The following is a 72,089-nucleotide window of genomic DNA, read 5'->3' as shown; positions in this document are numbered from 1 at the left end:
AACCATTTCCCTTCATAATAACATAATAGATGAGAGTTGTGGATTTGTGAGTCCGTGAGTACATATACATATATTTTTAATTGTGGTAGAAGTAAAAAAAAACCAAAAACAAAAAGACCTCCTGTAAAGATGAGAATTTGTGGACAGTTTTACTGATAAGAGATCTCGAATAATATATCTTATATACATTGAGATAGGTGTCCTATTCTTAATACATACGAGTGTATACGTTTCTCTGCTCAATTCACTGCTCCCTGTCGCACTTGTTATTGTGTTGTATCATTAATATTTACGATTTATTTTTCTCAAGAAAATTGAACAAAAGAACTAATTATACCTTTATATATGTATTATTATATATATTTAATTTTATTATCCCCTACTGTTCATGCTAACTTTTACTAACAATAAAATTCTAAAAAAATAATTTGGATATGAAAGAATGTCATCATCATATGTACATTGGTTGTACTATATGAATCATATGGATAATGTATTTATTAGTGATGTGCTGAAGTTTGAAAATGTTAGACCGATCAGAAACGATATCGTAGTAAAATTCCATAAACATACAAACAAAAACAATTTTGAGCGGTCCTACAATTTTTTTTTTTTTTTTGAGGGCAAAATATATGTATTTATTTACATACAAAGTATATAAAATATACATACTAAAATAATAAAACGTGATGGTAAGGAGGGGGGGGGATATGGAGGGGTGCTACACTACCCTGACTAAAATCTAATAGGCAATATAACGGTTTTTGTGTCAAAAGATGAATGTATGTTGTTTAAATTGGGTTGTTTTTTTGGCACAATTTGAAATTGACAACATTCATTGTTGAAAGTTTTGTCAAAAAAACTAATACCCCTCTATCCTTCTTGTTCTTCTAGAGAAAACCTATTAGTAATGGTCTTGGCAGCCCACAATCTGTTTAGGATGTATGACCTTTTTTAGAAGTGGAAAATTTGGTTCAGGTTTAATATTTCAGACCACGGTCTAGATTTAAACATTGGTCTGAAGCGGTATCGTTATAAAATTCAATCTATATACAAAGAAAAAAAACCAAATTTTTTGATAAATTTAATTTGACAAAAATATGTCATATATGACATAGGGAAGTTTTAAATTTATTCAAGGGGGGGGGGAGATTTTATATATTGTCTTGTAACTTACAGAGTGGAGTTTTGGAGGGTGCAAATTTAATGGTAAATAAGTTTCTTCGACCCTTAAACAAAAATTACTTTGCTGAATGCCATCTTGTGAAACTGTCCCTTTATCAAATGATCATGTTACCGAACAGACACCTTGTCAAATGGATAGTTTGCCAAAAAAAAATGAATACATTTCATGATGATTGATACTACAATAAAGTCTAATATGATTCCTATTCTTGTTCCACAAAATTTAAAAGATAAAATCTTTAATTATTTGCCAAAAATTGCAACAAATTAAGTGTTTATTACTTCAATATCATCTCAGACTTTATAATTCTCAAGACGGTTTGACATTGGATGACAAACTTAGACTAAACAAGGAGAACTTGTCTCTGCAAAAAAAAACAATACCAAAAATATTCACCCAAGAAATCCAAGCATCTTCAACTTTCAACAAACTAAACTCTATATTTTTGTGTTAGCGAGTTAACGATGACATTTATTCGGTAACTTTGTAAGTTTTGATCCAACTATTAAAGAATCCTCATAATTAAATTATTCAATTAATTAATTAAAAATTAATTATTTCAATTCTTGGCAAATAATTAAACATTTTATCCAATATAATTGGAATTAGCATCCTAAATTAAAATCATCATTACATACTAATGCAACATGAATCATGATAAAATATTTTCTTTTTTTTTGCCAAACTGGTCATTTGGCTATGTGTCCGTTTGGCAAGGTGTCGGTACAGGGGTAAATAAAATTATTTTTTTCTAAAATGATTTTATCTTATGTATTTTTTTTTTTTCTTTTGGCAAAATTAATAATATTCAATGCAGTCAATTTATCTTTTCTAAGAAAAAAAAATGTCATTCTTCTTGCAAACTCCTCCTTGGATGTTTGACCTTTTTTTAGTTTCAAAACTACGGTCTAGACCTGAAATATCCGTCAAAAAAATCCATAAAACCGCACTGAAAAAAAAATCGTTTCCGAGCCGAATGTCATCACTATTATTTACATACAACACAAATCTATATTGAAAAGCTTTTGAACTTCCTTTATTGATATATTTTATTATTGTCATTTATAACAATATATTATTTTGTTATTCCTTATTTTCAGCTCGAAAAATAAAATATTTACCTAAAGTTCATGAAATAATTAGTGTTCAAAATAACAGCTAGTTGATTTTTATCAGGATTTTACCAGCTCAACGGGGTGCTGCCTTTCTATTGTTAATGATGATACACGACCTTCAATGTATTGTCACAGTTATTATTATTTATAAATCACCAAAAATCAGACAGGAACGAACATGGTTAAAAATGTTAATTGTTTGGAATGATTTGAAATACATACTGATACGTTAATCCATATCATCACTAATTCCGATATTTTCCTTCTTTTTTTAACAACTAAACGAATAAATACCATCTATATCTCATTCAAAATCAACTAATAGAAAAATTAAATAGTCATTATCACTGTACACCCGTATGTGACTAATTCGTCATACTATTAAAAAACCATACAACAAGAATAAATAAAGAAGTAAAGCTTAAACAAAACGAATCTGGTAGAGAAAAGATTCTGGTTACATTTTAAGTTAGTGCTGCATCAGAAAACCGGACCACTTTTCAGTAGAAACAAAAACTTTGGAGGTGCATTTCAGTTCTTCTTGACATTCTTTCCATTTTTGCATACTAGGTGGACAAAATTCCTGATACACTAAGTAGCTGTAAACAATCATGTACGTTTATGAAAGTATTCATTTATGCCACTAAAATACATTATAATTTGAGATTAAGACTAATACAACAGTTTTTATTGGTAAGACTTTTTAGTCAAATCTGCAGAACCAACTGACAATTTTACTTTCATAGAAGTAAATTTTTTCATACTGTCAAAAAAAAAAAAAAAAATACAAATATTAGCTATACAAACCCAAATATTCAATATTTAAAAAAAGGATGGAGTAGCCTACTTTTGTAAGAAAAAATAAACTGTACATAGATAAAAATTTTCATTCTTAAACTGTCCAGTAAATAGTCCTGAATCAGATTATTTTAAATATGTTTACACTTTTTATAATTCGAGTTAACTTTTGAGAAAAAAAAAATCATTTGAAAATAAATTAATCTTCTTAAACCTAAATAATCTTAGTAAATAATTAATAATTATCTTAAGGCAGGGATAGCCCTTATCGTTAATCCATCATCTCTCAAATACAAACAATAATTTAGATTGAAAAACTGTCCTTTTCTATCAAATATGTTTTGAAATTAAATCTTATACGTTCTGGGGACTTTAATATTTATTAACGGATCATTTAGTGTACTTATGTTGAATTAAATTGAGAATAAAAATTAAAATAAAAAAATTCAAAATTTTTGATTTAAAAAAATAAGAATCTAAAATATATGTTTTGGTAAAATAAAAAACAATCTAAAAATAATTTTGTTGAAAAACATTCTGAATAATTTATTAATATCAAAGTTTTAACTCTTTCCTTCTCTTAAAACCGACACAAATTTGATTCTTCTTTTTAAAAAATAAAGATTTATGTAGTCACCTTACTATAATTAGATATGGAACCGATTTTTTTTTTTTCTTGACTTGTGTGAAGTGTCAAGTGACTAGCGTCTTGATTTGATAGGACATTGATGATTTTTATTAAATTCCTCAATCCCCATTTGATTGAAAGAAAGACATCTTTTCCCTCGACGATTGGCTCCGGGAGTGCTCTTTTAATAAAAGGACCTACACAATTTGGTGGGGAGGGGGTGACGTCTACACAAGGAAGGAATTAGACATTATCGGATTGAACAAACCAACAAATATATATATAAATAAATATTCACCACTTAGCGGCTCCTTTTTCTGAGCTTTTTGTTTGAGGAACTCCCTGGATCAGAGAGATCCCTTGAGAGTCTCCTTCAAGTTATTTATAATATATATTAATACTAACAATATTGGTTACAGGGGCAAGGAGGGAGAAAAAGAGGGAAGGTGAATAATAGAAAGAAAAATTAAATGATGAGCAACGCCCTCTGGTGTTATATTGATACATATTAAATGACTTCTGATTATCACCATAAATCTTTGGCTTTTTATTCCAAAATAATGTAATTTATTGGTCATGATGATTTAGAAGGATGGTTCATCCATGATATCTGGGAATATGTATTATCAGCTTATAGAATCGATTGATTTATGACTCTTGGATCTTTTCCAAGGGTTTACATGGAGTCAGTGAATGATAAAAGGCGCCAGATGATAGATCATTATAAGACTTTATCTCTGAAAATAATAATGACAAAACCTACATTGAATGATTAGGTTACTCCGAGTCAAAAATATTAAATTAGAGATCTGCAATTATAGTCACAATATCTAGTACCCTTACAGTTTTCAAAAAATATCAGAGATCCCTAAGATACTGACCGAGAGGTCGTCACTTTTTGGAGAGTAATCAGCGACTCTTTTATCTTCTCTATCAATGTTCAATGATGGCGTCATTGTAGTTTCCGTAAATACACATAACTAATTTTGCCTTCATTTGGTATAACTTTAACTTATGTATTACTTTACTCATCAATAAAAGTTTTTATAATATACTTTTAGAACCATTCAACTTTAGTAATGTTTTAAAAAACTTACAAATAAGATAAACGAATAACATAAATAATTAAAAGTTACATTCATTTTATTGTGTACGTCTTAAATAAGCAGTGATGAGTAATTAATTAAATACAATAATTTTCCATAGTGAAGTAGACTGTTTAAATTAAATTAAATTCAAAATTTTAAAAATTCTTCAAAATCTTTTACATAAAGATTATTAAAATTTTTTTTTTTTTAAAAAAAAAAAAAATAATAATAAAAAAATTCCCAATAAGTCAAGTTGAATAAAAACAAAATTACTCTCGATATTAATAAGTATCAAAGCGTCTTGGACAGGGTTGAGTAGCAAAATGTAGATTGAAAGTTGGTCTAGAAATATTTAAATATTTTTTTATATTCAAAAATAAATTAACAAAACTTTTAAACAAGGTCTTTGTAAACTTGGTCACTGGATATGCCCACTTTCATCATCAATCACAGCTTTTTCAAAGTACTGGAAAGTTTTACAGTAATTGGTGGCAACTCCTCAAAATAAGCCACTAAGACTTCCCTCAGTGAGTACATATTAGGGTAGGGAATTTTGTTGGTTTCCTTCTCCAAAGTACCCATCAAAGCAAAGTCCAGAGGGTTAAAATCTGGGTAGGAAAGAGGCCATATCTCTTTGACTCTTAAACTCCCGAGCCTATTCACCTTCATTACCTCTGTCAAAAGGTGGCGCGTGGTCCTCGTGTATGACGACAATCCCAAGTTGCCCTTCACGGCGATTCTGATGGTCCTAACAACAATAAAGGAGTCATTGACGAGGGGACTCGTAGATTTTGTGAGATCCTTGATCTTCTTCTCCAAGCTGGACAGAACCACCGTATCCCTCTTTAAATTGCGCTCTCCACTTCCTGCTTTCATTGAGAGGTCTTCCCCCATCATTTTTCATTTTAGCCATCTTGAAAACCAGGCTCCTGGAGCTCTTCACAATGTCCATAATTCTAGCCACCTGAACTTCAGCATCTAGGATAGGGATTTCCAACCCGTGGGATGCGGGCCACGGTCTGCATGGCGTCATGCTTAATTTTTAAGTGCATCCCACCACTCATCCTCACTTAAAGTAGTATTTTATAGCGAATTATCACAATATCATGAAACGCGTAAAACGCGCATAACACGTACAATCGTTGAAACATATGTATTACTCAAATAAAGGAATTTCGGAAAAATTATCGTTTAAGGGGAAAAAATTAAAATGAGAAAAGAAAGAAAAAATTTTGATTATTTTTTTTTTTTTACAGGGTTGTCAGATTGGTCTTTATTAAATAGTTTTGTTTTATAAAGCAATTTTTCATGAAATTTAATTGAATAAGTACTGTAGCCCATTAAAATATTTCAAGTGGCAAGGCGGCCCATTATGTTAAAAGGTTGTATTTCCCTAATCTAGGAAATCTGAGATGCGCTGCCTTTTGAATTTTTGTTTACTCATGATAACGAAATGTTTAATTATAGTTTGTTTATGCACAAAGAATGGCTGAACCAGAGTGTTAAAAATAATCACTAAACCTTCTTATATTAATGAGAAAATTAACATTAATTTTCAGTCCACGTTTGGCTGCCCAACCCGGTACGTTTTAGGTATTTGAGTAAAATATATAGAAAAATGGGTACATATTTATTCTGGATGTATCCCTGGCTAATGAGAAGGGAATTCAAATTAGAGAGCAAATAAATAAATAAACAAACAAACAAATTTAAGTTTTGTTTTCAATATTCACTTTCCTAGTGTAAAAAAAAAGGAATTCCACCGACAATTATCATTACCCTGTTTGTGGAAAGATCAATTAATGCACATATTTGAACAAACACTACTGTGTTAAAGGTATAATTACGCGCATAAAATATATAATTATATTTGTAGCAACATAATACGAGAAGGAAATCATCTATCAATTAATTATAATATAATTATCCGTTTTGGTGAACAATATTCGAAATTAATTTGAGAAGAAAAAGAGTGGTTCAAAACCCCGTACCCAATTGATAAATCTTGTACGTCAAAACATTAATAGTATCCATAATAGACAAATCTATATCTTATAACAAAAAGAATGGACCCATTCAAATAAATCCAGTTCATCTCTCTCCTCAACCCGACAATAAAAATGATATTTCATTCTACAATATATATAGACATTGATAAATGGATTAGTCAACTACGTCAGTGGATTTTTGTACAGGAAAAGTAATCTTCCGAAAGTAATTTTCAACATTATTATTTAATTCTTGAATGGGTGGAGTGTATTCGTCTTCATTCAAAAAATATATATATTTTAACCTTTAATTATGATTTTTTTTTTAAATCTTTAATTTCAGCCACAGTTGTGCTCTGACCTTTTTTGTTGTAGAATATTGTTGGCCTATATTACTCTAAAGTACATTGTAATTAAGGGGTAATATATTACTTCTTTCATATATATTATGAGAATCTGGGAGATGAGGGAAGGAAAATAAAAATATTTACAATTGCTTTCAATAATAAAGAATTATTGGTTCGGAGCAATTATCTAATAAATGACCAGGTGAAAGACTATGACTATTTTTTCTTATTATTTTTTTACTCAATAGAGAGTTTTATTATTAGTTATTATAATCAAAACAATGAGTAATAGTGTTCAATAACGCTATGTTTTTGGGTAGATGGATTTTATGGGCTGATAAATAGATCATCATATTACTTTTTATATGTATGTTTATACCCTATAGAAACCATTGCTTTGTTCAGTGTCATGAGTAGGTTTGTAAATTATAAGCATTTTCAGTATGCTTAAAAAGAAAAATGAACATGGTCACCCTGACTATTTGAAGAATGTTTCTGAGGAAAGCAGCTTAGCTGTCATGACGATATATTAAATTAGCTGCGAGTAACTATGAAATGAAGTAAATAAAAACAAGATCAACTCCCTAGTTAGCAATGACATAGGTGGAAATTAATCCGATGTGGATCCTCAATTCTACTTTATGTCGAACAAGGAAATACACTCATAATGCAAGCGTTATTGAATACCCATTGTTTTGATCTATTAGGTGTGAGTCGGTCCTTATTTATTCAATCCAGTCTAAACCTAAAACCAGTTCGATCTGTCCGTGGGAACGGTCCTTAAATGGCATTCCTTTGAATGTCTCCTAAAATGTAGATGATATGTTAAGTCAAATAAGATATATGCAATTTGTATCAAGAGCATTGCACATATATATTGTAAAATATATTCATGTATTCATTACAGAGGGGTACATTAAAATCTGAGCACTTTGAATTTTAAACTTCAACAAGATGTAATTTTTTAATTAACAATATGATTATTTTTTTAAATATACTATAAATAGAAGTGTGTCTGAACTTTCTTAATCATTAATGTAGCCATCCTTAGCGGCAATTATAGCTTCCTAACGGCGGCAGAAGGCATGGCACCCGCTGCGGATGTAGTCCTCAGGCATGGACTCCTAGAGCTGGCTAACGCTGGCATTGAAGGCCTCGGTGTTTTGATAAAGGACACTGCATGCCTTTCCCTGGATATTCACCCTAAAGGTGTTGTCGAGGAGGTTGGCATCAGGGATGTAGGGTACCAAAGTATCAACAAAAACAGTTCAAAAGACTCATTCAAAGGACTCTTGCAACGGTGGAAATGGGGTTCTTTCATTGTTGGTGTCAAAAGTGGCCCATTTACCCTCACAAGGATCTTTCAACCCCTTTTTGTGATAGATCTCTGGACAGTCTTGTGTGAAACCCCAAGATCTCTTTCATGGGCCCTCATGGACTTGAGGAGATTGGCCTAGGCTGTTTTCATTAATTTCTCCAGTTTGGTCTTTTTGAGAGAACTTTTATTCCTCTTCAACGTTTTGGACTTACGAATGGCGTAGACAGTTGTCCCAGAGACGCCAACTGCTTGGAGTGCGTATGGAAATTTGACAATCACATCCAAGTGTCATTTTCTTGACTTGTACGTAAGCTAAAGAGCTCGTATTTTTATATGCTTTTATATATTGAAATATGCATTAATTCAAACACTAAACTTTCCTTAATTTTGAATGAGTAAGTGTTTATATTTCAATGGACCACACGGTATAATGCAAAATAATACCAACATAAATATTTTGCCTTAATTATATAATTTATTTTCATATAACGGAATAATTAAATTTGAAAAAAAAACCCACTATATAACGTCACAATGGATCCATTTTACCTTCCTTAAGGACTGGCAAGTGTGACTGGATCTCCTTGGTCCTAATTTAGGACTGACACAAAACTACTTAAAACTCCCTAGCAAATCCTCATCGTTACTCTCAATCATTAATGAGTACTCATACTCGTGATTAGACTTTATAGCAAAATACTGTTCAGGTTACCAACAACAACAACAACAGGAGAGCCTCCACACAAACACTTTATGATTTCCTTTTTTTTGAAGAAGAAGAAGAAACTTTAAATAATTCCTAATTGGTTAAGGTTGTAAATAAAACATTGTAGTCAGGATTCATGCCCAAATAAGCCACTCATTTTTTGGCTTTTTTTTTTGTCTTGTTTCATATCTAGAAAAACCATAAATTTTATTTTTACATAATATACTAATTGCCATTCTTTTAAAAAAAAAACCACACACAATACAAAGTGCGAATTCTTTGGACAAAGTCACTAGGAGGTCTGACTTGGTTGAAATAAAAAATAAAAACGGGACTCCCTCCCGAGGTAGGTAGGTAGGTAGCTGGGGTGACCAATACCCAGTGATACATACATACATATGTACATAAAATATGGATGTACCAATAGCACACCATTATTAGTATTTGCAAAGAGCAATTATAGCCATCAACCCCAGGAACTAGAAAAGATATGAAAAAGTGGGGAGGGGGGGGGGACAACAACTAAAAAACGGTTTGGTTTTCTAAAAACCAATAATAATAGTGTTCATAGATCCTATCGATAAATTCCGTGTTTATTGTTATTCCTCCTATTATAAACCAGTAAATTATGGTATTTAACACTTTTTTTAGGGGTGTACGCTTAATGAAAAGGGGTTCTCAAAGGCAGAATTCCTCATTATTTAGAATGATGAATGGCTTATAAATTATTTCTGTACAAAATCCAGACCTTATAAATATATAGTTTTAATATTGTCCAAAAAAAAAGGAGACGTTTATTAAAAAATCCCATGGGAGGGCATGTCATCTATATATTTAAAGATTAACATTTATGTACCAATGAAATCTATATAATGAGCTAATTATATATAATACAAATTTAACGACATATTTCAATGAGATGTAAAAATTCAATTCATCATTGAATTGAATTATTTGAATTCCTATTGAAAATAGTCATTATCTGAGTAAAGATAGTTAAATCTTCATCATTAATAAATTTTTGACAAACATTTCCATAATTAGTTGGAATTTGGGTAATAAAAAATAATAATTTATTTATTTACTAAGACACGCTTGTAAATATAGAGTTTTAATAGTGGAGATCGTTTTTAAAACTTTTGAACGCTGTTAAATATTTTTTATGTCTATATTTAATAAAGTTAAAATTTAAAGAAGTTTATAAGACCGTTTTTGAGGAAAAGGATATTTATATTTTTTATTATCGCCTCAAAAAAAGTTTGTGTTTCTGATGACAAGTCAAAGTTTAAGAATGGTTTATCAGTTAAAATTGTAGTTCTACATTATAACTCAATGGGTTTAATGTTTCAATAAAAATAATTAGAGATATTATGGTTCTTGGATGTATACTACAAATTTAGTTATTTTTTTAAAAGAAAAGTTATTTGTTTTATAAAATAGACGGAAGTCAAATTGACTTTTTGAATAAAAGACAAAGTTGTGTAGAACTACACATAATTTGTTATAAGTATTATTAATTTTTACCCTTAAAAATTGTTCCATTCTATTCGAAAAAAGGATAATAATTATGCAAACACTTTAAGTTGTATACGGTTCTATGTAATTTAGCTGCAAGCATTTTTGCCACTGATAAAGTTGCCTCAACATTTTTACAAATGATAACTCTGCCTCGAGGAAATTTCTCCACTTGACATATCCGCTTCTTTTTTATATTATCGGTTCGAACTTTACTGTTGTATATTTATTTTCTTTTTTTCCTAGCTATATAATTAATATGATTTGAGATACTACAGTCGTGTTGAACCGATAATATAAAAACCTAACAAGGTGTTGAATATGTCATACAGATTTTATATTTATATAATTGTAGACCAAATATAACAACTGCATTAAATTTATCAACATTATAAAATTTGCGTTTATTTTCTACCAAACTAAGTCAAGTAAAAATACTTTTAACCTCTATACTTTTATTTTTGAACGGATGTCCCCTTAGAATAATTTTGGCACAATAAATAAAAGACAAAGCTGCAACTTGTCTCCCCCACCCCCGCCGCCTCATCTACTAAATTGAATTTTCACACCTGGGTATGAGCCTAGTCTTTTTACATGGAAATAACTACAGGACACTTGTCTGTTATTTAATTCATAGAAAAACTCATTAATTCGAATGATACTTTGGCAATTATGCTAATGGCGTAAGAGAATTTCAATTCCATGAGTCGTTCTAGGTATGTACATACGTCTATACATACCTGTTCAATCCTGTTCTATATATCAATGAAAAGATTAACAATAACTCCTTTGTTGTTGTCTTTAGATAGCTGTGGATTTCTTTAACTTTGATCACAACATTCGTTCTGAAGGATGATGTATTGAACTTGAATTAGATCTTGTTTTTCTGTGAGTAATATTCAAATAGCAATTGGGGGGGGGGAATAATGGGAACAATTTCAATACTTTTGATTTTAGTCTCAATGACTCGGAGATGATTTGACTTATACTCAACAAAATTTTACACAATCTTTATTTTTATGTTTTTTGTTTTATGCATTTTTAGATAATGACAGCCAGTAGTTTATCCACAAATTGTATTTGAATATAACTTGTAAAATATTGCAACTGACCGTGTAATCAAAGACCGTTGTAACAATTATATACGAATTTGACTTATAAATTCAGAAAACTAACCTGACTCATATTTTCAGAAGAAATAATTACGAGGAGTTGAAAAATGCTAACTGTTGATGTATTCTAGCAGATTAAGATATGATCACTGATTTGTATTATACAGCAAATAAATTAGGGATTCAATTGGCATATCCCTACTTTATTCGAATCCTCATATCTATGTAAGTGGTAAAAAGGGTTATTCTACATGTATATCTGTATAGAAACGTTATGACCGTTATTCACCTAAAAGGAAGTTTCCGTACATATGTACCCTCTATAAAGTGTATATCTGGCCTCAACACCTGTTTAGGATCTTTATCAAATGAATACGTATTTTGTTAAATGTTTTTATTTATAGATAGTTAGATGGAAATGTAGAAATATATACATATTGAGGTTGAAGCGTGCCACTCATCCTATGCTGCACTTGAGGCAAGTGTCAAACAAATGTCACTTATCTGGAGGAAACAGGAGGCACACACACTCATTAAAGATGAGGTAAACTAGAGATGAGATTATCTTTGTATTCGTATATGAATTGCATATTATAAGGATGATGAAAATAGTGATACTTTGGATCACGGAAAAATTGCGAAAACAACGACAAGTCACGATGCGCATATTTTTGCACCGGTTCCAGTCTTCCTATTAGCATTTTTTTTTTTTTTGACATAAAAGAAACTACATACATGTACCGGTATCAATATGAACTTATTATTGCATCGTTTTAAATTTTATAAGCTTAGTTTGCAGTATAGCCGATGGTTCAGGCTCCTGATCCAAAGGATGTATTATATGAACACGTATATTATTTATATATCGTTACAAATCCCCCCTCCACAGAACAAACTCTTGGTCTTCCATGTTTTAAGGTCGAACTCCACCTATGGTCAGTACCCCAGTACCAATCATCCCTATAGTACCGGTGCATGAGTATCTACCCCCCAAATGGAGAAATTTAAAGAAATCACTTTTATGGAGAAAAAAAAATTAGCCCCACCGAAAATCAATTTAAGGATTTGCTTTAAAAAAGAATAAGACTTTCTTTTTATCGATTTTTCTTTAAAAAAAGAATTTTTAAGGACTTTTTTCTGAAAAAGAAAAAAAAAATTTAGGATTGATTTTTCTAAAAAAAAAGGTACATTCATTATACAAAAAACAAAGCCTCCCTCCTCCAAATGTATACCAAACAACACTACAAACTGGGTACCCAGAGCTTACAGTAGTATCAAATTACTATTTTATCCCGTTATTTTTAATTATGAGGCTTCATTACGCAATTTAAGGACAGCCGAATGAAAATAAAACAAGTTTGTTTTGATCCCATGTATCTAAGTAAGCAACAACAAAAAGGGTAAATTGCGATCTCATACGCGCTCGTGTCATTACCAAGAAGGCTGTTGATACCTTTGGCATCTTAATAAGGACTGTATACAACATGAAAAGTCAATAGGCCCATACAGCCAAAAATATTCGAAATTTCAGCAAAAACAATATTTTGGCCTGCCTCCATGTGGCCTCCTCCATCCCGGACATCAACTCGCTGGACTTTGCAGTCTGGGGCGTCTTGGAGAAGAATGACACGAACTCCATCATCAAGAGCTGCCAATCTGTTCACCGGCGTGTCGAGGCTGTTATTAGTTTTGTAAGAGAACATATTGAATAAAAAATATGGCTAAATATACTATTTAAACATGTTACACATTGGTTTTCTTAAGTACATACTTTAGTTATGTTACTGTTAGTTTTTGAGCCACCACTCTGTACTAATAAACATATATAAGTCGAAATTTATAGTATGACTGTTGTCATAGATAAGAACGTAAATAATATCTACTAATCAGTTTTATCCATTAATGAGTTAGAAAATCCACAAGGATACGTAGATCACCGTTTCACAAGTAGGTGCTAATATATGTACATACTCGCATAGCAAAGAAAATGTTAGATTAGAATATGATACATTGACAGAAAGTAGGGTCATGAACTCTATTGGTCCCTAGGTAAGGTATGCTGCATCATCTACAGAGCCAAAGAGTAGTCATTAGATAGAATATAATATATATTCATATACAGTTTGCTGGTGCCATTAAGTTAAAAGCCTTCATTAATGGAAAAATTCAGTTCATATATTACATTTAAAAATATTTATATTTTTTCAAGTCATTAGTGCTGGGTGGTGGGGGATAGTGAAATAAATTGAACCATAATAGGGTATTTGTGGAGTAGTATAATGTATGTCTGTAGTGATATCTTAATATATGCGTATGCAGAATTTGAATCAAATCCAGCGAATCGAATCCACCTCCCGGTTTTGTAAGACTACTGATCTAGTGAGTAAACCCTTTTGTATACGTCTATGTTTCTTTTATTATGTCTCTAAAGAGGAATCTAAAAGTCATTAAAAGTTTTGACTCGTAAAATGTATTTTTATTTTTTTGCAAAAAAAACAAACATTTGCAGTAACTTTTCGGTTCAATTTGATGATGTTCCCCCCCCCCTAACTCTTTTTTTTTATGTGTTAGTGCATTTAAAGGAATAAATAAATTAACATAATTTGATTAAGAGAAAAATAATGTCTATAGTGTATTTATCATTATTCTAAGAGAGAGAAAAAGTAATGCTTGATGATATAAAGGAAGTCATAAAAAGTATATATAATATATAAATAAAATTCGGTAATTTAAGTATACATATAAATATATATGTATGTATACCCATGATAAAAGGTTCTTATGTACATATGTACAAACACTGTGTGCTCTGAAGGAATATATGTAAGGGGTTGACGTAATAAAGATGAACATTAGAAACGTTTGGCAAGTTAGACATAGCTGCATCGTCTCACTTTCCGTGAATAACTTGGTGGTGGAATGGGAGGTGGAGGACGAGAGGGGCGTCGGTTGTCCATGACTGGTGTGGAAGTACCTAGTGGAGGAGTACATCGTCGGAATTCAAAGTCTTTTGTAGGTACTCCATCCATTAAACACTTTTCTTCTTCTCCTCCATCTTCGTCGTCCTCATCCTCTTCTCCATGACCCTTTGCACCTCGTGGGAAGCGAATAGAGAAGCGTAGTTTGTAGAGAACGATCCCTACTTCCGTATAAAACTTTATTTCTTCTTCATTGTGATGAGAATGGTGGTGATCTTCATTCAGAATGGAGATATCTTGTGTAGAATGACGACTCTTTGTTCGTGGCATGACGATGATGATGAAGAGACACTTTTTGACTGACTGACTGAATGAGTTGGTTTCCCTCCCATTTACTACTCTTCATTTCAAAGAACCTGGTTCCAGGTGTGTATATATTGTATTACTTACTTACAACATATGCGCGCGTCCGCTTTTAAGGTTGAAAGGACGACATCATCATCTTTGGAGTGTGTTGAATATCTATTATTTATCCGTGTTCTCGAATGGGGCAGCTGTTGGACTCTATGTACATAGGTTATTTTTAGAACCTTGTTTGTGTAGAGAGGGTTGTTGGAGGATAGGTACTATAATATAATTAGTATTAAATATATATCTCCTACTATTTGTATAAATATAATAAGCCCTACAAAAATAGGATTTGCAAAAAAAAAGAATGAATAGATATCATATGTAAGCCAAAGGTTTTAACTGATTCTGAGGATAAAGGGGACTAAAATACATAGAGAGTCTAAAAATAAAGTAATGGACCGGATGTATGTATATAAGATCCAAGTGTTTTGACCAGAGTGTGATGCTCCGAACACTCCTGATTAAACAATTCAATCTATATATTATATGTGTATATACATTTGTGTATAGTCAAAACTCAATGGACCTCAACGGATTTATGACTCAAGCCACCAACAACTTTCCCTCGATAGAAAAGAATATAAAGAAGAAGAAGACATCCATATCCAATAGTCGTCGACATTATGAGCATTCAAGCATTCATTTACTCTTCTTTTTTTAGCTAGCTAGCTGACCAGTATGTATGCTGTAGTGGAAAAAAATAACAGCAATAAATACACATAAAAAACCTATAAATTAAGAATCAATTGGAGCATAATGCTATATTAAAAAGAATAAGAATTCGCTAAATTATACATATTATTATCTACAAAAATGAAAGAAGTAAAGTCCTTTGGGACCTTACTTCTTCATTTATCTATGAACATAGATAGATAGATATATTCAGACAATTTTCTTAGTCTGTCAATCCATGAAAATTATTCTCGGTGGTGGTTCGTCAATCAAACAAGTCACGTGTGTACTTCCAACAGGATTTGACACACGTTTCATTTACTCTTTCTCTCCTGAGATGGTTTTCTATATAATGTTCTCTATGTTATATAATAATATGTTTTTATTGTCATTATTCTGTATTCCTTTTTCGCACCATATAATAGAGATTTGTGTGTTTTTTATATGTAAATACACATTAATGGATCCATGGGTTCAATAGGGGGGTTTTATAATATGTATACATAATAAATATCTGATTGAGAAAGGAATTGTGTGTCTTATGAATCTTTTTGATCTCTGAGGATTACGTCTGTGTATGTATATACATATGTATCGGATCTTAAATTTGTTGAATAGTGGTGCACAAATTGAGTGTATGATGTAAATTACGCAGAGATCATATCAGCGTTTGGGGGAACCCTCTAACTCCCCCACTTTTACGCGTCCATCCATTTGGAAAGGATTGTTTTTCTTTTAACTTCAAACAAAAGTCAAATTTGAATATGTTGCGTCAAGTATCTATAATTGTAGGAATAAGGAAAAAAGTCGTACACACAGAATGTAGAACGGAAAAAATGTTCAATGGACTTTGGTGAGGTAAAAATTATTTTTTATTATTCATTATTTTATCTACATTTGAGACAATTGGTCATCTAGACCGTGTTACCTCAACGACATCAAAATTACAGGAACAGAATCGAAAAAAAAAAACTGTTCGTAATTCACTATCACAGTATTAGGACAAACAATCCATTTTTAGCCAAGAAGCTTCTGTTTTTCGCTTTGTTTGTAGAAAAATCATAAGTATTGATCCTTTTCCCTTTGATGGTCTCCATCTTTGATGAAAGCTCAAACAATCCCAAAACTCTCTAAATAGTTTTTTAGTACGAAATTGTATTTTTTCAAGGCCTTTTAGCGTAAACTGATAGCAATTATACAATGCAAGATAAACATTAATAAGGCATTCTATTGGAAAAATAATTGATTTATTTTAACTACACTAATTATTTCGAAACTAAATATATTTATTGAACAAAAAAATGTTGATTTTTGAATAATTATTCGACGTTTTTGTTTTCTACAATTAATTTTTTTTTAACATTTTGTTTTTCAACGTTTTGTCCGAGCACCATACAATGTGCAGGCAGTTTTTTAATAAAACTTATATACAAGATGAAGAACTTCAAATTCTAGGAAGGGTCAGGGCTCTGACTGGGATCTGTTTTAGCCGGTTGACCAAGTTAAAATATCATTAATACCTCTGCAACGAAGTTGAACAGAGGCTATGTTTTTTCCTTTGTTTTTTTTTCTATGTTGGTGACCAGAAATGACAAAACGTATGTATCAAATTTGATCAAACTTTGCGATGTTTATATATGCCCAGAGTAGGAGGGAATTAAATATTAAGAGGTCAAAGTTCAAGATAGAACAAAATTAAAAATGTATAATCGAAAATATTGAGGTACAGAGCTCAAATTGATGTCATTATGCAGGTTTAATAAAAATCCAATTAAGGAATAATGGCTATAGGCGGAGGTTTGCGCTCTACTGAAAGTAATTTTAATTATTCATTTATTCATGATTTTTTAAATATATTTAAAAACCGAAAATTTGAAATGATTAATTTTAATAAGTATATTAGTACTATCTCGTAGTAGTGATGGGTTTGTCTTGTGGGCATATTTAAAAATGACCACAATAATTTAAAATGTAGTTACAACAACGCAGCTTTTGGATAATATAATTTTAATTATGTTCATATTTATATTTCAATAGGAAGGGGGAGCACATGCATAATTTTGGGCTGGCATGGCCCTCTAATGCCCCTTGTAGTTACGTCAATGTAGGCTGGTCTGATTTTATAGGAGGCCTTGGGGGATCTGTCTTTAGCCTTGATTATAAATTAAAGAAATAGAGATCTCACATATTGTTGATATTTTTAAATAAAATGACGTTTAATTATTATATAAATCATTTATTAAAAATATGAGATCAAAAATATATCCAAAATGACTTTTATATATAATAACGTCATTTTAAAGTCGTTCAAAATTAAAAAAGAAATAATGAATAAATTTATAAATGCAACTTCGGCCATAAAAAGGTGCTTTTATTTTATATTTTCTCTAAAATAATAGGGATCTGTGCAAAATTATGATTTTCTTACAAATCAAAAAACAAATTAAATTATTTAATTTTAAAAAAAAGGCACTCAATATTAATCGTTGTCTTATGCTCAACTCACTTTAAAAATTATAGGTATATGAATGAACTATGTACGCGTCCGTCAAATCTAAAAATTTGTTGAATATGGATGAACCAATTGAGTGTTGTAGATGGGAGATGATAAAAGGAGCGAAAGGAAAGGAAACCACCTTCACCACTTATATGCATCCATTTCGAAAGGATTTGGGTTGTTTTTTTGGGGAATCAAATTGGGATGTTGTTTTATTAATGTGCTTTTTGGTTAACGAGTAATATATATTATTAACCATAGTTTTAAAAATATGAATTTTGGAGATAGTGGTATTTTTGTAATTGCTACCTAAAAAGATTAATTTTTTATCACACCTGTCATCATTATTATTTTTTTCAAAAAAAAAAAATATGCATAAAATAATCACAAGTGCGTGAAAAACGAAAAGAAACTTTGGCGATATCTTGTGGAATTTAAATTTAAGTCCTTGTAGGACTTGGCTTAGAATTGAGAATCAACCTTGCTTTAATTCCTACATATATCATTGCTTGAGGGGGTTCGGTTTATTTTTCCTGCAACATATAGCTGTTCTCTATGTACTAACTTAACAAAGTATCATAACAGCTAAGTTCCTCTTCTTCCCAACATTCTTCAAATTGTCAGAGTGACCACGTTGATTTTCAGTTGTATTTTTTTAAGGCATACCGGAGTTTCATATTATTTAAATAAATTTGAGAAAAAAATTGACTTTTTTTTTATAAAATGGAAAAAAAATTAGGTTGACATTTTATTTTGGAAAATGATATTTCGGTTCATAATAGTATATCCAGCTTAATATAAGTCCAAATCGTTTACTAAAATAATAATTTAAGACTGAATCGAAAAAAAAGATCAAAATTACCAAACTCTAAAATTATAATTTAAAAAAAGAATCCCAAATTTATCTTTGCCTTATTCTCTCCTGACAGTAAAGCTGTAATATATTGCATAATGGATGTACGCATCCATCGGCTCTTAAACTTTAAAAATAAAAGTATTGTAAATCTGGGTCAATTTACCAAGGTACTGGGAGGAAATACCTCGATCCCACTTATGACTGGGGACCCTGTGCTAGATAGGATTTGTTAAAATTTAATATACAGGGTTCAAGGAAAGTCCTGTTTAATTAACTTTATATATTATAATTATATGTAAAGTTGCGAATGTTTAAACTCTAGTTGGGTCGAAACAAGATTTCAAAAAACCAGTTCTGCATAAAATAATAATTTTTTTAACCACAATGGAAGCCAAGAGAGAAGCTATAATCAAGAAGTATCTGAAGGGGAGATTTAGACCAGCCATCTAGAGAAACCGGAAGAGCCTGAGGTCAATCCCAAGCTCATCAAGAGAAAAATCGAAAGGCAAGGAGACTCAATCTATCAAGAACAGACCCAGATCAGGCAGACTAATTTGAATGGTTTCAAAGACTAGACAGTTTGTACCCCCTCCAGCCCCGACCTAAACGTCATGGATTACTCCATGTGCTCCATTCTTTAGAGCAGAGCCTGTGGGATCCCCAGCAAGAACTTGGACGACCTGAAGCCCAAACTGATGGTTTCCTGGGACTCAATCTCCGTGGACATGGTGTGTGCAGTATGCAAGTCATTTCCAGAGAGACTTGCGGCTCTGGTCAATGGTAAGGGTAACCATTTCGAATGAAAGTTATGTCATATGTTTTTGAAACTTGTGTTGACCAATTTCTATAATTATATGCTAATTATGCTATTAGTTATATCATAAGTAATTTAATAAACATTTAACAGAACTTTCTGCATACCCTTTAGAGACTTAAGGTAGGATACCACATCTATCAATCATGTACAAGTAATTTATTTCTAAGAACTTTGAGCATTATCATCTTCAAACTTCGACAACTATTACTTTCAAAAATAAGAGGTTTTGTGATTCATAATATTTCTTAGCTGGAAGAGAAAGTATCACTTTAGTAATTATTGTGCAAATTTGTATAAGAGAAATGTCACTTATAAGTTTTTGTTTTCCCTCTTTAAAAAATGTTTGGAAAAAAATAGGGGTCCATACATTAATCCTTGCCCCAGGTACAACTTACCGAGAAAACTAGTCCAGATCGTAATACCAATATAATTGTAGGTCTTATCATGATTCAACACTAGCACCTATGTTTAAGGATGTCATTTTGTAAAGAAAAAAAGAGCGCGAGGAGAAGGCAGGAGCAAAACTTATAGTATTACCAGTTTTTTTTTCGCCTATCTTTGGGATACATTGTTTTAAAAATGCATAATAAAATAAAAAAACTGAATTTAAATATAATTACAACTTTTTTCCTGCACTGAAGATATTACAAATGTTGAAGGTTCTCTACTCTGTATGACAGAAATTCATTATGTCCTACCCAAAATCTAATAACAGACAAATGATAGTAACTAAGGTCTTAACTCAGTTATACTATATGCTTCGATAACACCTTCTCCTTGCGTAAATTTTTCTCTATAAGAATGACATCCTTACCTATGTTATATACAGTGATAAAAATCGCGAGCATTATTTAGCTCCCTGGGTTTTTATTTTTTGTTTTTAGTTTGCAAACTATAGGGTATATTTTACTTTAATAAGGTGCTGTCATTATCATTTAATTCCTGAAGAGTGTACTTCCTTTTCTATTACATACAAATACTGCTTAATCTTTGGTCTAATGCCCAACTTAGTCCCAAATGGCGGTAATGATAATGCTCATCTCGGATCCTGCTCATACCCAAACAGAATGGAGGATCGACATGAGATTAATTCTTGCCAATGTCCTTTACTTTATGTATTTACTTCCTCCCCCCTCTTCACAGCTGTTTGTAGCTGATCTAATGAAACGTCATGACAGCCAAACTGATCTCTGCACAAACATTCTACAAATTGTCTGGGTATCCATGTTGATATTTTTGGTTTCTTTTTTTTTAACATGCCCAAAATGCTCCAAATTAACATCACTGATAATACACCTATGTATGTAGTGGCTTGTTGACTAGTGCAATGACCCTTGAGGGGGTTAATGAATGAATACATTGCAGGTGGTGTTTTCTTCTTTTCTTTTCTTTTTTGCGGTTGTTGAGAAAATGGTTAAGATAAATACGTATTATTAGACTGTAGTATATTGTATAAATACACACAATATCAAGTGAAAAGGATCCTTGCGTTTGACATGGATATATTGTGGGTTAAAAAAGGCATCTAATTAAACAGCCTCATTAGATGTGAAATTATTCAAACTCAGATCTCAAAATCAGTGTTTCTCCTGTCTGACACACATTGTATTTATTTATATATTTAGTTTTCTTTTCTAATTCAATGGATTTCATTTTTATTGTATTTATTATGGCATTTTGTAATAACATACAACCAAATCAAGTTCATTCTCTATAGTTCCTCTTTATCTAATGTGTGCAATGTACGTACTCGTTTAATTCATTCAAAATATGCTAATCAACGACAGATGATAATTGTACACAGACATTGCATATGTAATGATGTGTTTCAATAGTAAAAATAAATTTGTTATTTTGTATTATTATTATTATTTTATTTATACATATGTAGATTGTACGTAACATAATATAAAATAATCTATTAAAGCATTTACTAAAAGGTGTGAGGCTCGCTCTGAAAGGGGTTCAAACAACTGAGGCATGTTTAAACTAAAAGATGTTTCAATATGTGATGTGGGTTTAAGAGTATGTTGGTACTCATTAATAATAACAAAAAGGGACATACATTTTAAAATAAAGGCAACTACAATGGGCACACAATATTATGTAAACCTCCACCTCTATTTTTCCTGAAATGACATATAATTTATTCTCCAAGTTAAATTCAAAAATGTGCAATGTTTAATTTAATGAAATTAAATATCTATTGCATTCATAGTTTAATTTGTGTTATATATTTGTACATAATTATAGAGGTAATATAGTTATAGTAATATATGTTCTTGTGAAAATTGAGTATTGAGCTATCGATATTATTATTATTTTTTTTTTTTTTTGAAAGTGTAACCTTTAAATAAATTCAAAAAATAGCATACATATAAAGGTTTGTTATATTAAAAGTTATGAAAGTCAATTAAACTCGGAGTAATTGAGCGGGGAAAAAAGTGTTTCGTGAACAATTATTTTGCAAAGAAAAACTCCGAGTACTATTTGTACGGGTTAGAGAGATAAATTCATAAAAAGTAACAATGTAGAATTCTGATAGACTTTATATTTTAAGAAAACATTATTTATTGTGGTTAATTTAATAGTAAAATGTTGTTAATTGGTTAAGTATTAAATGAATTTTATATGCTTCAAGTCATAAAGTAGCTGAAAGGCAAGTTGAGGCGTACAAAAATAAGAAAAAAATGAAAAATATTTTCTTCTTGGTTGTGAGAAGAGTTCATCTGAATTGTTAAAATTGTTAAAAAATTTTACGAGGATAGAAAATCTAATAATTTGGCTGAAGTTAATTTTTGTTTCAAGTATAAGGATTAAACAATTAAATTTTTTATTTTTGGACGTCAAAAACAGCTTTTTATAACATCGTAGGCCAGAAAAAAAGCATATTAATGTACTTGGTTATTTAAACGTCTACTTTCTAAATTTAAGACGGATCTGTTTGACCGTTGTGTGGTTCAAGATGTAAACGAAAAAATAACTAGACTTATATATAAGATAATAATGAATAAATATCAACTTGCTCTATAATATAATCTTAATATCCTGGATTGCGTTCAGTATCTATGTTATAAAAGTGTACGTAATCCAAAACAAATAGTGACTGAGTATAGTGTTCTCTACCTGTTTCGTTGTTTGCCATACTCACGATCTTCGTGCCATCTTGTGGCTATGAACTTGTTGTTAGTTTTTAATACCATATTAGCTATGTAGTCATAGGATGAGGGAATCTTTTAGGTGAAATGGGATGGTTATAAATTATGTAAGCATTACGTTCCCTCGATTACAGATTTACAAAATTTACTGCCCCTATACAGTTTTCAATTTTTGAAGTAAAGAAATATTTAAATTTTTCTTCCATTTTTAAGAAAAATAAATTGCTAAATTAACCTCAGCTGTCACTAGCAAATATTTTACGTAGCAATTTTTCTCTTCTAAGCTACTCCTTTTACCCATATCTAAAGAGTTGCATCTTTATTATCCAAGTTGAAAACGATTATTTGCAGTGAAACCCCACTCCAAGCAAGTGTCTAGCAATCTGAGGTATTACTCTTTAATATTAAAATCACTAATCTCAAGTCTTCATCTCACCCGAGTCTCTGAGCACAAATTCTAAGAAAGTATGATGTATTTAAGTTCAAGTTAGTAATGTCAAAATTAAGTGACAAGTCTCAATCAGTATGCTCCTTTCTACGATTCTATTTTTCTTACTATTTTTTGACTGACAGGGTATTTAATTTCCATAAAGCATATCTTAGATTTATCATACTAATATCTTGTGTAGATTCTTTGCAATTACTTAAATTCATCAAGTATTGAGTCTTGATAAAAAAAATACAAGGTTTGTAAACTTATGAAGTTTATTTGAGCATACATTAGTATTTATCTGCCAAGATAGAAACCAGGTCAGGGGTATTCAATTAACTTTCACCAAGGACTTGAATAACGTAATGTTTGTGTGTTTGATGGTCAATATATTATTAAAATTATAACTTTTTCACATAATTTTTCGTACTCTATTGGTGATATTTAGCCCGCATGCTCCCAATTAAAAAGTCAGGGTCTAGATTAAGTGCGCCAATCATATGTTCCGTGAGCTGAACCTGAGATTTAGTCAATAGCATTATCAAAAATATATTAATCCAAATTCACATTTGAGAATAAATCTTTGTAATAAACCAAAGCCTATAATTGCTTCAAGACCAGTGAGGTCAAAAAGACCAACCTGAATGTGACTCAGCTGTGCTAGTTTATATAATTTCTTAGAAAATGCAAATGTATTTAGTTGTAATGTTTCAAAATCTTTATTCATAAGAAGAGTTTTATATCATATATAATTATCTCCCAGTCGATTAATAGGGCATTAAGGATGACCGATAACCGATGATTGACCAGTAAATAGGCCATCTCCCTTGAATAATAGGTGCCAATCCCAAAAAAAATCCACATTGTTGTAAACTAAATTATAAACTGAGTAAATGAAGATATTTGTATATTTACAGAAAAGAAATTCCAAATTATAAATGACAAAACACATTAATTATACTTTCTTTCATATTTCTCAACATTTGAGCTGTTTATTATACCGTCATTTTATTTCCCCTATCAGTTATCTGAAAATGGATTAATTGAAGTTATTTTTGAGCTATGAAAAAGTATTGAATATTAATTTTATAGAAATAAAAAACCATATTTTGTAAAACTTTTATAAAAATTAACTCAACCGAACTCTAAAATATTGACTCGAATCCAATACTACTAATTACTCAAGGACATTTTTTGATCCAGGACTTGTATAGCAAAAAATAACAAGAGCTCCCTTTGTTTAAAAACCTACTACTTACTTTGTACTTAATGAATACTAGCTCTAGATTTTTTTAAACATAGCCTAGAGTAAAAAATGTTTTTGCTAATTATGAACTAATTTTCGTTCCTTTTTCCCCTGTTTCTTCTTTTAAGAAAAGGTTGTTAGATAAAAAAAAAAGTAATACTATGTTGACATTTGACTGGCTGATATATGTTACGTACAATTTACGAATTTGTACAAGTTGCAACATATATAAGCAAATTGTACAAGTGGAAAACAAATAATGAGATGAAGGATTTACATAACTTGATGAGAGAATAATGCAACCATTGAATAATCCATAGATGATTGATATACCGAGTGGTTCATTAAATTGTGAACACTGAATTTTAAACTTCAACAAGATATAACTAATTTATTGGAACATACTATAATACTATAACTTAATGTGTGGCTGAGCTCTCTTTATCATTAATGTAGCTGTCCTCAGCGGCAATTATGGTTTCCAGGTAGCAGTGGAAGGCCTGACACCCACTGCGGATGTAGTCCTCTGTTATGGCCTCCCAGTGCTGGCTGACAGTGGGTTTGAGGGCATTGGTATTAGGACGACAGACACTGGAGGCCTTCCCTTTGACATGCACCCAAAAGGTGCAGTTGAGGAGCTTGGCATCAGGGTTGTAGGGGGCCAAAATTGTCAAAAGTAAGCCTTATTCATAAGAGTCTTGCAACTGAAGATATAAATTTATTTCATTGCGGGTGGCAAAGTGGCCTCTTCACCCTCACAAGGCTCTTTCCACCCACTTTTCTTATAGTTCTTAGGGCTGTCTTGTGTGAAACCCCGAGATCTTTTGCATGGGCCCTCATGTTCTTGAGGGGATTGGTCTTGGATGCATTTATTTAACTCTTCCGTTTTCAGTATGGCCTTTTTTGATCAAGACCTTCTTCCTCTCCAACGCTTCAGACTTGCTGACGGCGTAGAAGTTGGTCCTTGTGATGCCCAACTGCTTTGAGTGCGCAAATGGAAATTCGGCGATCACGTTCAAGTGTCATATTCCCAACTTGTACGAAAAGTAGAGAAATAAGGTTTCTTATCTAACTAATTGCTTATGTTTTAATATATCAAAATATAAAATAGTTTCAATCACTCAACCTTCATTAATTATTGAATTAGTAAGTGTTCAGATTTACATGGACCATTCGGTATTAATGTGCATAATTTTTGACTATTTGTGTAAAATGTAAAGTAAATGTTATTCAAAAAAAGTATTTTTTCTGTTAGAAAGGGATTCAATTAAATTTTCAATTTGCCTGAAGGAAAATCCTGGCAAGGAACATAAAAACAATATGTCGGATTAAATAATAATAATAGTGTAAACCTTCCATTAAATTTTTTTTTTTTTCGGTACAAATTCCAATAACTTGCATTTGTTTATACATACAATGTCAATCATGAAAACACACACCAAAACACAGTAATATATATACATACATTTTATGTTACACATAAATTCAAAAATAAAATTGGAGAGACGATCTAAAGAGAGAGAGAGAGAAACTTTTACGAAATATACATATTTTATGATGGTTTCATTGAATACTATATATGTATAGCAGGAGTTTTATTACAGATTGAATACACAAAAATGGCGTTTTATATGTATAAAGTATTAGAAACATATATTAAAAATATATGTATTATTACCTCTAAAAAAAATAATGTTACCCTTGTGCAGAATTCGAATCATAAAGAGTAACTTTGATTTTTCACATTATTTCAATCCCTACGCATAAGTTTGGAATCATCTGATATTTAGATATAGTATAGTTTGTGAATTTCAGAGAGTAGAAAGTATGTTTGTAAATTGTAAGTTTTTTTGGGTATGTTAAAAAAGGAGAAGTCGAATATTAAGATGGTAACCCTGACAATTTGAAGAATGTTAGAGAGGAGAGCAGCTTAGCTGTCGTGATCATAGATGAAAATAATATTATTCACCAGTATGTCACAAAAAAAAACTAAAAATGAAGGTATAGCATAGCTACGATTAAGTTTAATCATATAAGCTGAAAGAAGCAATTAAGTGAAGGAAATAAATCCAAACACACTCACTGTACTAGCAATGATATTGAATTATATATGGGATTAATGATTTTTACTAGATTCTTTTTCTTTTTTGGTCTGGATAAAAAAATTTTAAGCAAAAATAGGGGTAAAAATTTAATATTTGAAAAATATTTTTAGAATTTTTTTGACAAAAATTTAACTTTTTGTCAATCTGGATAAAAAAACTTAATATATGATTTTTTTTTCAAAAAAAATATTCATTTTTGAAGTTTTGTTCAAAAAAATTTAATATTTAAAAAATATTTTTAGAAATTTTTTTACAAAAAATTTCAATTTGAAAAATAGGGGTAAAAATTTAATATTTGAAAAATATTTTAGAAATTTTGTTGTCAAAAATTTAACTTTTTGTCAATAGGTGTGAATTTTTGAAGTTTTGTTCAAAAAAACTTAATATATGATTTTTTTTTTCAAAAAATATAATACTTGAAAATTCATTTTTGAAGTTTTGTTAAAAAAAATAACTTAATATTTTTTTATATTTGAAAATTCATTTTGAAATTTTACAAAAAAATTACATTTGAATTTTTTTTTTATATTTAATTATTGAAATTTTATTTTTGAATATTTTTTTCCAAAAATTTTTTTTGTGTACAACTATGAATTTTTGAATATTTTTTCCCCAAGAAATTAAATATTTGAAATTTCATCCTTGAATATTTTTTAAAATTTAATTTTAAAAACCAAGTCTTAATCAAAATGTAATCTTGCGGACGCCCCTGAACCCAAGAACAAATCCTTAGTTTAATCCCTCCGTCATTCATGCTTTAGGGTTTTGCTCACTTTTTTAAATAAACAAGGTTGTAGTCTATTTTCTGTTCAGCTGTTTCCATTAATTTTCATAAGTTGACTCCTACATGATTTAAAGCAGTTGACTCTACGTACTATGAATTCAACAAAGATATTACATAGGATTTTGTGTTTTATATTAATCAAGGATTGAATTTCTGTCATTTTATTCTCAGTCATTGACAAGATTATCAATTCAATGTATATAATAATGAATAACTATTCTGTAAATAACAGTTGGCAACAAGAAAAATACAGAAGGCTAACTACCAGTTTGTTTTTTCTAATTTTTCCTTTGTCTTTTTAAAGTCGAAGTTGAGAGAGAGGATAAAAAAGCTAGTCGTGGGGATGACTTTGAACTTATAGATTGTATCTTTTCTCTTCAACAAAATAAGGATAATGATAACAGCTTTGAAAAATACAAAACATATACATATCCAGGTAACAGCTAGTAAAAGATGGGACTTTTTCATTACAATACTATTTTCATCTATGAGCATCATGTTTCATTAAATTAGCTATAAGTGGAAGGAAGAAATACAAGTCCCATATCAAGCGGACATAGGCAAGAATTACTCCGTCTTTGGATCCTCATTTCTACACCAAGTCCAACTGAGACACAGCAGATCATCAGGGTTACTTTCGTCTTTTATTATATAGGGATTACTGTATACCTATAAGTTTTATCTTATGTTTTCAAGAATATACGAATAATGATAACAGCAAGGATGTGCCTTTATCAGTCTAGACCGAAACTGCAATATATTGTTTATCGGTCCCGGTTATTTTGCTTCTGTTACTATATAGAATATACAAAGAAAATAGAATATATATTACAAAAAATAAATTAAGCAGTAAGTCATTTTTTTGTGTGTGTAATTAAGCTATTTATTCATTTCCTCTTTATCCATTTCCTAGAAGATTGAATTGAATTACAAAAAATTGCAAGGAAATTTAATTGAAATAATATTACTCACACTTGAAGATACTCCCTTGGGGGATGGAACAAACAAATATGTTTAGATATTTGTCATAAATAATATTAGGCGAATTTATAATTTGTTATTATTCATCCTCAAGTTTGAACAAAATATTTTCTCCAGGGCAATTTTTCACTGGCAATTTTCCCCATGCCAGTTTTCCTAGTACCGTTGTTTTAGTATTTTATTGCCCTTGAAATGAAAGGACGTTTATATACGTCAAATCCAGATATAAGAAAAATACGCTCATCGTCAACATTCTCCCGGATAACAATTTTTGATTACTAAAAAGAAACATGAAATAAAAAAATCCACATAGGTTCAACTTTTTCTGCCCTTTTTTGGTATCAACTTCATGGAAAATTCATGAGTATGAAGAATTTCCGTGATGATTTTTCACATGTTTAACCATTTTCTGCCATTTGTGACTCTGGTGACTTTTATATAGATTTTAAGGAATGTGATGTTTCTTTTACAATACTCTTAAGTTTAAATTAATGGCTCGGACAACTTTAATTGCATTGTTTGGTCATAATACTTACGAGAATTTTAGGATTAAATCTGACGGACCATTTTAGAACGGCAACAAAAATGAGGGTCCTTTTCTTGTGACCCCTTGGCTATGTGGAATCCTTAACGTCCTTTTCATCCTCTTTCACTAATTGTAGGCTGTGGGCCGTTGGGAGAGACGAGGGACATTTTCCCCCTTATTTTCATCATTTGTATAGTAACAAACTTGTATGCCCCCCCCCTCCTGTTCCGTTTGTCAACTTTCTTTTTATAACGCGGTTAGTGAACTAGTTAAAAAACCCAAAAATAAAACTAACTTAATCACATAATAAATAGTTGAACAATTAAAATAATTACGTCATTTAAATTTGTATCATTTTTTTATATGTTCCTTACATTTTGCACTCGTAATTATAATTAAAATACTCAAAATACTTGTACAAATATATTTTGTATTTTTTTACATTGAGAAAAATATATCCTTATTTAAAAATCATCTTAAATATAGTTTGTTATTCTTATAATTAAAAAAATTCTATATTATTTTGATAAATATTTCTATGAAATATTTAATTGTTTATGCGAATTTTAGAAATTAAACAGTACCCTTCTGTTTTTTGATGAGATTGCATGTATCATATAAAATAAGTCTTTAACGTTAGATTTTCTCACATTAAAAAAAAAGATGATTTTAAAATATGAAAAGCAAAAACCAAGGAACGACTTTTAAGCAAAGCAATTAATGAAATTAACTAAACCTCCCTTAAAAATAGCTAAATATAAAAATAAATCTTTACCAAATGCATTATCGAACGGAATAAAGAATTGTATATAGCTTAATATTACGTAATTAATTAATTAATTACAGGTTTAATGTTACAGAGGCATACTAAAAAGTATTGTCAACAAAATGGAGAAAAAAAAGCAATAAGAAGCATATTTATCAATATCGAGGGTGTGTAATACTAATATCCCAGTTCAAATTTAAAAATCAGTGATGTAAATCTGCTGAAATTTTTAGCTAACCCACTTTTTTAAAATTGGTAATTTGAAAAATGGATTTTCTTTTCCTTTGCAGTTATAATTGTAAGTCCTTTTTGGACTCAGAGTAAAATTGGGGATCGACGTCGGAGTAACTCTAGCAAATGTTCTTGTTTATATCCTTTTCTCCACCCCCTTGTAACAGCTGATTCTAGCTGATCTAATGACCCCTTTTTAACATTATTCTTTCTTCCTACAAAACATTCTTCAAATTGTGAGGGTTACTATGTTGATTTTCGGTTCCTTTTTTTAAACATGCCCATTGCACTCAAGATTTTCATCACATACTATTGTCCTACTGAAATGTAGGCGTCATAAACTATTCTCTTAGAGTAACAATGCAAGTTCTTCATTGCAAAAGGATCGTGACCCGCTCGAGCTAATTCAACAATTCTCTCCCATTGCTTTTATATCCTCTTTATACTGATTATTTATTAGAAATTAGAGAACTCGTTTGTTTTAAACATCTTATCTCACAGGAAATTAGCTCTAGATAGAAAAGAGCCAATCGACCCGGTGCATCATTACTAAATAATGTACAAGGTGGGGATTTTAAATGCGGAACAAGTTTAGATCTCAGTATCTTGGCAACACTGAGCTCTATAACTATAAAAGTGGGATCATCAGATTCACCTTACAAAATTGTATAAAAAAAGTACTAAATTCTTGAAATATCCTCGGAATACGAACACTATGTGGCCATTATTGTATGCCTCCGTGGCGGGTAGACGTCCAAGTAGGTTATTGAGTTTATAAAACTGTCCAAAAAAAAATGTTTACGATATTGCCAAGGCTTTTAAGGAGTCTGATGGATCGCAAGTGGCTGCAAGTAAGACTTGTCGTCGTTATGGTCTAGTAACTAATAATAAATTGATTCAATACACGATTAAAATGAATGGACATGTCGCCTCCTATCTCGCCGAATCGGATTCCTTTGAACTACGATGTGTGGGATGTCTTGAAAAAATAATTCAATAAAGGTGCACATAATACAGTTGACTCCTTGTGGCCTTCCATTCTAAAGCAGTGGGCAACGTGAGTTCCTCACTATGGCTTTAAGCAGGTTCAGGGCCAGATTGGAAGTGGAAGCTGCTGTTTAAGCTGGAGTTGGTTGGTCTGAGTGATTGACTTCAATATGAACCTCTACATGCAAGAGAAAAATAATCCTTTATTAATTTTGGGAAATAAATTCTTATACATTCTTTTAAAATCAAATCAGAACATTTTTTTTAAATCTTTAAATCGTCACTGACGTCACATTTTTAGGTGAATTTACTTGAAAAATTAGCCTGAAATTAGTCCTTCATGGCATGTGATGTTCCATTTGTTTTAGATTCAACATGGCTCTAGACAAAATAATCCATTGCATAAGGATCTATAAGGAGAACCATATTTCCTTCCCAATGAAGTCATAGAAGTGCTCAATCTGCCTCTACATCAACCTATAATATCATTAGCCTCCAAAGGAGCCTTACTAATGATGGGACGGCAATCACATTTGATACCTTTGATCTGTCCATGTTGATGCGAAAAATAATCATCGTCACGGTGCAAACCCGTTCCTCCTCTTTAAATTTGATCTTCTAGATCTTTGATGCCCAAAACTTAAGTATAGCTTGTAAATACGACAATGTTTCTTCCGGCAAAAATAAAGGGATGCCTTCAGACAGCTGCATCACAACAAAATTGCCGGCACATGCAAGCCCCAATTTAATCTTAGCGTTCTTCCAACATTATCTGACAATACATTTCCTCCCAAAAGTTTACACATTGAGATAGAAAAGTTTCCTGTGATTTATTATACACTTTTTCAAGCTTTTAATGTATAATGTTAGTATATCGAATTAGTAATAGCTCTTGGTCCATGTATAAAGATTTAAATGTCATAACAAACATTTTCCTATCCTAATTTACTATTTAAATCTTGCATTGCCTTTAAACAATGAACTACTTAAGTGGACTTTTCTTTGCACCGATCCAAGGTTCTATAAATTTACCTTATGTAAGTATTTCCACCTAATATATTTCCATCTTTATGACCTGAATTGTCTCTCTCTCTTGAAACGGAAATATCTTTCTCATAGGGAAGTCCTTCCAAATAGGCGCTTTTTTAAGAGACTCATTAAAATCTTGCATTTATAATGACAATATTTTAGATATTTCAAATATTTTGTCTTTTGAAAATAGGTGAGTAATGTAACTTTACATCCATTGTATACAAAGTACTACATCTCAATTCATAAAAAATAATATTTTCCATAAAGAATATTTATTTTATTGTGCAATAAAAAAGTTTTAAAGTATACATACATTAAATTTATATATTTAAAATTCATATATATATATATAGTAATGACGAGAAATAAAAATATATTCAAAAAAATAGTTGGCGTTTTCTTTGAAAGATGAGCTTTCACGTCGTTACCTTTAATGTATCTTGCAACCATTTCTTGAAAAAAAACAAAAAAAAAAAACCTTAAAATCAATTGGAGTTAGTTAAATTACCTTTCTAACTATGGAGTTACTATTTAATAATGGTAGGGAATGGTTGAGAGTACTTACCAAAAACAATTTTGAAATAAATTAATCAACTTTCAGAACAATGGTATGGGAAAAAGAAGTAGAAAATTCAACTGCATATAACTAGACCGATTTTCAAATGGGAAGACGAAGTTCTAAAATTTAGGGTACGTATGCTACAGATTTACAACTGCCTATTTTTTTTTAAAGTAACTATTTATTATGGGAACTTCATATTTTGTCTTTCAAGAAAGACTTCTTTTTTTTTTATTGAATTTTGTAATTTTTTCCTAAATTTCATTTTTAGCATAACTACGCTACAGATTTACAACCATCTATTATTTTTTTTAAATTAAGTTCTTTGTTAGAGGAATTTCATATCTTGTATTTTGAGAATGACTTTTTTTTTTAATTCTATTTTATAATTTTCTTGATTTTCATATTTCTTCTCTGAATTTGGCACCGCTATAGATTTACACCTGTCGGTTAATTATTAAAATTAGTTTTTGTATTTCAATAAATACTTGTTTTAAAAAATCTATTTAAAATTTCTTGATTTTTTAAATTTTCCCTAAACTTTGGCGCCTCTTTCATATACCGCATATGAAATAGCCTTATACCTTATAGAATATTCTTTACTGGAGGGTATATGGACCCACATTGACAATCATAGCTCCCTTGCCACTTAACCACTACAAACATCACAAACACTCTACATTTTTAATGTAATGACGTAACACAGTGCTTTAAGGACATCATATTTAAATCATTAATATAATGATATTTTTCTCTTAAATATGTTATCTGTTGTTATTAGGTATTTAACAACATAGAGAGCGCTTCAAATATTTTTCCTTCTTGAAGAAGGGTGAAGTTTACTCTATAAATTTCAAGATTGAACTAGTAGCAAGTATAAAAATTTTCATTCTTTTTGAAAGTAGAAGGTGAGGAAAAAAGAAATACATGATATTTTAAACTTTCTTTCCCTTAATTTTTATCTTCTTGACAACCTAAACAGTGCTTAAATGAATTTCCATTATGGTATCCACAGTTTCCTTCCAGAGCGCAGTGTATGCTTGACATTATAATTACCGGAACGGAATGAAAGTGCTAAGATTAGCCGGTATTGTGTTTTTACCACGAAATCATATCTTTCTTAGACCATATGGTACTAAGCGATTTCACTTATGCAACGCGAGATACACATTACTTAAACCATCTATTGGAAAAATAATGCATATTTTTTTTCCTACACCTATGATTATATTTTTTTCTCAGTTAAATGTTACAACTATCACCTGACAAAATTTCATTAACCTTACATTAACATCTATGTGATATTATTTATATAAGGAAGTCGTCATTTCCTTCAAAAGTTCAAATTACTCCCCTGTTGTCGAAATAATAAATAAAAAATTGCCATTACGGCCAGTCAAAAGAAAAGGCCCCATCAAATAACGTTCATTACTGAACTCAAAATCTATTTTTTAGGGAAATATTTTAGTATAACTGGCTGTTATTACTCATGTTTCATCCTTAGGTTTTGAGAACAAAATATAGACACATAACTCATCCTCTAAATGAGTTAAAAGTTCCACCCTTGCTCCCTCCCCTCAAAACACATAGAAGTCGTTTATAGCAATATGAACGTACAGAATAGTTGAATAATATAAGTTTTATGACATTTAAATTATATCTATAAATGCTTTAAACACTAAAATTACAAATAAAAAAAATTGAATTGTCTGGAGTGGTGTGTATCAATGTTGTTGTAGTACATAGTAAAAAAAATGAAATAATAAAAAATGGAGGAGCCATTTGTCATCTGTTTCGTCATAAAAATTCGTTTGTGCATAAAACAAATCTTCTACGATAATAACAAAAAGGGAAAAAAAGCATCGTTTTTACGAGTCCTTGGAATATATGATGTAAGCATCACCCATTTTCAACTCAAATTTGTAATTATTAATTCATATCACATGACATGATATGATATAAGTTATGAGATACATAATAATAATATTTGCTAGTGTTGGGTTCGAGTTATGATTATCATGTTCGGTCTAGTTTGAGTAATAGGGCTTGAACAAGAACACATTATCTGCAAGGCGTGTGTCAGTCTACAGCTTGTTGTTATAACAAAACCATTTCTAATTCAAAATGAGTATAGTCTAATTCCAAATGGAATAATCCCATTCAAAATAGAATAATCCAGTTCAAGATGGCAATACTACAGTTCAAATTGGAATAGTCCAATTTAAAATAGCAACAGTCCAGTTCAAAATGGAATAGTCAATAGTCTGAAACAGTATAGTAGTAAAATTCGGTGTTTTAGAACGACATAGCTCAATGGACAACGCATAGGGGATAAATAATTCCCTTGAACTCAATGTGCGTAGGTTTTTTCTCGGACGTTCCTAGAGAAGGAAACATACTAAATGTACAAGGGTCGTTTGAAAAGTCCGTACAAAGTCCGAGAGATGACCAAACTGCCGTGTATCGAGGTTATGTTAAGTTAGTAGACTCTCTTTGTAGGATACACACCAACATTCAGCCAGATAGGTCTACATCTTTCTGTTTGGTATTCGTTTGAATCGAGGAATCGGCCAAAAAGAATATGGCGACTATCTTTTGGATTTGCAAGGAGTAATTGACTATCTAAAGTATCTAAATCAAAATGTGGGGCGCCAATACTTATCCGCATGACTGTAAGTAAACAACGCCCAGGCCTCATTGAACAATGAGTCAAGTCGAGCTGGATTTTGAGTAAAGTCATCATACAAAGAAAAATATTTGTTCATTCAATTGATAATATCTAAATTCAACAATTAAGTCAGTTTGGCTATCTCAAAAAAGGCAGTTAAAAAACTAGGCCCCAATTTGAACAAAGAAAAAATATGACAATGAAATGTATTAGTAATTACTCAATAAAAATGTAACTAAGTTTTCGAGATTTGATCTTTTGATTTTCTTAAATCATAGTTGAGACGAGCTATAGTTACTTTCATAAAACTATTAACTTTAGTATTGGCAAGCTTGTTTTTTTTAGATAGAGTAATACTCCAACACTAATATTTGCTATTTGTTTCCTCTTATGGTGGAGATCAAGAAGTGGCAAGGGGGAAGGGGTTGATGTCTTTCATCTTCTACTTTTAATAAATGATGATTCTACATATTGTGTATTATGAAAGTTGTGTTGCTACAAAAATCAAAAAGAAACACACATTTTTCGTTTTATATGTCTCTCTCTGACGCGTGTTACTTCTTCCTTCAAATCATCATTAAGTCGCATCCAAACGACTGACGTAACTTGAGCTTCCAAGATTAATATTTATAATAATAACATCGTTACTTCCTTTTAACTTTATTTTTGAGGAGTTAAAACATTTTTCTGATGTAGCTACCTACAGAATGGGGACCCAAAACTTGCAGTATGTATAACTTAATGACAACTTTATCCCCGATATTTTTAATTACGCAAGCAAACTACTGCGTTCGTTGCAACAACAAAAAAGCAACGCTTGTGCAATCTGTTCTGCGTCGATACCAGTGTTGAGAAGGCTACAAGGACAGTTTGTATCAACATTTGGACTATCTAGAACATCAAGAAGTCCATTATAGCCCCATACCTATAGCCAAGAAGAACCAAAACTTATGCAGGAAGAATATGGCTGACTTTTGGCCTGCCTCCACTGGCCTTCCTTCAGCCCTTACCTCAACCCCTTGACTTTGCAGTTTGGGGTGTCTTGTAGTATAATGTCGGCCGCACACGTCATACAAATTTGGATTTGCTCCGACCTGCCATAATGGCAGTGTGGTACGCCATGGACACTGTCTGCTTCGTCAAGAGCTGGCAATTTGTTCACCGGCCTGTCAAGACATTTATTACTTGTGAAGGAGAACATATTGAATTAAAAATATAGCTAAATATTGTATTTAAACATATCAAAGATTGTTCTTCAGTTGTCTTTTCTTGATTCCATAAAAATCACGTTTTTCGTAATCTATTCTTTCTATTGTAAGTTTTGGGCTCCCAATCTGCGTTAATGATGTCATGATTTTTAAGCCTTTATCCCTTTTTACTCATCCCTGATATTACATAGATACTATTTCTACAGAATATATGGTCAAAAAGAATTATATACCCCGCCTAATCAAGGAACCAGGTCAGAACCACTAAAATTTAGATAATGATCCCTTCATAACTAGGAACCATTAAAGCTGAAAAAAGCATAATGTCCGGAATCGCAATTTAAGGATCTGTTACATCACTAGTAGCTACATATTATTTATAGTAGGAATTCCATTCTGCACCCCTGCCTCCAACGTTCTCCATGTGACGTGAATTCTCAAAGGACAATTATATATTGAAGTTATACATATGTACATATCAATTTCTTCTATAAATAAATACATAATATGTGAATACTTTCCATCACAATCACGGGATAACCAAGGTGTACATGTTTATGTATGTAGGTACATCAGATCAATCTTTATCTGGAATCCTTATACAGGTCAGAGATGCAAACATCGATTACACACATCTTTCTAGTGGAGAGTATCTTAAAATTTGTCTTCTTTAGCATGTACCTAATAAATAGATGGCCATCTTCTTTGGTGGTCGATTAGTAGTTTGTTTTTCTATGATTTAATCTATATTGTACCTCTCAACCTTTCCTTCCAAAAAAGAGAATGAGAGAAATGCCCAAAAATTAGTTTAGTGGATGTTGGTGTATTCTACCTAATTTTGGCTCTATTCCTCAATAATATGATGTTCCACCATAGGATATGAGTAGGTTCAATTTCTAAAAAAATTAGTGAAATCGTTCTCGAAGCTTGGCCTGGATGACATTTTATACTTTTTTAAATAATGTTTGAATAGTTTTTTTAGCGCAAATGCTGTTTTTTATCAAATTTGACTTAAAGCTCTTTCTACAAAATGTATTTTAATGCAAACAAAAAAAAAATTTGAGTATTCTAAATGGATTTATGTCTTACTAAAGTTACAATGTCTTTAAAAAGAAAAAAAACTTTTGAGGGACTCCCAAATGGGCGCTCACACCACCACAAGTCTAAAATTTCACATGTGTTGTTTTATTTTATCCAAATCGGTGATAATAATGGGGTAAGGGTGTGTACACTCAGGGGCGTCTGAAGAGGATTGGTTGAAGGGTCTGTATGCCCCTCCAAATGAAGGTTTTTTTTTGTTTTTTACTAGAAAATTTAATATTTAAAAATTTGCTTTTTTAAAAATGTTTTGATAATGAATGTCTATGGATTTTTAAGTTTTTCTTTAAAAAGTTTAATATTTAAAATTTTTTTTCAAAAAATATTAAAATTAAAATTTAATTTTTTGAAAAACCTAAAAACTTTTGAAATTTTCCGGTAAAAATTTAATATTTGATTTTTTTTTTTCCGAAAAATTTGATTTTTTAAGAATAACTATGGATTTTTAAATTTTTATTCAAAAAGTTTAATATTCAAATCTTTTTTCAAAAAATATTAAAATCAAATTTAATTTTTTGAGAAACCAAATATTTAATATTTGATTTTTTGAGAATAACTGGATTTTTATTTTTTTTCAAAAGTATTGAATATTTTGAACTTTTTTCACAAAAAGTAATTTTTGGAATTTTTTACCAAAAAAATCCAAAAACGAAACCTTCTCCCTCCAAAAACAAACAAAACATGTTCATATAATCCTCTGGACGCGCCTGACAATTGACATGGAATTCCCCTAACATAAAATACAACATTATTTTGATTGTATCACGCAATCTTTCCTTCTCCAAAAAGAAAAAAGGTATAAAATCTGTTGGTGGTTATCCACAACAAACTCTTAAAAAGAGCTAATTTGAGTACAACACTTCCTTAGTGAGGTAAAACCGTTTCCATAGTTGGGAATAAAGATAGGACAGATGCAAATTTACTCGTTTCTGATTGGTTTTAATCTTTAGACGTAGATATTTAAGTAAATTTCAGTTACCCAAACGTTAGAACCCAGATCTGAAACCAAAGTTAGACCTGCCCCTTGTCTAGAATTTCAAGTCTATTGTACTCAAAGTTTGGACCTTAATAATATAGTATCCCAATTAAGGTTACGTTTTTAGTGATTACTGATGCTGTAAGAATGAATTGCACAATGGTATTACTATTAGAGAATAATTATTAATTATAATTATGGTTATAATAACATTGAACACGCTGTTACCTTTATTGTAAGCACAACTTCTCCTCCAAAGGTGCAAAATCAGTAGGTAGTTGGCCAATTCTTTCAACTATCAAATTATTATTCAATAATAGTTGATTTAGCTTAATAATAAATAATGCGTATCTAACCAATTAATGTTAAGGACACTCAACACAGAAAAGAAGAAGAAACATCAACAGCTGACAACCAAATACAGTGTATATTTTTGTGTTGGTGAAGTAATGTAGTATGGAATAACCAAGCGAGGCAATTTTTTATGAAGATGTAGCTCACAGCACTAATCAAGATAAATAGAGATGCTACGTTCGATATGGATAGTATCTTTTTTTATAACTGGGATTAAGTATTAAGTTATACTTTAAGCTTTTTATTATCCGGAAAACCCATCTGATCTTTTTTAATATCATAAAAGATCGAGTATCCGAAAACGGCTCAAGTCTTTGGATCTGGAATCTTTTCGGATAATACAGATTTACTTATATGGTAACTAGGTACTTCTGATCCGGCTCTCAGTTTAGGCCTATCTCTAGTTGGGAAAAGGAATTGCCTAACTCTTAGTCTTGAGACTTGGTCCAGCAATGAATATTCTTTCGGTTCGGTCTTAAGTGAATTTTTCTATACCCTTTTTTCGGTCCAGAAGACGGTCTCAGATCGAGGACTGATATTTTCGATTTCACATTATGGACTGATATTTTTGTTTTGACTTGATGGACCGATTTTTATTTGGTCTCACATTGTGGACCTTTTCTTTTTTTTTTTTTTTTGGTTTTTATATATTTTGCGAAAAAGAAAGAAATATACTTTTAAATTGATTATCAATCTCAGGAGATGCTCCAATTTTGGAGTTTTGTATTCCAGAAAAGAAGACGGGATGAAAATCCATCTGAGCTAACTCTGTTTAAACTTCTTATAACGTCATTGAACCGTGTTTACAGTTTGAAAGTATATATGAATATATGACATCATAAACAATTTATAATTTAATTTATTTAAAATCGGTTTTAATCGAATTTTTTGGGACCAAACTAGACCTTTTTTTTCATTTAGACCAATCGAGACAGAATTTTTCAATGAGACCTGTCTAGATCAAACTTTTTTATGGGGCCAAATTACTTCGGTACAACAAAAATCAAGAACTTTCTCAGATTGCTCTAGAATTTTAGTACCTAACCCCAACACTACACATTTTATACTAATTTCAGGCCTCCTATTTCTTTTTTTGGAGAAGGAAAGGTTGCGAGGATACTTTATTTTAAGGGGAATAACACCGTGAACCATGGGGATTGAGGTTCCGTGTCATAACGAATTTCATGACGTCATTATCTAACCATTTCATAGGTACATATATACATATTTAATTATTGTAGGAAATTCCTTTGACGAATTAATGAGGATCGTTTCCACAAATGATTAAGTAATGAAATTAAAGTATCCGTTGGAGCCATATGTGGTCTAGCCCCAATATAAATGTACATATACAAAATAAACGACCACTTATATGTCTTTTTAATGCGAGTAACCACAATAAACCAAATCTCTTCAACAAATGTAATTTATTCTCTTATTATTAAAGAACTTTTTTCTTCATTTTTTGCTGACTCTTTTTATTTTGTTTCATTTTTTTATGTATCCTTAATGGAGGGGTACTGAACGGCTAGCTCCTTCTTATACGTACATAATATATTATATTATATGTTTAATGATTGATGCATTTTCCCTAAAAAAAAATATATATATTTTTTTTAAAATACATACATATAAAAAACTCTCAATTTACTTCTGATCCTTACTAAGGGGGAAATGGACTTTTATAGCCGGTTTTTATGGGCTATTAGTAAAAAAAAAAATTTCTTTATGGAGACTCTCATTTATTTGTGTTTTCATTCTTTTTTCAGTCATAACTAATAGTAATAATAATAACATGAAACAAGCAATTATTCTTCCAAGTCAAAGTACGCACATACATATTCATTATTCCTCTTTGTGTTTCTACTTTGTAATAATAAAAGTTTATTTTTATTTTAGAGAGCAGAGACGGGAAGACGGAGGTAGATACGAAACATCTTATATATATATATATATTACAACTATTATCATCATTAGTAAGTAGTAGCATATTTAACATTTAGTACATACATAATATATTATAATCGCCACAACATATTTTAAAAATGTCTTTGTTTTCCGGTCATTCTAAGGTATTTTATGAGTATGATGCAGATAAAGATGACATAATTGTCTCAGAGTTTGATATATAAAAATTGTCAAATTCTTCGTAATTGTACATCAAAATGAAATCAGATGCAGTTGCAATGATCAAGGACATCCCAAAAGTAGGGGAGAGGGTTTTATAATCAAATTCTACTTTAGCCCGACTTTTCAGATGCAAAGTCATCTTTTAAGAAACCTAGAAGAAATAATTTATAAATCCCGGTCAAAGAATCCAATGTATTTCCTTTGGCAATAATTTATTTTTCTTCAAAATGAAAGATGAGGATTCTATTCTACTCCATCACTTGAGAAAAGGAACTTTAATGGAACTTTTAAAATTCAAAATTTTTAAAGTTATGTTGAATTCAAACTTCTGGATCCCTTTAAAAGAAGTCATTTTAAAATGACTATAAAGGAGGAGGAAACGCCATTTGAAGGCAGAAACTTTTCATAAATAACTTTTTGATTAAAATACAACAAAAGATCGAATTAACAGGTCACCCTAAAAATTGGGCATCCTATTACACAGGGTAAAATAAAAATTTGACCTTTTTGTGACCTTTGACTTATTATATGAGTTTAAAACTGTACTTTATAAACTTACAATGTTATATAACCATTTCTTTAAGCATAAAAAGGCTTTAATGATCACGGTATTCAAGTTAAAAAAGTTGGGCTAAATTTAATTTGCTCATTTTCATAAACTAAGAACCCCCCCCCCTCCTCCCACCTATCATCAGTTCTTCCTTTTTTCTTTTCATTTCTTCGAACTCAGGCCTAAAGTATATATGTTAGTCAATTGTTGTTTCTTGTTTTTTTTTGTTTCTTTGTTCAATATAAACTCACCAGGAATTATATAATAACTACAACAGCTAAAAAAAAGATCACTCTTCAATTTGCCAACTCCAAAAAAAGGGCGAGATAAAAAATACATGCCCGATTTTATGTCTATACATACGTCAGTTTACCAATTTCACTGGTTATGTATATAAAACTTCAAATATCTTACATTTACTATAATATTTTGCCACTTTTCTTAATTAAGGCTTAACTGATGAGTTTTTTTTAATCTTATAAACATTGTAGAGTAGACTGGTTTGATTTGCAACTTTGTCCGGATTTGATCATGGGTATTGTGGAAAAGTTGTATTTTGGATGAAATTACCCATCCAAAATTTCATTTTTTCTACAATATCATCCTTTGTAGCATATTTTGTTCAAATATTGAAAAATGATTCCAATACAGCAATGATCATTATTTTGCATTAATTAATTGTGATAGATATTATTTTAGGCTATAAAAAACATTAATAAAGGGTTTTTTTTTTGTTTTTTTAAAGAGAGAAAAAAATGAACTTTCCTTTCTGAAAAAGTAAAAAAGGATGCGTGCTATACGCGGATCATCAAATTTTTATAACTTTTTTGTTCCATAGGACAATTTTAGAAAAAAAACTTTATTAATGTTTTCTATAATTAAAAATAATTTGGAATTGATATTGTCCTACAGTTACTACAAAATAACTTTTTTTTAGAAGTAAATTCGAGAGATACAATTAAGATTGTAACTGATAATTGATTGATAATGACGAAAATCATCGTCATATTGTACTCCATTGGATAGATCCACAAAAAATAAATAATAACATTTGGAATGTTTGTATAATAACGTAAAACAAGATTTTGATAAGTAAAAAAACAAAAACCCCTTTGTTTTGACAAATTTCCTTTGTGAAATAAGTAAAGGGCAACCATTTTGAAATAAACAAAACTCAAATATTTTCGAATTAGTTTCATCGTGTGGAGTCTATAGAACAGAATGTATAATTATGGAGTGAGTAAGTGAATAGTCAATAATATGTAGAGAACATCACATTTTATAGTAGACATATATAAGTTAAGCATGTTCAAAAAGTCATAATATGGTAAAATAAAAGTGTTATAAAGCAATAAAAAAGATTGATATCCCTGGAGTGGGTACATACCAAGTTTATACAACTACTTATTACAATAATACATAGGTATGTGTGTAGTCAAGATCCAGGTTGTAACAATGACATAAATATACTGAGTTGTGTAACAGTTTTGAGACTAAAATGAAGAAATTAACAATGATGTATCATTTGGTATTCATTTAATATCCAAAATATTTTTTTTTAAATATAGTTTATAATTATGATATGAAGAATCAGAGGCGTTGCTAGCTTTTTTTGGGGGGGACTTACCCCCAAAAAATTATTAAAAGCATAATACAGTTAGTTACATATATAAATATGTGTTCAAGATGCGATTTTGTACAAGTTACAACCAAAAGATGAGATGAATAATTTTAAATGAAGGGTTTACAGTATAAAGGTTATGTAATAATTGAATATTCCAATCATTAATTGTCTAATTTTTAAATAGTTTAATACAAATTACTAAACTAAAAGTATTCTGTGGCACATTTTAAAGTTCAAATGCCAAGGGGGCATATTATTCATAAGTATTTTAATAGATCACAATAAAATAATAGTAACAATGTGTAGGCAGTAATTAGAATGATCAATTTTATAATTAAATATTGTGTATTAAGACTTCCAACTTATAAACACTATATATGTATATAAATACAGGGTTCGGACTGTCAATAAATACTAATTATGTTATTAAAATAGAGAGGTTTTGTGATTTTCCCCTGCATATTCCGAATGTCTTGTTCTTTCTGCATAAGTAAACAATAATAAACATTTCTCAAATCTTTCTCATGAGTGAGCAAGAAGCAAAAAGGCAGAGGATCCCAGACCTTCTGGATGCCAAAATTGAGGTGGAAGAGATTATGGACATTGTAAAGTGCTTCAGGAGCCTCATTTTCAAGGTTGCCAAGATGAAAAAGGATGGAGAAGACCTCTCAAGGAAAGAAGGAAGTGGGGGACACAACTTGAAAGTGATTCTGAGTTTTTGGGAGACCTGAAGAAGAAGATCAAGGAGGACCCCCCCAAAAAAAAAAAAAAAAATCCATGAATCGCCTCTTTAACGAGTTTGACGTGGACGAAAGGACAATCAGAAGAGCTGTGAAGGAGGAATGGGGGTTTTCCTCTTACACAAGGACCCCATGCCAACAGTAGAAGGACACTCTGAAGGAGACTGCAGAGTGTAAGAAAGTTCGTGCGTGGATGAAGGCAAATGGATCCTCAGTAAAAAAAAATCTCTGACAAAATAATTTCACCGTAAACCAGGTGTACAAACGTTGGAACTACTGTTGGCTTCGGGGATCCCCAGAGGAGGTAAAGGGGGCGTTCTGTACAAAATATCCAGCCCAAACAATGGTCCTGGGGGTCGTGGCGTCCAACGGTAAGAAGATGCCTCTCTTCTTTTTTAAGGCTGGGATGAAGATCGGCTATGAGGCTACTACAAGGTGCTGAGGTTCACCATACTGCCATGGATCAAGGCCACTCACCCACAGGACAACTATGCGTGGACCAAAGATGTTGCCCCCTTACACACATCGGCCAAAGGCCATAAATTCTGCGACAACAACATGGCTGATTTTGGCCCAAGGACATGTAGACATCATCTTTACAGGATTTGAACCCGTTGGACTTTGCTATGTGAAGTACTTTGGAGAGGGAGACTAACCGGACATCTCACCCGAACGTGGACTCCCTGAAGGGCTCCATTGTGAAATGAGTGGAACAACTTGTCCTAGAAGTTCATCATCAACTCCTGCAAGGCTTTCCGTTGCCGTGTGGAGGCTGTGATTTCTGCTTAGGTCGGCCATATTGAGTGAACAAGCTCACAAAGGTCGTGTCTCACAATTTTGTTTAAAAAAATTTCAAAATTATTTATCAAAAAATAAAATTATTGACATTTTTCTAAAAACAATCATTCAGTTCACGTTTTGCTTCCAAAACCCTGTATATATTTTTTTTTAAATCTCTAGCGACGCCCCAGTTATTGACCATTAATCTTGAATATGACCTCAATATGCAGCAATAACGGCTTTCCGGCGGCGGTGGAATTTGCTGCAAAGACTTTTGATGTAGGCCTATAACATGGAGGCTCACTGCTAATTGTCAGAGTCTTGTTATACCTCAACATTTAGGTGTCGCTATTGGCAAGCCTTAAAAACTTTACTTGCCACCAAATACAGTAATCCTGGGGATTCGGATCTGGTGTTCGGAGAGGCCAATAATTCACCAAAAAAGACTGAACTTAACTTTTTCACCATCTCTAGTGTCATAAGCGGTATTTTTTGAGCTCGTAGAAACAAAACACCAGCCTCTTTGATGCGTCTTGACACGGTCGACCTTGAAACATTCGTCCAAGGCCATTTCATTCATGGAGGTGTCTGGCTACTCTTTAAAGGGTTTGGAAACTGTATTTAATTTTCTTAGACGACCAATCCGGGGCTTCTTTAAGATCATCATCCTTATACAGGTGCTCCTTGACACGGTTGCCTTTGAGCCAGATTTGACCACAATAACTAAGGTAAGAAAGATTGTAATCTTTCGTATTGACTGTACTTGCAATACGAAAATAAACTCTAATTTTTTTGAATTTATCGTACACAAAAAGAGAAGACTCCAGGCTCTCTGTAGAAGATAAAAATAATCAAATTGTTGTAGTGCCTATACGCTGAGTTATTGAGTATTAAAATGTGTCTCAAACTTTTTGCACCACACGGTATTGTCTACATACAGGAGTAGAACTCAAAACTTAGAAAATATTAAAAGCCGTTTTCACTTCTACATATATTTTTGTGTCCCATTTTTATGGGAAACTTTTAAAACAAAAGTTGGTAATTCAACGATTTTCTACACTTTTTATCCAATATGAACCCTCCATTCTGAATGATGGCTTTGAGAAGAACAGAGGCACAGCTGGCCTTTGATGACGTCTGAAGACAAGTTGTACCACTCTACCGTGATCACGTACTTCAGGTCATCGACATTCGGATGAGAAGTCATGCTCGTCTTGTCCTCAAAGACGCACCAAACAGCAAAGTACAGGGGGTTCACGTCGGTGAGGACGAAGGTCAAAAGGAAGGCATGTTCTCCCTACAGAAATACTGCACCTTCTTGGACGTATGTGCCGGGCGCCGTCTTGGATAAACACATAGTTGTCTCCGGGGAACGTGCTCTTCAACCATGGCCAGACATGGTAACTGACGACCTCCTAGTAGACGTCCGGGTTGACTTTCTCGTTGGTCTTGAAAAAGTATGGAGGCATTTGCTGCCGTTGGACGCAAAGATAGCGAGGTACAAAATTGTCTGACTTTTAGAACTCAGACTAGACAGACTCGAAGATGATTCTAATTTTGGGTTCCTTACCCTGTACATAAATTAATCTTAATTAGAGCTTGGAGCATGAGCAGTCGTATCACGGGATCATTCCACATGAAGTTACCTCACTAACACAAAAATGTACCTTGTATTTGGTGTCAGCTGTTGATGTTTCTTCTTCGTGTCCTGTAATAAGTGTTCTAAATATTGATTGGTTGGATAATAATTATTTATTATTAAACTGTGAGCAATTATTATTGAATAATAGCTAAAAATTATGTTTTATTAGTAATACTATTGCGTTATTCATTTTTACAGCTTCAGTAATTATTAAAATTGTAACTTTAATTCAAATTTTATTTTGTTAAGGTCCAAACTTTGGGTAAAATGCTTATCAAACTCGAAACGTATCTTTCTAATTTTCCTTTTGGATCTGGATCCGAAAGTTTGGGTAGCCAAAAATTACTTAAATAATTACGTTTAAAGATCCGAACCCACCCAGATCCTATAAAATCCACCCCATCTTTAACATTAAGTGATTAACAAGGTAATTTTTGGTGATCTGGATCCTGTATAATTGTAAAATATAACAACCCGACTCATGGACTAAAAGTAAGTTCGAGCATTACTAAAATCCATCGTACACTTTTTTATATAAAAATATAAAATATTTGTAATGTCATATAATCTCATACTGCTAATAAAACACAAAATATACTCAAAAAACGGAAATAATGTATAGTTATAGAATAATTAAATGAATTTTATATAACTAAATTAAACTTATATTATGAAATTATTAAATATAAGAATATTATTCGTTAATTTCGCAATCAACCCTAAGAAATCCTGGGAATAATACTATTACGAATGTAACACATGGCTGAAAAAACCCGGCTTCACACATAGATGGCGCTTCTTTTTTTTTAGATTCACCTCATTTTCAGTATTTGCCAACCTTTAAAAGACAGATGTCAAAATTTTATGACATTCTTTTCTTTAGTTTGTGAGTTATAACACTAAGTTTATAACTTTATTTTTGCCAAAATAATGGGTCAAAAACTATTTCGAGTTTTAATTTTATGCTGCTTGTTGAGGGGAACAAATACTGTTCAAGCTAAAAAATAGATTTTTAAACGAAAAAAACGTGTTTTATATATTAAGCTTCGGACTTTTTATCCCATGTATATTGTAGATACACAACTTTGATAAGTAAAGTTGCTATGGACTAAACGCATTTAATGAATTACGACATTATAATTATCTTATCATCTCTTATCAACTATTGTGTTGCGTCAAAAACATCTCTAATTGATTCCAATAGCAAATACATCCATATCTGAGGTTGTAAATAATTATAGTTAGAACTAAGTAAAGTCGAGAGGAGAAAAAAAACAACATTGTTTACTTTTTGATTGAATCTTGCCTTGAAAAAAAACATCAAATCGTATACAATACATGACGTATAGTAATTGAATGTACAGTGTAATATTATATTATAAAGGATGTGTAACTTGGAACAAAGGTCAGGTTTCGTCACAAAGAACGAACAACCCCAATGTTCCCTATAAGTTGAGTTATTCAAGGACGCTATTCAATGTATTTAATGTAAATGATAAATTAATTATTTTTATCAAAGGTTAACATTGGAAGCGAATGATTTTGTTGAAATAAATCAATTCTTATGACGGTTAGGGAGAGTTAGGAAGGGAAATTTTCTTAGTGAAAGATCAAATTAAAGAAATTGTAATTTTTAAGGGATTGCATTCACACAAGCAAATTACCTATGTAGAGACTGGAAACCCAAAACTTTGCAGTAGCATGATTAAATTAAGAAAAACGAAATTTTTATTGAATAAATAAAAGACAAATCAAAACAGATTTATGATATGTTTAAGTACTAAATTTATCTATATTTTTTATTCGATATGTCCTCCTTTACAAGTAATAACAGCCTTAACACGTTTGAAAACAGATTGGATGCTCCCGATGAAGGTCATGTCCATGGCAAACCACACTGTCATTATGTTAAATTGGAGCTAATCCAAACTTGAATGGGAGGTGCAACAGACATTCTTCTCCGAGATAAGCCAAAACTGCAAATCCGAGGGATTGAGTTCAGGGGTTGCATAATGAAACCTTTTAATTGAAAATAAGGGAGATAAAATATAATTAAAAGTTACGGCAAGTTTCGGGTGCCACTCCGTCTACATTAATAGTTATGAATAGGTAAATTAACCGAAAGATAATATTTGGATTTTTCACAAAGCTATCCCCAAAACATCAACAACTCTCTTGTTCTTTTTGACTGTCAATTTTCTACGTATCTTGCCTTTTGTTACAGTTTTGAATGTAGATTGGTTGAACTCTAATTATTCATTGTGAAGCTGTGAACAATTATCTACTATTAAAATAATAATAGTCCCCTATAGTTTGGTAGAGTTGGTTTTCTACTCTATAATTGTAAGACTTTTTTTAAAATAAAGGTTGAGAGATTGCTATATGTTTTATTGAGTAGAATAAAAACGCGTCAGCTGAATGGAAGGAGTGAGCAAGAGAAAAGAAGAATAAGTTAAATCCATAAAAGTAAATATTTTCACATTTTTATAATTACTTTATTGACCTTAATTTATGCTGTTTAACGTACTACAAAAAAAGGTTGCCAATTCATCTATTCATCTGAACATGAAATGTTTAACTAATCAAGTCTAGAAACTTTTCTTAAACCCCATTTATTTCGCTTTATATAACGCTTCTTGAGGGGCAATAATTAAGTATTTTTCGGGCCATAGGCAATTTGCTGGAGTTAGATTCCCCAACCTTGTTGTAGAATTAATAGTTAAATGTTTAATATCTTCTATAAGAATCTATTCTTTTTGTATTTTTTTTTTTCTATGTCATTAGAACCTTGAACCAAATTATATACTAATGAAATAATTCCTTCAATATTTTATAATTATTTCCTGGATAAACTTTATTGGAATGGTCTTTTCTTTTGAAAGTAGATTTAGAATTAATTGGAAGCTTTATGTAAATTGATATTGATGCTTTTTGAAGACTAATTTGAAAAAAAATAAGAATTATCACAAAGAAAAATCTCAACTTGATTTTCAAAATCTCCTTGAGAAAAGAGATTTAAAAAAAAAAGAATTTGCAAATGTCTAATGTAATGGAGAAGATGATCTTATCATTGTATGTTATGTAAGTGAGTACTTACATTATATGAAGGCAAATGTTAATTGATTCTATTTGAAAAGTAAAGCATTTAAAAGGAGTAATGTTGTCAAGATGATATTTTAGGGGAGTCTGGAGACGATTGCAACAGTTTTGTCTTTGTGGACAAATTCCTCGAAGCTGATTTGCCTTAGATTTACCGAATTTTAACGCAGCATACCTAAATCCCCTCGTTACCTTTATTACATCACACAACCTTTCATTCAAAAAGAAACATATAAAAGGCCCAAAATCAGTTAATTTTTAGCCAAATAAAACAATCAATCAAACTGCTATTTACCTCTTAGACACTACAGAAAATCATTTCTCCACAGTTTTAAAATGAATTACCTGTATATATAATAGGTGAAGTAATAAGTTCTGAGCGTTTTTTCGCTTTATTTTGAAAATAAAATTAACATAGTTAGGATTATTCGATTTAGATAGATCCAAAAGGTTTTCTGGCTAATTTTGAGTTCTTGGACAATGGAATAAATGCTCACAGGCCGGTCCAACTCGACAATTCTCATTATTATATCGACATTTTCGAAGTCCATATTACCAGAACGGAATCGTTGCAACCATCGCTTTGCTGTTGCATTCGATACTGTATTGATCCATAAACATCACCTTTTTTTTAAGGCCTGCTCCGCTTTTTCACCTTGGGTAAAGTAATAATGAAGAATTTTCTCTTTTTTTACTTCCATTTTGGAATGCAACGGATCAACAAGAAATTGTAATCCTGTCCTTTTGGAAACGGAGCATAAATATCTTATAACTAGAGTTGAGATTTTCGTAAGGAAAAAAAAGACGGAGGAGTAGGTAGGAGCAAGACATCTGTTACTAATGAATTAAGGGCCTTGTTAATATCTGATGGTTATTACATGATGATGAAGATATTTTTGTAGAGGGAGGAGGGGGAGTGGAAAGGGTTTGCTACTATAAAGAAGAGAACCCTCCCTCTACATTTATAATAGAGGTAGTGAAGATAAAATATTGTAATTATATTAAAAATCATATATATTGCATTTTTAAAACAGTTACCAACAAAGATAGGCAATAATGCTTACTTCAGAGGAGAAGTTAACACCACAACGACCTTGTAAGTAATAAAAAAGGAAAAAAAGAGCACACGCAACAACCATATTTCCTTTTCTAATTTTTAAACGTATTTTTTTCGTTACAAACATGTTTACTCTAATTTATTACATATTCATAATGATAGCCAAATTATTCATAGACATAAAAAAAATGGCCAATATAATAATAAATGTTATGTACATCCTACGAAGGGGTTAACAAGAAACTGTATTCCCGTCCTTTTTGAAACGGAATATAAGTATAATTTATTACATCGTTTATTTATCAAAAATTATCAATTATGAAATACCCATGACGTATTAAGTAAGATTAGGAATTGACAGCTGACAAGAAAATACACAGAGTATTTTTGTGATAGCGAGTTAATGCTGTGACATATGTCCACTATTCTTAAAAATTATGCACATCAGTTGTTTTTCACAAATTGCATTTGAGTGTTAAGAGCCACTTGTTACAACTGTCTCTATAGCCAGTGACGGTTGCAACTGTTTGAAAATTCATACCAATAATATTTTTGAGGAATAAATAAATAGACCTTTAAAGGTCTTGCTCAATTATTAACTTTTTCAAGATATAATAAGACTTAAATTATGGATAAGAGAAATTCACTGTCAAAAACCTTTACATTACTCTGACCCCTTTGAAATGAGTGTTACAATACCTAAAAGTTTTTTAAATATGTTGGCCTTAAACTTTGAAAAATTATATTAAATAATAGTCAAATAATCAATAATACAAATGATGTAAGAAAAAATACTCGGATCCCTCAAAGAACCAAATAGCAGAGACTATGGATTTTCTCACAATAAAAGATATTCTATAATACAATTGTTAAACAATTTTTGTGAATTTAGCTTTTTAGATGCTCGAAAAAAAGAGATTGTTACAACAATTATATGTTCCAACTGTTTTTGGTCTTGACTTCCTATTATTAAATGAAGAATATTCAAACAACAATTGCGTAGGAGTGGTGTAATTAGCAGTATTCGTTACAGAAAAAACAAAGAAAAATCTTTCAAAACAATTAATTTTACCCCTCAGAATAAATATTTGAAAAAAAATGTTAAGAAAAATTATTGGGGTGTGTTTTACAAATTTGCCCGAACGTCATATTTTCTCTACTGGATACAAAATATGTGGAAAGTTGAAATTCAATGATCGCAAACTTTTAATAATAATTAATAAGAAAATAACTTAGTTAAGCAAAGCCAACTATATATTATAACCTATTGGAGTAGTTTTTTTAGAGATTTCGACACTTTCGAGTTATTCGGACATTTTTTTACTGGCCTTTATTGACATGGATTTAAACATGCAGACAAATAAAATATGTTGTTTGAAAATATCGATTTTTTTTTTTGCATTGAATCATCACGAATTATAAAATCACCAAATCTTTTCGAGTATGTAAAATAAATATTTAGAAATAACATTAATTGGACGACGAACTGAAAAAAAGTGTTTAAATCTTCAATAAAACATTCGAAGCAATTGGTATAATAAGAGGTCTTATATATTTAAGATATATATTATCCTTTTGTTGTTTCGGATGCAAGACGATGTGTCCCTTTCAAGCGAATTCAGGGAATAAACCAACACAAAGAGGTAAAACCCGATTAATAGACATATAATTATTTTTATTGAAAGGTGACCCTCAACCATCTTTGTCAGAACTTCATCTGAGGTCTTCACGGAAAGAAGTATTTCTTAAATTGATGTATATTTGCAGTCGATACAATTACACATATTGGAGTAAAAAGATCACATTTCTCTGCAAACTAATTCAGGATCATTTGATTCTATACCATTTTTTAGTATTATTGATAAGTTATTGGAAAGGTTATTTTTTCTTTTCAAACTGCAAACATTGTAATCTTGATGTCGATAAATATTCGATGCTCGTTCTTTTAAATTTAACTCCATGAAAAAGGTCTGCATCTCAATAAAGTTGACCCAACATATTTTTTTTTTTTACATTTTCAGGTATTAATTTTTGAATGGATGTAGCATAAAGTTAAATTTTTCAAATATTAAACTGTTTGAAAAAAATTCGAAAATTCATAGCTATTCACAGAAAGTGAAGTATAGATTTTTTTATTTTTACTATCAATTTTTTTAGCGAAGATTTTTATAAAATTTGCAAAAATAGTAGTAAAATTTTTTTTTAAGATTTATTTTCTTAAAAAAAGTCATTCGGGCAAATTACGCAGCAGAAGATAAAATTTAAATTGGATTTTTTTTTTTTTTTAAATTAATTTTCTGTGAATAGAAATTGATTTTTGAAAATTTTTTTCATAAAATGTACTACTTGAAAAAAAAATATCCAAGAAATTAAATATTCTGTGAATAGCTATGGATTTTTGAAATTTATTTCCACAAAATTAAATGTTCTGCGAATAACTATCGATTTTTGAAATTTCTTTACAAAAAATTTAGTATTTGAAATTCAATTTTTCAATTATTTTCCAAAAAAAATTAATTTTCCGAAATGTTTTTCCCAAAAATTTCACTTTCTGTAAATAGCTATGGATTTTTTTTTTTTTTTTTTTTTTGAAAAAATTAAATATTTGAAAAATTTAACTTTATTTGAATAGCTATGGATTTTTGAATTTTATTCCTATAAATTTAATATTTGAAATTTTTGTAAATAATAAATTTTTTGTGACCCACTGTGGATATTTGAAATTTCTTTCAAAAAAATTTAATTTTTAAATTTTTTTTCCAAAATAAATCCCAAAACTTCTCCCCCCCTCATAAAAAAATATAATCCGGTGGACGCCGCTCCTGCTTGCCTCACCCAGTATTATAAAAACGTAACATAAACTTTGTGGCTATAGATTTTGTGACATTTGAAAAAAGACTACTGCAACTATTTCTTGTCTCCCCTACGTCTCAAGCAGTTATAAAGTCACTTTCATTTTTGTAAATATTTATATATAGATGTAAGAAATTATCTCTTTCTTTGTTTACCTTCCATTTTGTTTATATAAAGAATGTCAAAAAAGTATAAACTCCACCAACCCTCTCTTTGTTTTGAAATGAGTAAAGGGGGTCAAAATTTGAGGAAGAACAGAAAATAAAAATTCCTTGAGAAATGAAATGCAAATCATGTCATTACTTTTCTTTTTGTTTGTATCTTTACCTCCGAACCCACATGAAAGCTCTAACAAAAGAATACCCAAAATTCATCAACCTTTCTCGTTTTCTAAATTAGACTAAATAAATAACGAGGGGTGAAAAAAAATAATAAACAGAGCTAAAGGAAATAAATATGTGGCGAGTTTACAGAAAAACAATCTTAAACTAGAATCAGGGGCGTCTGCAGGATTATATTTGGGGGAGGCTTGGTTTTTGAAATTTTTAGAAAAAAAAAAATCAATTTCAAAAATCCATAACTATTCCTAGAAAATTTAATTCTTTGAAACATTTAATTTTGTAGAAAAAAATTCCTAAATCTATAGTAATTCACAGAAAATTAAAATTTTCTGAAAAAACAATTCCAAAAAAATTTTTAGAATATTCAATATTTCGGGAAAAAAATCCAATATTAAACTTTTTTGGAGAAAAACTTTTAAAATACATTGCTATTCGCAGAAAAATGAATTAAATTCTAAGCAAAAGTTCCTTGATTGTGGGGGCTACAGGTCACCCCTTACAGACGCCCCTGAGAATGGACACATTGGTAGAGGGAAACCTCCACCTATTTTTATTTTTCCTTAATTGCAAGGTTAATAGAAATTCAATGTTAACCCATCATGTAATTAGGCTTGCCAGAATTTTCAATTTGATTTACCGTACCGAATGCTCGGCAAGACATAAACAGGTATGACGTCATAGAGTATAACAGCGGTACCTTAACAGTAATCGTCAAGGAAGGTGATATATGTATATTGCTACTCTCGTTAACAGTTAGAATCTTTGACGTCGCTATTAAAAAGCGTGGTGGATGTGAAACATCATTCGGAAAAGCGTTAGGGTATGATTTTATATTTCTATTAATCTTGCTAAACTGAATTTTTTTCTATATGAAGCATCTTTATCAAACCTACATAATGACACCAATTAGACCTATGTACCTCAATAACACATGGACGAAAAAGTTATCCTCATTTTCAGTTTGTACCAACCTTCAAAATACAAGCTGTCAAAATTTTATCGTGATTTATTTTTTCCCTGCTTCTTGATGGAAAAAAACCATTCAAGCTAAGCAATGGCATAATATTATGAATAAAAATATATCAATTTTAAAGCTAATTTTGCGACTAGAGATGTTAATTTTTCCTAAAAAAATTAAATATTATAAGATCTCAAGTTTTTTTTTAAATATAATCAAATAATTTAGAATAAAAGCAGTACACTTTTTATTTTTCCTCATGAATTTATTATGGGAAGCATATCATTTTCATTGCCCTTTTCAGATAAATATATCAATACAATTATTAAAGTTTGATTATTTTAAAAATATAAAATTCCATATCGGCGTATCGAATGTTATAAATTTAGTAAGACCAGTATTCCAATATTTTTTAATTGTGACAAGTTTTGATAGTTTAAATGCAATTTATGACGCTTTGAAAGGATAAATCAGTATAATCTCTTGATAGAAATTGACGATTAGTAATTAATCAAAGAATAAAAATGTAGGTAATCCGGACTCAATCCTGAGAAAAATTATTTTAGCTTGCTTATGTGTTGACGAGAGAAAATTATCAATGTCGCAAGTTGCTATTGGGAAAATTCCCTGACGAAATCACAATACTTCGACCCAAAACTTGCTTTGTGAAAGAAGCAGGACCACAAAGCAGTTAAAAACCATCCCTAACACTTCAAAAAGCATTTAGGCCCCTTCAAATACTTCAAAATGAATCCTGGGCTCATGATTCTTAACCTGCTTAGTGTATTTTCCTTAGCTTTAATCATCCATGGTTCTACAGTTCCTTTTGAAGCTGTTGGCGCTGTTCTTATCCTTCATGGTTGCCCTGCTGTAGTTTTAATCGACCCATTGTCACACGGTTTATTTTGGAGCATTTGACAGGAGGCTACGCCCTACATGCTAAGTGAAGCAGCGGTAATGTGTTTTAGCCTGGTTGGTGTCTTTGCTCTAGCCTTAATCAGCCTATGGACCCAGGGTGCATTATGAAGTATTGGGAGGGGCTTAAATGCTTTTGTTTATAAAAGCCATCATTGATTTATCCTTCTCTCCCTCCTCTGTCGTCACAGATGACATTAGTGTATTTAATGAAACGTCATGACAGCTAAGCTGCTCTTTTCTAAACCATTCTTCAAATTATCAGGTGTATCTTGTTTATTTTAGGTTTCCTTTTTATAATATTGCACAAAATACTCCTGATTAGCATCACTCGTGATAGATTCTCTCCATGCTCATCTATCTTTCATCAGGTGTTGATAAATAAATGCATGAAAAGAAATATGTAGAGGGGCGATGATAAAGAAAAGCGCTGGAAGAAAGTATGTACATTGTACAAACATGTAATACCTAATAATGTTCTCCAAACTATTTATCAAGTCAAAATTTACTTCTTTTGTTTTGATCAAGTCTATGTATTTTATGTAGGTCAAGATGTTAAGCAGATACATTGTATTGTGCATATGTATGCTGCTCTTGATCCGGAGTAAATCAAGTAACAAGGATTAGCATGATATATATTTAGAATAATGAATTTACTATTTTTGTGTACATTGAGATGGGGGTATTAAGGATATTATCAGATATTACAAACACATGTTCACAGTATAGTATTTTTTTAAATAATCTTCTTATTTGTGGTGAAGTTTATCCCTTCTTTCACGTTAAGGAGAGACATCACGTTATTGAATATATATATGCAAAAGTTTATTAAATATATCCTAGAAAGCATGAACGACTTTATGTGGTCGCAATTTGGATAGGATTTTTTTATTTTCTAAGGCTGTTATTATTATTATTATTTGATTCTTGAGAAGGATCATAAAAGGTTAGAGTAATCACTAGAGCGTGTACTCATCAAAGACAAAAACCAACAATAGGGGTTTGCTCTTGTGCCTAAATCTTTAAAAAATGGTAGTTTAAAGAAGACCACGTTTAAAACTACAACATTTTTACGAGCTAGTGATCGTAGCAACACTTTTTTTGCCCGCTATGAGCGATGAATATCACTCATGGGGTAGGGTAGAACAGCTTCGCTGTAATGACATTGTATTAGATCAGCTCCAAGGAGCCCTGGGAGGAAGGAAATAAACACCAATCCCACTCCGTATACAGCAAGCCCATATAGGTTTGAATTACTCCGATGCTGATCCTCAACTCTACTCCGAGTCTTCTAGTCGAACGAGGACTTACAATCATGGCATCATAGTAAAGAGTAACGTTGTAGTGCAACATTGTTTCGTTCTTTGGTTACGAGTACGTAAATCATGTTCAAAAAACTTATGAATGTATTAGCAATAGATAGATTTTGATCCATTTCATTTGTTAAATATCTTATATTCCAAATATTTTCTTTATACATAGCACAATTATTTACTACATCTAACTAATAACTACCAATAGCTATAAATTAGATATTTATTTATAGTTGATAGACTCAAAGGGCACAATAGTACTTATTTAAGCTCTAAAATATATTATTAAAAAATTGTGTGTTCTAGTCTGATTCGATGATATTCAAAGACTGGAATTAGAGTAGGTCATTTTATTTACCGACTCCGAAGCCCTGGTTATGATTGCCAAGTAGAAACAACCACTCCCGCTTTCTATGACATATTTTATAAACCTCTGACTAAAATACGAGGTCGTTTGAAAAGTCTGTGCAACGTCCGAGAGATGGCGCTCCGGGGTACGTATTGAGGTTATGTTTAGTAAGTAGCATCTCAAGGAAGAACACACACCAACTGTCAGCCTGATTAGTCTATTTCTTTCTGTTTGGCATTCGTTTAAATCGAGAAAGTAGAGTGATTCTGAAAAAAAGAACGATAAAGAATATCGTGTGTTGATTAAACAGTACATAATGAAATACAAAACGTCTCAGGAGACTAAAAAGAAGCTTGATAAACATTATGGGGACTTTGCACCTTCAATTAAAACAGTTTATAAGTGGTTTCAAAATTCCCGGCGTGGTCAGATGGGCACAAGTGACGCCGAACGTTTTCGACGCTTCGTTGAGGCTACTACTCCCGAAATCATTGATAAAATCCATGATATGATGATGAATGAAAGAAGAGTGAAGGTGGATGAGATTGTTAGTGCTGTGGGCATCTAATTACACTAATTTTGAGACCGTAACTGCTAAGATATTAGCTTGGGTATTGTCGTTATGGAACATGTTTTTTTTGTGGGCCAATTGTGATAATTTTTCTTGCACCTCAGTTTTCCAACGGTCCAATAACGATGAACAATATGCACCTTTAATAGTTGTACCCTTTTCCAATCGATGAGGATTAATCCTTTTGAATCCAAAAGACAGTCACCATAATCTTTCCGGCCGATTCAAACGAATGTCAAACCGAAAGAAATAAACCGACCTTTATGAAAGTTGGTGTATGTTCTTCAAAGAGATGATACTAACTAAACATTACCTCGATACGCGCCAGTTGTACCATCTCGTACGCCCCTCATACCATGTAATAAATATTAATATATTTTAGTTTGAATTATATTTGTAGTCTTTTCTTTATATTATTTGATAATAAATGATCTACATTATACATGGAATTAATTATAATGTGCATATTATTTATACAATGGGATTTGATCTTGGAAAATAAATGCTTTTCAATAATACAGAAATAATATGCGTATGTATTTTGAATGTTATCAAGAACTTGTCATTTTTTTTTTACAATGCATAATAGATATTGTTGTAAGTAAGTACTACTTATCCTTGATAACGATATTGTTATTATTTTCATTTTCTCCCCATCATAATTCTATTGAGCATGAAATTAATCATGCTTTAATATAGCTTTACTTTCATGTGTGTTGGTCTTATTCTTTTCGCAAGTAATGCTTATGTATGTACAATAAATAAATAATGGAAGACACCTGTTTTGTATTGTTAATGCTTCAAAGTCTTTCAAGTCATTGTCAATTATAAGATTATGAACATAACAACAACAAAAGCAACAATATCAATCCCCCTCACCCTTTTGAACCCCCATAACATATATTGACCTCGTTTTAATCAATACGAGTACATAAGTGTATTGAATATCATTATGCCAATAGAGAGTGTTTTCACATTACGTCACAATTTTGATATCGGCCATTTTGGGAACACAAACAACTAAGTTCTATAACAATGAAATCCCTTTTTTATTAATATTAAAGAAAATTGTGAACTGTTGGATGTGAAAACGGAACCAACAAATAGAAGGACATAAACCTTACCGCTAAAGTGTTATAGGGGAGGGCTAGAGGGGCTGTAGCCCCCCTCAAAAAGATAAGGAATTGTTGCTTTTTACCAGATAATTTAATATTTGAAATTTGTTGCCGAAAATTTAAATATTTTAAATTACAGCAGTGGATTTTTGAATTCTTTTTTCCAAATTTTTTCCCAAATTATGAATTTTTGAAATTTCATTTTTAAAATTTAATACTTGAAATTTTTTGTGAACAGCTGTAGATTTTTTTTTTTTAAATTCCAAAAACTTTAATTTTTTGAGGAAAGCTGTGCATTTTTGATTTTTTTTCAAAAAATTTAATATTTAAAATTTTTTCAATGAAATAAAAATTTTCAATTTTTTTCCAAAACAAATTAGTATTTGAAATTTTTTGTGAACAGCTGTAGACTTTTGACTTTTTTATTTCTAAATTTAATTTTTTATCAAAAGTTATGAATTTTTGAAATTTAATATTGAAAATATTATTTTTCCATTTTTTTGTGAATAGCTATAGACTTTTGAAATTTTTTACCAAAAAATATACTATTTTGAGAATAGCAATGGGATTTTGGAATTTTTTTCCAAAAAATTGCCAAAACAAATTAATATTTTTAAAAAATTCCAAAAATTGTAGTTTTTCCAATGTTTTTCTAAAATATTTAATACTGAATTTTTTTTTTCATAAAAAAATCTAAAAACCATCCCCAAAATATAATATATATATAATCCTGCAGACACCCCTGTACTGTCTGTAAATATTTTATGGCTCAACTGCCAAGTTTTATTATATACTAGCAGTAGTTCCCAGTATTACCCAGAGTAATTATTCGTTAGCTAAAAGGCAAAAAAATAAACATTTTTTTCTCCAAATAAAAAAGTTATTCGATAAATATAAGGAAAAAAATTAATTTATCAAAGACCTTAAATTATTTTTAGGAAAAGAAAAGGCCCTATTTCATTTTTGAAAATGGGATATCTGTCATAAAATTTGAAGAAAAAAAAATCTTCCTCTCCACTTAAAGAAAAATTTAAAGTGAAATGAGTATCAGAATTAAACAAGGCTGAATCCCCATATATAACAATTTTTCTATAATCATTCTATTTTTTTATTTTTTTTGTTTGAAGTTCAAACTATTGTATCCCAGGAAATAGTGAAAGTGAATCACTATGTGTAAACCCTCATAGTAACAAAACACCATTAATGTTTATTATGATAAACATTTCCGTAAATGCAATTATTATTTTATTTTGCTAGAAATTATGATGCTGGCTTTTGAATTATTATTGTGGAAGCAAGCAACATTAATGACACATTAATGCATTTGGTTATATAATACATGTGCACTACATTTAATCTATTATTTTTATGCTACGTCACAGATTAATCATATTTGATGCAATTTTTATGGATAAGGGTATATGTTTAATCAACTCAAGAAGGAATGAATGAATCACTTTCATTCATTAAATCAGACGGAGTCTTGGATTTTTGAATTTTTTTTCAAAAAAATTCCAAAATTAAAGAAAAAAGTTTCAAATATTAAATTTAAAATAAAAAAAATTCAAAAATCCTTAGCTTTTTCATAGTTTTTCTCCAAAAAAAATTAAATTTTTAGAAATATTAAATTTCAAATATATATTTTTTTTTAAATTCAAAAATTCACAACTACTTACAAAAAAATTTGAAAAATTATATTTCAAATATTAAATTTTTTGTGTGAAAAAAAATTCAAAAATTTACTGCTGTTCACAAAAAATTACAAAATTAAATTTTTTACATAAAAATTTTCAAAGTACATTGCTATTTACAGAAAATTTAATTCTTAGGAAAAAAAATTTGAAAAATTAAATTACAAATGTTAATTTTTTTGAAAAAATATTTCAAATGTTAAATTTTCAAGTAAAAAGCAAACTTTCCTTAATATGAGGGGCTAGAGCCCCTCCAGACCATACCCTGTGGGCGCCCCTGGTCGTTCATAAATTAGAACATTACCAAATACTCGAATCTTCCGTATTTCATGCTAAGACGATGTTTGATTTAGTATGTACAGTTTACATATATTTATGAATATACGTACATAATATATCAATGACAAGGCAATTGTCCCATTCTTAAAACAATTCCAATGAGACGCTATTCAACAAGAGTCAGGTTTTTATAGATAAAAACTGTTTATCATGGTGGTGGTTTTTTCTTCTTCTTTTGATTACCAACCAGATAAAATGTACGATGGTGATCACAACACCAGGTGCAATACGTTTTATGTAGTGAATCAAACGTTTTAAATCTTCAATATTGAACATAGGTACACGTATAAAGAAGAATAACATGCTTTGAATGATTAGTAAAAAACAATACAAAGTCCCATAAAATGATTATAATTTTAACAAAATAACTGTCCCATAAAATATATAAATTATTACAGCCTTGTAAAATGATATATAACGTTTAATTCTTCGTTGTTCTCGCCCTCAACTAACACCAGGTCATATTTGCATAAAAATGACTCCTACTAAATTTATATCGTAATTATTTTTTATTTCACAAAAATTTATGACTTATTAGTCATTTAAGTATTTTTCTTCAACAAAAAAAAGGTCATAAAAAGGTCACTGAGGTCAATTTAATCTAATTTTGCACTTTTTTGTTTATGTAAGTAAACAATATACGTACCCACAATTTTGGTATGTATCAATTGGATTGTTTTGGCTGTGATAAAATAAATTAAAAACATTTAATAACTAACCAAATTAAACAGTTAGCAAAAACTATAGGAGTTACAAAAAATTAATCAATATTCAAAAATGTTACAAAAACAAACTTAAAACAATATTTTTTTTTTAAACAACAGATAGAATTATATATAAAGCAGTCCAAATTTCCAATTCCTTTAATTCACAATCCTTTAAAAAAAAAAAATTGTTCCAAAACTATCGAACAAGTCCAATTTGGCAATAATATTTCAGATATACTTATTCTTAGATAAAAGTAATGGGGGATTGTGAGAATATAAATGCCATCAAATCCACTGAGTCATGAAACAGAAAAAAAAGTGGAGCATAAATGAATTTAAGAATAATAAGAAAGAACCTCATACAGATATTACCTCATCATGTCAAGTATTATATAAAAAGGACGAATATCCTTGATACACTTCCTCCACATATACATGTTGAAATATGTCTGAAAAAAACTCTCTAGAGGTATTAATTACTTCTCACCGTCCAAGCATAGCCTTGAGATAACTCCACAAAGACTCAATCGTCTGAGTATGAGCTCCAGTTAATGGATCCATGAAGTATTACTTATAGACAACATTTAAGTGCGGTATAAGTTATACCGTATAACTAACTCATTCTCAAGATTGAGATAGGCTGCCCAATCGTCAAAAGTGATAGTTGTTCCGGTTAAAACATACTGCCCAATAAATGGTAACAATGTTGCCACTGGACGAACTTCAACTAGGAACTAGGAAGCATTCCCCACGGTCCTTATCGATACTTCCAAAAACTTTTCCCATAGGTCTCTCCATGATATTTAGTCTTACCAAATTTAGATTAATCAATTTCTACGATTTTACCTGGGCCCCCAATTTTAACAGGATTATCGAGGAAATATTGATAACAAAGGTATATATGAAAATTAGACAAGTCGATAACTGTTTTAACGGAAGTACCGGTTTGTCTCGCTGTTTCGGAGAAGGGGTTTTTGGAAGCACACCAACAAGTAAGCTCTACTAATTTGTAGAGGCTTAAATGGCTATTCTCAAAGCATAAGACTTCCCTTCCGAATAGAAAATATCTTACGGCACGCGCTTCCTGTAAAACGTAAAATTTGATTACCGTTCTGAAATACTTTCCTACATTACCTTTGGCATTCTAAGCTAGCCATTTTTCTTCTAAAAAGACCACTACTCCAAAGCCATTCGATGACGATGTCCTCGTTGTAAGCAATGTTCTTCACCAATACCGTGACCTACCTCCTTTGAAATACAAATTCCAAATGACGAGGAGTATAGGAAATTTCTCATACAAAATGTGCACGGGAAATATTATGTTATATAAGGCTTAACTGGATGGACATAATCAATTACATTCGATTGGTAATGCAAAAGATCTTCTACATATGAATTCCAAAAATGGTCTAATCCCATGTAAAAACTTATTCGAACAATTATGATTGATAAAATTATAAGACAATTCAGTGATAAATGTCCCGTGATAGCAAGACTGTTACATTGATTCAAGGACTTAGTCATCTTTATTCATTGTCTTCAACTATTCCTTCGGTAAATAATTGCTCCCAAATTATTAGCCAAAAGACAACATAAGAATATAAAATCTGTAGAAGTAGAAGATACTAGTCCTCCACGATTGATTTCGTTTATAAATGTGTTTATTCTTCGAACATGATAATGACGATTTTCATCAATAGAAACATTAATTAATGGAACATTTTTTGACTTGATCAAAAAATTAATACAATGTTCACATTTTAAATTGCGTGATCCACTCCCAGCAATTTAACAAATTAGAGAATCCTCATCATCAATGTTATGGAGAGAATCATTAGCGATAAGTGCAAAAGCCTTGTAAAATGCATATTGATCAAAAATTACTTGTTGTCCTAAGTTCATGATGATATTTTTAAAATTCTTGTGTGATAATTTAACCAATGATTTTAGTCTCACAAATTTTTCAGCTTCTAAGAATTGTCGAACATTCAAATAATTGTTACCTCCTACCATCTGTCTGTGAAGCACAAATCTCCGATCAATTTTGTTGGCTCCAAATTTTTCCAAGTACTACATATTTGAATCCCTTTTGACATAGTAGGAATTTAAATAATTTAGGCAAGCCCTCTGTTTTACCTAAGCAAGAAATGCAATTATTTTTATCCACAAACTCCCATTCTTTCAACTAGTTTGAGAATTCTTCCAAACACTTCCTATATATGAACTTTATAGGAGTCTCGTTTTTTGTTCCCCCAAACAGTGCTCTTAACATTCACAAAGTTACACAATTTTCTTATTAATTTCATGAAGTAAGCTGCACTTCTAAATACCTAATTTTTATCCTCATCCGCATAATACTCGAGGGTAGCCATACTGCATTCGTGGAAGAATATCTATGCTAGCCTGATGTTGCAGCGTTCAATGAAGCTAGGATTTAAAACTTTGTTTGATAATTTGTGTGTATACATCATACCCTTGCCTATTTATTTATTAAATATATTTTTTAAATGCTCCAGACTTGCACCAACATTAATACCTAAAAAAGTTGGGCAAATATATTATTTATAGGATTAACATTTTTTGATCGTTATTAATTGGATTTCGAATCCAAGGAAGCATTTTACCTCCGCACAATCTGTCTTCAAAAAATTTCCAATTAGCACTATGCCCTTCCGTTGAAACAAATGCTACTTCAATTTGAACCTTATCCGTAACTTTCAGGACTTCCATGAAACTTTCGAACAATATATTTGAATCAATTTTGTAGATGGGAAATATGCTATCTTGTAAGCCTCCTGAGAGTGATGATATCCTGAAAAAAAAGCGTTTTGGAAGGAGAATCTTCTTTAATTCCATAAATTCGATCACCAACAAATTCCACTCGTTTTCCACTGTATATTTCGTCAATCAAGCAAACTTTTTTTTTCTTGCTCCGACAAGCTTTTTTACTCGTGCACCTAAATAATTTATAGTTTTTTCCTCAATACCTGGTGTCACAGAAAAAGAATCTGTCAATTGCTTTAGATATGGTTTACTTGGAAGGCAGATAATATTTTCCTTGAGGAATTGACGATATAATGAAGGAGAAGTTGTTTTCCAAATTGAGGACATATCTAGCTAGGATGATGAATAACGTTTTATTTGCTTGCAGTGTTTGATACAAAGCTGGAGCTGATCAATCAGAAAAGATAACCTTCTTTATTCTTTTTTCTAAAAGTCTGGAATAACGGTTTGAATAATTTTGCCAACATATCCAAATACTATCAGCTTGTCTTCTAACTCGCAATCTTAGCTCTTCAAAATAGCAAGCAAATTTATGACATGAAATAAATTTTCGAATAAATCATTCTTTAAAATATGGTCAAATCTTTTATTCTTCACCTTGATGCTATGGATACTAAAAGAAAATTCAAAGCTATTGTTATATGAAAACTAATAGAACATTTAAAAATTCAAAACATTATTAATATATTTTACCATGCTACAAATTGCCATTAATCTCAAGGCTAAAAGAATACAGAAATTCTGATAAGATAGAGTCTGCCTTCTTCCTTAAACGATGCATACTTGGCTAAGTTGAGTCGCATAATGAAGATTATTTTTTAAAGATCTTCGAGAATTTAAATATTGTCTTCCTGAAAAAAATCAATTATCTGAGTATTCAATTACTCTATTTCTCTGCGATGTCTAGCTGAAGAATTTGCTTTTTCTGATCTCAATGTATTAAAATTTTGTTATAAACCTGTCAATTAGGAAACTTTGAAATAATTAAGCCTTGCTTGAGCTTATTTGATAATTTATTATTCTTTGAGCTCAATTCATTTTGATTCAAATATTGCTACTCATAGGCTTGAAAATCAAAATCCTTACTACAGAGATCTAAATGTGGTGATGGGGTCTATTTTTTTCTAGAAATATTATTTATCCACTTTACCAAGGATAGGATCTTTTAGAAATTTATGTTATGAAATTGACTCCTTGATTATACTACTATCATTTTCTTTAATTTTTTCTTGTTATATCCACTCCTGCAACCAACGGCCACGCAATTGTTCTCCATTTCGATTATTTTTTTAAGATCACTGAAATAGTCAAACCAAAATCCGAATGAACAAACGACTTAATAAAAAAATGAATGAATCATATAATAATACAAAACAAATCAAGGAAGAAAAAATAATTAATAAATTGAATTTGAAGACTTTTGTCAACAGCTAACAAAATTCCGTTTCAAGTACTTCTCTCTGGTAGTACTTGACTACATATACAGGCACGTGTGCCAGACTTCGCTGCCACATATAATATACAATTTAACTGATCAACATTGGAAAACATACACTGATTGGATTTGAATCCAATTATCTCAACTTATTTGAGATTAAATAGTGAATACCTTTGATTAGTGTTGTGACAGTCTTTATTTATTCGGTCCAGTTCAGCTTTAGGACCTATTCCAGGGGTGTTGCTAATTTTCTTCATTTGGGGAGGGAGGTTTAGCCCCAAAACTATAAATACTGTTATATAATTACTTTTATAAATTAGTTTAATTTACATATAAATAATAAAAATTTGAGAGGTTTAAGACGCCCCCCTAAAAAAAAAAAAAAAGAGCTAGTGACGCCACTCACTGGACCGTCGGTCCATATGACGGTCAATACTAGTACTCATAAAAAAAACAAAAAGAACAGTGACGTCATTTATTAGTTTTCAGTCATAAATAAGGATTGACGCAACACTACCTATGGTAGGAGAGGTTTGACATTCCGGAACGCATACAGTTCTAAAGATATGCTTTAAGTAAGCAAATTAACAAGATAGGAAGTACCAGAACTAATATATACATATGACTTTTTTTTGTTTAAATATCAAAAATAGTATGTATTATAGATTCACAATTAATTAAGGTTCATTTTTTGTGTAGTCTTTGAGTCATACTGTTTTAATAAAAAAATATCAAGATAAACTTTATTTTTTTTATATACATAAGGAGTTGACATGAACCGTATTTTAGATTTAATAATCACTTAATATATGTTCTTTACATTTCCATTTGTTATAAAAGTTTTGTACTATAAGTGTAAGGCATCCGAGATTAAAACCATACGTAATTTTCTTAAAAAATACCAAACCAATTCAAAATTAGATCATTTGTTAGTTAAAAAGTAGTTGCAAATTTCTGAAATGAGATCAATCACATGTAAAAAAAAATAGCCCGAATTCACTAATAGTAATATAAATATATATATTAAGTCATCATGATGATTTATTAATTGGAATTCAATTATCCATGTCAGACTGATCTAATATATCAAATTCCTCTATGGCCTTCTTGCTGTCTTCCGAGTTATTTCTTACAATAAACAAGCTGTGCGATATTCCCATTCCAGTTTTAATTACATAAAGGCTATCAAGAGTCTTTATTTCTACAGGAAAAGCCGATGACTTCTTCCTTTCTCCCAATCCCTATATAAAAAGAACATGCATAAGAAAAACTCGCCTTGAGTTAACAAAAAACCCTTACCATTTCTCCAAAACATGGAGAAGGTCCAACGCCAATAACTGAGTTATCAGCAGCTATCATCCAACCCTTACCATTGCAAGCAATTGATCTCACATTCCAACCAGATAAATCAGGTATATTCTTGGGGTACATATTAGCTTCCTTAGAGGTATGATACTGACCCCACATATAAGTGGTTCCAGCAATTTCAGAGGATGCAAGATTAAATTGTCCTCCACACGTTACATTGCTCACTCCTCTTCTTGGGCCATCCAAAAATTTAATTAGTCTTGGAGCCAGTTCATTACCGGTTTCAGAGTGACCTAGGCGACCATACCCACCAAAACCCCAAGAAAATGCTCTATTTCTTTCATCAATAGCTACCTATATTAAAGTAACAGAATATAAATATAAATTAATTCTATGTTTTAGTGGCTAAAACCTGGCGTACTAAACGAATTATACCTAATATTTCATTCGAAACATACACTTTTATAAGCGTGATATCTCATCAAAATAAGGTATCAAAATTTGGAAAATATACTTTTCAAATGCATTACATTTGATCTAGGAAAAGAGATACATTGTATATGTAACTAAGTTCAAAAAATTATATATGAATTACCGAGTGATTGTTTCCACAGGAAACATCCTTAATATGAACTCCAATAACGGGAGATATCTTTTTAGATTTGGGGTCCTTTTCGATGTATGTAGTAATTTTGGTTGGAGCACTAATATAGTTAAAGGATACTTTTCCGGCAGTTTCTAAGTAGCTACCATCCGTATTATTACCCAATTGACCATGCTCTGGATGTCCCCATGTCCAAAGATTTCCATTCACATCCAATAATACGCTAAAGTCTGCACCGGATGCCACTTTTTTAGCTGGAGGTCCGTCATAAACAATCTAATTTGATTAAATAGTAGTCGATCTAAAATATGAATTATTTATTAGATAATTACCATCTTTGGTTCAGTAATTTGTTGCGCTCCAGAAGTTCCACATTGTCCACTCTTATTTTCACCACAAGCATATATTTTTCCATCATCTTCAAATATAAAAGTTATTGTCATTATAAGAAAAAAGTAAGAATGCACACACTGGTGTATTGAACGCCAAATTTTTGACTCTTTTGAGAGTTATGATTCATCACTACTAAAAGTTAGTTGGTTAATGATAAGACATATACGTCAATTGAGAACGAGATGGCAGAAAATACACTTCTTAAATTTGGCACTACTAAATCCAAAAATTAAATACATATAGTATTGGGATCTTGCTACATTTTTTGAAAGACAAGTCGAAACATTTATAAGAAATAGTCTAAATTAGATATAACAATTTGAAATATCTTATGAATGAAGACTGTAAATCCCTCACCCGTGAGAAAGAGTGAATGATTCTTCCCAGTAGCTACCATAACGATGTTAAACTCATCCAATCCTGTAAGATGAGTGGGACATCGGCGGTCCTTTTTGTCCCCAATTCCAAGTTGCCCTTTTTCATTTCTTCCCCAACCGTAAACTTTGCCCTCATCAGTGATAGCAAACATGTGCGCAGAACAAGGACTGGAACTTACAAAGCGCACAGGAATATGGGCAAGAGCCGCCAATCTCATGGGCTCCCAAACGGTATCTTCCGACTTGCTCAAATTAGCAGCTTTACGACCCACAAATTCGAAGTCCGTCGCACCGGTGAACAAAAGAATTCCCGCTTCTCCAAAATCCTGGTATTTAAAAGAAAGGATTGAATTTAAATAGGAATGATACAAAAAAACTTAAGACTCAGTTAGCTTTCTTACCATCTTTCCCTTCCTTGGCACTTCCATTTTCATCACTCCCGTTACCATGATCCCGTTTCTCCGACATCTTTCTAAGGGTTCTTTGTACTGATCAACAATATATAACTTTAAGTATGAATATCAGAAGAATAAAAACCAAAGGAGCAATAACAAAAGTTTTCCGCTCTCTGCTGAAGCCGCTATTTGATAGTTATGTTCTGGACCAAACACTTTCTTTCTTCTCACTTAATAACTCGGACCGGACAAAGTCTACAATTCGAACCAACTAGCTTATCTAGATTGTACGTACTCTTCATAGGTAATTAATACATGTAATATTCAAGGGTAATTAAATAACGAGGGACACAGTCATTAGACAATTTGTTACTAAACTTTTTTGTACTATAATCAATTAGATAGACTAAGTATGCATATTATATCTTTGTGAGTCCAAGGTACATATTATACTAGGAAATACAACACAACAAAAAACCATGCTAATAAATCAAAAATGGTTTTACCTGTAAACTACAAAAACACTTAGTACATATAAATACTCTTAGCATCTATTATTATTTCCTTCATTTCAGTTACATTCGGTACTTGAGTCTGCTCATAAACTATATAATATTTAAAATGAGCTATATTCATCAATGTAGGCATCAGAGGATTTTAAATGTATTAAATATTTTATTGATTTAGACGAAACTTTTAAGTAAGTTATTAGAGGTCTATGAAAGATGAAATAAATTCTTTATTTGTTTGATCGAAGATACATTATTCCTTAACATATACCTACATACATAAAAAATAATTAATAAATTTTTATTGTTTGATCGTATTTATTACGACTTTTCATTCACTCTTTACGTCTTTGTGTGTGTATATTCTAGCATTCTAGCCAGAGAACACTAAAATGAATATGAAACGATATCTTATTTTGTGTACGTTTACTTATTTTGACTAAAGTGCAAAAAAAAAAAACAATCACATTAATTTATAAAATAAATCCAGTTAATTGAAACTTTAACAGTTCATATCTTACTCACGTCAAGAAATAATTTTTTTTTAATAGAAAGTCTAGCCATTAAACACTTATTTGAGTAATACAGACCATATAATATGTTTTGTTTTTATAATTTAACTCACTTTTATAATGACTTATATTATATTCAATAAGATCAAATGAAATTAGTTCACAATTTGATAAAACTTTTCAGAAAAAAAATTAGCTATCCTTTAAAGATTTGTATCAAGTTAGAGTTTTGGTTCAGGAACAAAAATGTTACCAAACATATTGAAGACTGTTGATGCAATTTCATTGAAAAAGTATGGAATAGGTAGTTATTATACCGATTGACGATTTTTAAAACTATGTTTCTCAGACAACAAATTGATTTGTTCTTGCTCGTTTGCCTAAATTGACTTGAATACTTCGTGGTGTGAGAGGCAAATTCTCGTAACTCAAATATTCATTTTACATACTTCAGTTTGGAAACTCTATCCTTTCATTATGAATGATGGTGTTTTCCAAATTTTTTTTTAATAAAATGGATATGAGAAATTGATTTCAGCAGTCTGAATTTCTTTGTTTTGAAGTTTTAAAATTATATAAATAATTAATAACACGTATATTTGTCATTTTTGAGTTATAAAAATTTGGCCCTTAACCCCCTAGATATTGTGTAATATTGTACGTAATATATGGGTTTTATTATAAAAAATGGTTTAAATTAATACATATTATGATATTTTATGTCATTGAGATGGTAATTGTTTAATGGTTAGACTTTATATAAAAATAAATTTAAATATGATTAAAAATAAGATATGACCTGTTAAAGTTTCAATTTTCTGCATTTACTTTATTAATATGAGAAAATTATATTGCACTCCAGTCAAACACGAAATAATCATGTTTCTCCCATATTAATTTAATTCCGAGTTCTCTGGTGGTCTCTAAAGATACTAAAAAGATCAGAAGAGACAAGATGTTTGAAATAAAAAGTAAAGAAAAACTATGTGTATGAATTATGTTCATGATTCACGTAACCTTGATAAAAAAAATAAGGAATATAAATACCCTTCTTTGATGATTAGTGTTATATATTTTTGTTTTAAAATAACTTTTACAATTTTGTAGAGCATAATTATGATTCGGATAGTATGAACTATGGTTTTAATTAATAGTTTATGTTTCTGGTTTATTCTAAAGAAAAATACATAACCCCGTCCGAAACGTTGACTTGTATTGTATTAAATTACATGAGATGAATCTTGTTCAAAAGACGTGGTATAACAATGAATTGCGCAAGAGATGAAAAAGCGCATCTACTGAATTTTAGACGAATCACAATTAGAGATAAGAAAAAACACTCTTGGTTGATAGACTTGACGTCTCTTTCCCTTATAGTCTCTTTGGTGATCTCTATCTAGCTAGCTCTCTATGGGCTGTGAATGATTAAAGTCTAGCTAGTATGACGTCAGAATGTAAGAAACGCAGCGCACAGCTTCGGGCTGCTCGTACTCCGTCTACATGTATAACTCAGTTACTTAAAAGTTAAAGCTCTTCTCTAGCAGCTAAAGCTAGAGGAATATAATTAAAAGGAGAAGGAAAAAAAGGACTGAATTTCTATTTAATGTTAACGTCAAGAATTATTATTTAACGACGTAGGGGTGGACGTCTTACTTACTCTTCTTAGTGTTGAAGTGTTGACTCATCATGTCATCCGTGATCATTCAGAACCTCATAAGCTCCGTGAGCTACAGGAATCCACGTCAAACCAAATCTGACATCATGGGTGCCCTCAATAATTATCGATCCCTCAATGCACGAACGGATTACTTTTCATTCAACGACGGAGTTCGGAAGAAACTCTTAGTTTTAGGAGGAACGATCCCTGTGAACTATCGAGGTGGCTCGTACAACATCCCCGTGTCATTTTGGTTG

General features: G+C 30.8%; 2 protein-coding genes and 2 long non-coding RNA genes across 4 annotated transcripts in view; 2 read left to right on the top strand and 2 right to left on the bottom strand.

Moving 5' to 3' along the window:
- Positions 1–32,074: 32,074 nt before the first annotated feature.
- On the top strand, positions 32,075–35,747 carry LOC139906227 (uncharacterized). Its single transcript, XR_011781590.1, has 3 exons — positions 32,075–32,223; positions 32,306–32,408; positions 32,820–35,747. It is a non-coding gene; the product is annotated as an uncharacterized lncRNA (long non-coding RNA).
- A 29,988-nt stretch (positions 35,748–65,735) lies between these two features.
- LOC121122686 (uncharacterized) lies at positions 65,736–66,379 on the bottom strand. Its single transcript, XR_005865836.2, has 2 exons — positions 66,249–66,379; positions 65,736–65,937 (listed from the first exon to the last, which is right to left on the bottom strand). It is a non-coding gene; the product is annotated as an uncharacterized lncRNA (long non-coding RNA).
- Positions 66,380–66,792: 413 nt separating this feature from the next.
- Positions 66,793–69,669, bottom strand: LOC121122685 (protein RCC2 homolog). The gene is made up of 6 exons (XM_040717715.2): positions 69,161–69,669; positions 68,740–69,085; positions 68,322–68,407; positions 67,981–68,265; positions 67,377–67,739; positions 66,793–67,318 (listed from the first exon to the last, which is right to left on the bottom strand). The coding sequence occupies exons 1-6, from the start codon at positions 69,206–69,208 to the stop codon at positions 67,133–67,135; spliced, it is 1,314 nt and encodes a 437-aa protein (XP_040573649.1). The 5' UTR covers positions 69,209–69,669; the 3' UTR covers positions 66,793–67,132.
- A 1,890-nt stretch (positions 69,670–71,559) lies between these two features.
- TSG101 (tumor susceptibility gene 101) overlaps positions 71,560–72,089 on the top strand; it is a 2,234-nt gene continuing 1,704 nt past the window's right edge. Inside the window, exon 1 of the mRNA XM_040717897.2 lies at positions 71,560–72,089. This exon is cut by the window's right edge and continues 67 nt beyond it. Coding sequence (XP_040573831.1) covers positions 71,862–72,089 — 228 coding nt within the window. The 5' untranslated portion in view covers positions 71,560–71,861.

Source organism: Lepeophtheirus salmonis, chromosome 8, assembly GCF_016086655.4.
Source record: "Lepeophtheirus salmonis chromosome 8, UVic_Lsal_1.4, whole genome shotgun sequence".
Classification (NCBI taxonomy): domain Eukaryota; kingdom Metazoa; phylum Arthropoda; class Copepoda; order Siphonostomatoida; family Caligidae; genus Lepeophtheirus; species Lepeophtheirus salmonis.
This window is presented reverse-complemented; position numbering and strand designations above follow the sequence as displayed.

What these genes read in the sequence shown, in the direction of transcription:
- LOC121122685 (XM_040717715.2), bottom strand. Translation starts at nt 69,208, where the DNA reads ATGGTAACGGGAGTGATGAAAATGGAAGTGCCAAGGAAGGGAAAGATG. An exon ending in TCATTCACTCTTTCTCACGG is followed by an intron (nt 68,408 to 68,739) that starts GTGAGGGATTTA and finishes TTATATTTGAAG; the next exon opens with ATGATGGAAAAATATATGCT. An exon ending in CTCCATGTTTTGGAGAAATG is followed by an intron (nt 67,319 to 67,376) that starts GTAAGGGTTTTT and finishes CTTTTTATATAG; the next exon opens with GGATTGGGAGAAAGGAAGAA.